This window comes from Triplophysa rosa, linkage group LG16 (assembly GCF_024868665.1).
Source record: "Triplophysa rosa linkage group LG16, Trosa_1v2, whole genome shotgun sequence".
In the NCBI taxonomy this organism is placed as follows: Eukaryota; Metazoa; Chordata; class Actinopteri; order Cypriniformes; family Nemacheilidae; genus Triplophysa; species Triplophysa rosa.
Window position 1 is genome coordinate 1,861,744 of NC_079905.1, and position 55,335 is coordinate 1,917,078.

Below are 55,335 nucleotides of genomic sequence, written 5' to 3' on the forward strand. Positions count from 1 at the left end.
TCTTGGCTACAGAAAGATGCAAACATATCCATTCTTATTGCCAGGACCAAGATATAGTTTCTGAACACACTTGTATGTTTTCACATACTATACATAATGCTTAACGAATAAAAATGATAAATGATTTACTCTGGATCACTTAAGGGTCCACTGATCGCTGGTTAAACCTTATGTTCGAATAATTTATCAATTGCATGTCCATAGACAATTTACTTAACAATTTAATTAAGTGGCAATTTTACAGTGGCAACAAAGGCTAAAGTTTTGTATAGTGCCTTGGAAACAATCATGCTCTCTGAGTGGTGATTCAACTGAAATATTCCTTTAAAGTTATCCAAAAATGTTAATAATAATACTAATCAGTAATAATACTAATTACTAGTATTCAATTTTGAATATATGAATGTGAGTTAAAGAAGAACAGGAGAACTGAAACTTTATTGTACATTATTTATTGACCAATTGTTTTTTGGGATTTGTATTTGGCCCTCCATCTTCAATGCAAACAATTCAATGTATGAGTAACAATGCAACTGTTAGTATGTAAACGTCCACAACCAAAGGAACATCCAACTGTGCATGAAGCATATAAAGATATAAACCTTTAAAACCATTTAAAGCCTGACAGAATAGTCAACATGACCCACTTTTTGTGCAAGCAGTTTTTATAATATCAAACGGATAAGCCTCTAAATGATGTCCATGACCCACACATTGCTCTCAAGAATTTTGTTCATTTCTGATCTAAAATCAGGATAGCTATCATAGTGCACTGAAAGCCTCAGTAAACAGCTACAGGTATGTGGCACAGGTCTTCTCTCAAAGCCTTTAAGGTCAGTGAAATCAATAGTTTTTTCACCGATGGCTGTAGTGCCTCATTTACTTTTTCGATTTCATCAAGGTCCTTGCTCAGAGGTTCAAGAATGCTTGCCCATTGTTCGAGAACACAGGCAGGCTCTTGAATGAGAGTCTTGTGTGCCAGTTCTTGCAAAATGTGCTCAATGTTTTCTATACTCTCCGACAACTGTAGTTGACCATGATGTCTAGTAATTCCTCCTGGTTGACATTGTAGAAGTCTGTTCTGCAGCTTTCTAAGACGGCACATTCATTTTCTGAGACAAACTCGAAGAAGTTGTTGATCAGATCACTTCTTACAGATCCTAGTATTGCTTGCTCCAAGATAACCGGTGCAAGTTTTAATGGAAGATACTTTTCAGCCAACGCTTTCCCACTTTTCCTTTCCAAAATCATGCCGGAGAAAGGGCACTTTAAAGCTGTTGCCTTGTGCACTGTTCATCAAATTCATGCCAGAATTCTGAAAACTCCACCAGCATCCTCTCCCATCTCATACTGTCCATTTGCGCGAAGCAGCTTGACTTCTAAGGCATTATTTTTTTCTAAGTGTGCAATAAATTCCGAAAAAATCTGTCCACGGTGAACAAACAAGATTTTTTTGTGTGTGGCAAACACGGCAACGTGTCCTTTACATTTTTTTCATCTATCCCAGTGATGTCTTCTGTGAATATTGTCACTACATCACTTGCATCTGTTAAGGCTGCTGAGGAACTCTGAAAAGAAACATTCAGGTCGTAGGTAACATTCAGATCCTCCATGGAGTGTAGATGCGAGTGACACATCATCATTGACTGAACTTAATCCAGTGCTTTCCACAAAAATAACATCCAAGGCATCTGAAGATTGAAGTATTGTGCTGGAAGTAGTGGGAGACTCTGATCCTGATTATTTGCGCTGTGTCTGAATCTGTGTTTTTTCTCAACAGCATCCTTTCCCCTTTGTTTTGTTGAGAGGTAGAACCTTATCCTTGTGAGCGTTGATGCATCATACAGTTCCGCCGCTGTACTGTTGTCATCTAATGACATTTCCTGATAATTCATTAGATCTTCTTCAAATTCAGAAATGATGCTGCCATGTGAATTTTTCCCATTTGGGAAAACCGAATTGCCGCTTCAATCAGTTCTTTTTTTCCAGTCTCTTGGCACACTCAGCATTCTTGTTCCACCTCCTTTTTTTGAACAAAGCCTTCTCCATCATGGTGCGTGGATGCCAATCCACTTTTCTTTGTCGCTGAACATTCTTTTTGGTAGTTGTTTGCTGATCAGTTTAGGAATGATTCGTTTTTCTGTCTTTTGTGTAATTTTGACTTGATGCGCTCAAATGGCTTTGACTTCCTGTAAGTGGGTTCACTTTCCTCCCTCCTCAATGTCCCGTCACTGCCCGTCTGTCTCCATAGGAAGGCAAATAGCTTCTCGTCTGTTCATCAGTCATTAGCAGAAGGACACTGCCATCAATCTACATATAAAAGCCTTTTTAGTATAAATACATATATCAGGCAATCTACAAGGATGATTGATTTCAAACAATTCAAAAAGTTTGCTGAGTCCTAGAGGAGGTCTGAGCAAGCTCATTCCATTTTCCACCAGTCATTATAGCTCACAGACAGTTAAACATTAAAGCTTTTCTGAGTAAAACTTGTGTTAGGATTGTTGTCATCATCAGTAAAAAACAGCTTGGTTTAAACATGTTGAAAGCCAGACTGCACATGGGCAGACCAAACAAATACTCTAGCTAGACTATTGTCTCTATACTGGCATCTTATTTATACTCTATCAAACAGCAATGGAATATGAAAGCATTTGATAAGACATTAAGTTCTGATGCTACACACTTGCTCTGTGTGTTTCTTCTTATCAGGAATTCATTTTTTCATTTGACCTTAATGTAAAACGAGAACTAACTTCTGTATGATGACGTTTTTTCTGGGTAACTAGATCTGTTACTCTCTTCGGGTAACCTTCAGGACTCTCTCATCACTCTCGGTCTCAGGCTCGGTCTTTCGTGTGAGCTTCAGTGGATCACTGGAATTGTCATTTCTGGGCAAACTGTCATTTTAACCTAAAAAGGCCTAATTCATTTTGTTCATTTCAGTATTACCTCGTCTTACCTCGTCTTAGTGGACTCCGGGAAATTCCTCTCCCTGAGAAAAAGGATCAGGCCTTTCATTCTGCAATGATGTTTTATTGAAAATTAAAAATACAAAGTGAGAATGGCAGGCATTATTATGCCTAATATGGCATTATTAACCTAGATTTGTGCAAGATAGCCATGGCAATACTTATTGAACCCAGATAACCAAATATCTAATTCTTTTATGGTTACAGAAAATGTGCTTTTGGTGCCATTTTTAACTATCACATTTTCACTCACTCATGTTGACATCATCATATTCCTTATGAAAATTAACCATGCTTTTTTATTAAAAACAGTTTTGAATAGTTAAAAGTTTAGTAACCATGAGAAAATGGTAATCAATGCATGGTTATTTTGTGGTAACCGTGGTTTACCATGTTTTTTCATAAGTGTTCAAACAACATCATAATTAGCTATAATCCTTTACAAAATGGCCAGATTTAAATAGCATTGTCTATTGAATTTGAATCAATCTATGTAGTAGATTGTACTGACAAAGCATCAATTAATCTCTTGATAAGAGCAACAAGATCAACGGCGTAAGGCTGGCCCTTTATCAGCTATACTGATACAAGTTAACAAACTCAAGCTACTTGGTTGGATCTAGTCACATTTTATTTGTTACAAGACGGTTTTTAATAAAATTCAAATCATTGTAATAATACCTCGTTGCTGCAAGATGTAACCCACAGCTCTGTTGACGACAAGCAGGTAGGGCTAGTTAATTAATTAATTAACTAACCGACGCAACACATCACGTCCAAGGACTGCGTCAGGCGCGCCATCAAATGTGACAGAAAAACATGAAATGTGAGGTGTAAACTCCAAACTAAGAGAAATAAATTCGCAATTCTGAGATATAAAGTCAGAAATCTGACATATAAAGTCGAAATTCTGAGATATAAAGTCAGAAATCTGACATATAAAGTCGAAATTCTGAGATATAAAGTCAGAAATCTGAGAAATTAAGTCAAGTTTTAAGAAATAAAGTCGCAATTATAAGAAATAAATACACAATTCTGAGAAATAAACTAAACTCGCAATTGTGAAATAAAGTCGCAACTACCGTTTTTATTTTTTCTTACACTGGCGGAATCAAGCTTTCCCATACATATGCTTTTACTCTGCACACTGTAAAAAAAGCTGCCTTACATTTTTAAGAACAATCAACTTGGCTTAACAAGTTTTTTGAAATGACTTCATCAAAATAAGATAAGCGTTTCAGCATCAAAACAGTCCATTACGCAGAACTTATATCTAATGGTCTTCTTCCACAACATATACAGCGTTTGGACGAAATGTTTAGAGCTGTTTTCAGACATTCTCACCCACTCTCATGATATTCCGTGGGATGGGTAACCAAGCAACATCCTCCTCCCCTACCTCCCCGAATGATGCGCGCCGCACAGCGGCAGTGGCGCGACCCGTCCGATAGGCGGCGACGTTTAGTTACAGTCGCATAGGGACTGCGTAGGGATGCAAATACTGTCGACTGAATGAGTCACTTTTGGTCTGTAATGAGAGCTTTTGCTCGGAACCTCTTGAGACGAGGACGAAGTCGAAGTCAATAAAACCTCGTAAAGGAGCTGATTGGTGACGCTGTTTGCTGGCCTCTCCAAGACCCTCATTACTGGTGTGAGCTGTTGAATAATTCTTGTGTCTTTGAGTGTCCTGAGAGTAAGCCCTGATTAAAAGAGAAAAAGACTACATCCAACAGCTAATTACACTGCTTAGAAAAACAACTATGAGAAAAAAATCAAGGAGACTCAGAGGCGTTTGTGCACTTGTAAACAAGGTTTTACTGATACTCTCGATAGTATAGATATACAGCAAATGTAAAGCCACCATTTTACTCATACCTACGGACTTATGGAGTTCAAAATGGGCACCAGGTGGAATATAATAAATACTTGACCACAACATCTGTGCACAGGAACACTTCCCCCCAAAAGCCATAGAAATGTTCATATACTGTACATCAATGCAACATTTATTTCCCCATAAATTTATGATAGACATAAAATGCTTTTTGAACTAAAAACAGTATTTACTCCATTCTTTACCTTCAGTTCATCTAACATAATAGGCGACTACTAGGTTTATAAGATATTATGTACAGGTTTCTAAACAAGAAACTCCAAAAGGCACAATTGTCTATACAACATGTACAAAAAAAAGAAAAGAAAACGGTCTGGTGCTGACAAAAAAAGTACAAAATAACATAATAGGTCATTGTTTATGATTGCACGTAGAATATGACTGTCAGAAAATGTGCTTTTTTAGAAGGTTGCCAGAGCTGCAAACCTCTTTAAGTGTTTCAGTTTTACAAAGTGACAAAGTTTTACAAAAGGGAGGGAGAAGAGAGAGATAAGACAGATTCATAGACAGAAGGAAAAGAGTTTTTATTGGGACTCTCAGGTAGCTATGACAAGTCTGTCCTCATCATCACTGGAGGCTTCGTTATCATCAATAGTCACTGGTTGTCTAGGTATCGCTTGGCTAGCCCCGCCTGCTGTTGCCTTCTGAGGAAGATCCGAGCTTCTCTCATTAGTGGATGAGGGGGGTGAATGAGCGTGCAGTGTTTTTTTCACCATGGCTATAGTGTTCTCTGCATACCCCGTGTCTACAGATCCACTGCTGGGGCTGCTCGGAGAAACCTGCTTTTCATCTGTGGAGGGCTTCACATTTGTGAGGGGTTCTCGTGGACTGGCTGTTGGAGGACTGGCTGAGGGCATAGGTGCTGGTGGTGATTCTGCGACCCGTGCTGGTGGAGGTGCAGATGCTACACCCTCAGGGCTATGTGGCTTGTCCTGGGTTGCTGGAAGTGGGCTTAAAGCTGAGAGGGGGCTGAGGGACGGTATGAGGGCTGGCAGGGCAATGTTGAGGATATGCAGGCTAGGGATCTGTGCCGGAGAAGCTGTGCTGATCTGAGGGGCGGGGCTGGCTGCCAACACCTGCACGCCCAGGGTGGCATTTAGCGGTTGAGGAACCAGCTGGGTGGAGTTGGCCAGACCCACCACACTCAAGGTCTCTAAACCCACAGGGTGCAGGGTAGTCTGGGGAGAACCGAGCGTCTGGAGCCCTGTGACTTGTCCCAGAGGGAAACAAGGCAAGACGCTGTTAACTGGCTCCTGAACTACCAACGGCTGGCTCGGGGAACCCTCGGGCCGGGGAGAGGTGTTGGGGGCTGGAAGAGGGCTGCTGGACTGCCTGTGGATGACGCTGAGGGCGGGGATGGTTAGCTGGACTGGCCCGGCTTGAATGGGTACAAATGTGGAGTAAGCTGCCAAACCGGCAGGAACGAGCTGAATGCCACCTACAGGTACCATGCTGTAGGGGTAACGTGGGGGCTGCTGGGAGTGCAAAGGCAGGTGGCTAAAGAGGTGAGTAGTGGCACCAACTCTGGGCTCGTGGATCAGACCTGTGTTTGGAAAGTGCATGGGTCCCTGAAGAGGATCAGAGGAGGTCTGAGTACCACGGTCAACATTGGCGTTGCACTCGCTTGCAGGCTGGGATGAGGTGCTGGCAACTCCATCCTGTTAAAGAACAATGATATGATTACTTGGTTCAACACAGCCAAGCGACATGAACAAAGCTTCAAATAGCAGACCTTATGTTTGGAAAACATTCAATTCACCTTTTCATGCATTCAAAGCAGCTTTGCTGACGTGCCAGGCATGCGAGACTCAAGGCATTGGAATGCATATGGGGTTGGATACTGGTATGGAGTGAGATGTACATGTAGAGAGGAAGGGATGCACGACGGGAAAGACAATGACAGCGAGGACACAGGTCTCACCTGGGCGAATTTGGTGCCCTTGCCTGGCACTGGGGGACTAGGGGGAACGTCAAAATCAGGGTAGTCGATGGACATCTGCCTGCAAGGCGACAACGGGCTCATCATGTGCACGGAGTCGGTGTCGGAAGCGTGGGTCTCAGAGGCAGGGACGGGGTGGGAAGAGAAAGACGTCAGACTAGGGCCGGGGCTGGAACAAGACGCAGAGATTGACATCTGTCTGACCAGTGACACAGGACTCGTCATAGCCACAGACTCCGTGTCTGAAGTCTGGGAGTCTGAAGCTGGAGGTTGGGGAGCAGGGGTTGGGTTCAGGCTGATAGACATCTGGGCCAGTAGAGAGCTGGGAGCTATGTCGGCTTGGTTAGCAGGAAAATGCTGTGGACTTGCAGAAACGGATGGGGTTGCAGAAAGGCCCGACTCCGCCTGGCTGTCCTCCTCATCTTCTTCCTCCCCGTCATTATCTTCATCATCCGGGCCGTCAGAGTCATCACCGTCTGAGTCCTGTCTGTCAGCACTTCCTGCTCTTCCTCTATCACCTGTGGACAAATAACAACTTCATGAACAAAACTTGTACATCTTATGGTGTGGCATACTACAAAAATCTCTATAGATATGACTTTGTAAAGAACGGACAGAAAACGCTGTAAAAAACACTGACAGAAAACAAACACTTCATATGGCATACAGTAGACATTGCAGTCCATCCTACAGATAATGTTAGTTAGCAATTGTCTTAATGAACAACTTTCTGCTTTCTGCTGATACGTAGCAAAAAATGAATGATTCTCTGACTTAAAACATCCCCCACACTATATAGGGAAGACATTTACACCTCGGACCACGAGTACAGCTTGCACTTGACAGCTTGTGTGGAAGTGTGTGAGAGGAAAACAAATATGCTCTCAGTAATTGAGACCAGAGAAAGCTCACAGCTTCTCCTATTCCCCCCCTCTCTCTCTCTCTCTCTCTCTCTCTTTCTCTCCATCTCTTTATCACTAAAATTAGATACTGCAATTTCCTCGCAGTAAACACTGTGTATGCCGCCCACATGCACCAAGAGTTAACAAGGAAAAAGACAGCATTTAGAATCTCTAATTAGACTGTGGCGTTGCTATTGATCATCATTTCAAAAGAATTCAAGCAGGGACAATAAACGTTTAACAGATAGCACTAATATTAGCAAAAACCATTAATGGTCTGGTTAGTTTGGTTGTTAAAAGAAAGATAATGGCATGAACAGAAATCTTCTGGAGTGAAGTGTGGGTCGCCTTCAATTTTGATAAAAGAATTTGTTATTAATGCTTTATATTTATCTCAGAAACATACCCAAGTCTTCGGTGTCCTGATCTTCTATAATTCCAACCGCAACACCCATCTCCATGCACTTCTTACTGTGGGCTTTGGACTTCATGTGTTTGGTAAGGTTCCCTGTGTGGATGAGGAAGAACAGAGAGGTCACTCAGGTGGGAGGCGGACGCTGGGCACGGGAGTGGTTTACATAAGCGTGCTATGTTCCCGGGCACTGGTTCTATGTAATGGGTGAGTAACTGATAAAGAAGTTCTTAAAGGAACGTGGGCTGGTCTGACACTGTGTGCTATTCTGCAGCACAGCGTGGGAAGTTCAACTGCAATGAATCATACTGGCTCTTTTTAACAGGCACATTCTTCAAAAAAAGCAGGTAAGAAAAAATTTGTACGGAGAAATTGATGGTTGGAAATTATCTGAATTTCCTAGCTATTTTAAAACGATAATACATTTCACTTAAAATAAAGAAAAAAAAAGAAAAATTAAGAACAGTTCACCCAAACTGAAAGCAAAGGCACCACAGACGTACAATAGACGAGGTGGGTATGTATCATGCCTTCTTCCTAATTCATAAATCTTTTAAGAGAAAATAATAACATATAAATTTTAAATATGAAATTTTACCTGGGCCATTAAAATTTCTACTGTCATACTGGTTTGGAATGACATAAGGGGTAAGTAAATAGCAATTTTTTTGTTTTATGCCCAATAATAGTCAAAAATCAGTTCCAATCATTTGTTTTAGTGTCATTTTTTTCAAACAATTTTAGCCAAACCCACCTGTCACATGGTGTGAAAGACCTAATTTCAGTCATTGGGTCGATTATTTGCATTATTATTATTTTGCATTTGTTGGGCAGTATTCCTTTAATCACTGAGGTAAAAAAGACGATTTACATAACCTAAGTTCATTTTTCATAAATAGCTTATTCATATACTCGAATAAGACCAAACTTGCATTTTTAAAATCTTTCAAATGTAGCTTAGTCATAACAGTCAATGGAAAAAATGAACCCACCCTTAGTCTTAAAGGAGAAGTTGCATTGCGTGCAGTGAAATGGACGGATGTCAGAATGGGTCCGAATGTGTTTCCGCAGCATGCTTGGTTTCTTGCAACGGATTCCACATTCCTCACAGATGTATTTTCCTCTTCCACGCCCCCTGACATACACGTAATCCTCGTTCGATTTGTAACTGAAAATATACCACAAAATAACACATCAAGACACCATTTCGTCTTGGAAGAGGCCATTATAAAGAATATTGTAAAGAATTACTAACCCTCCATCAAAGATCTTCACTCGTTGAGGTTCAGATTTGGAAGAGTCTCGATCTGAATCATTAGTTGGTTGCGTCTCTGGTTTCATTTTTCTACTATTGTCATTTGGCACGGATCGTTGCTGGATTAAAACCAAAAATAATACAAATACAGTAAGTTAATCAGGTATGCACTATAGCAAATGCATTAATAATGTGAAATTGCAAATAATCTAGCTAAATATCTGGTTAATTGTTAAAGCGGCATCAGATGTTTTTAAATGCTTACTTTTGGCAAGATGTCTTTTAACTTTCCAGAGTAGGTCAAGATGTCAGACTTCAAAGTTGTTGTTTTGGCTTGGGTGTAGTTTATTTTCTTAGATGTCTGTTTGGAGTCAAACAAGGACATTACCACTTTCGTGGGAAGGCCCAATGGATTGGGATTGTTGGGGTTTACCGCCCAGGCAGAATAGGCAGATATCTTCTGGTCAGTCTGCTGAATGTGGAGAGGTTTTCTTTTCATTAGAAAACACCAGGTGAAGGTTGTGGCTGTTTTCAGACTGGGGAAAGACAGACGATGACTGTCTCTTGTGTTGACAACGGACACAGAAGAAGCTAACTTTACTTGTCCATGAAACGTTGGAGGCCTCAGAGGAGATTTCGATGGAGACCAGCGCTGCTCCTGAGCTTTTTCTTGTGGCTTCAAAGACGAATTCTCTGGCACGGTGTAGTTTTGAGCTCCAGGTGAAGAACGTGAAGCAGAACATTGAATAGCCTGCGCTGTTGTGGTAGGTGTTCTGCTTATAATCTCCTGTTCATTGACCTCTGGTGTTGCTGTTTGAGGGCCTGATGTCTTTTCTGCTTCTGAAGTCTCTGGCAGTTGTTCTGGTGCATCGGTCTCTATTGGGCTATCCACAGGTTCTGTGGTGCAGACCTGTCTGACCAGCATTAATTTCCTCTGTCTGGTAATTTCAGACATCTTTGAGTTCAGGTAATTTAAAGATCTACCGTCAGTGAGACATGCAGCTCCATGCTCATCTTTAGCCCGCTTCTGTGTCTTTTCCATAGCAATGTCCAGGCTGTTGGCGGGGGAGAGCATTCGCTTGCTTGAGGCAGTGGCCTCCTGCGGGCATAGATTTGCTGATGCCAGCTTTTGAGTACAATGTAGGGAACCAAGAGATAAGATGCTTTGCTCAGTTGTCTGTTTCAGTTCAGTGGTTTTGATGTTGTTCTTCATCTGGATAGCGACAGATCCCGCTTGTCTGCAAGTTTGGATGTCTGTTCTAGTCACTGAATCACTGTTCACAACATGCACGGTAGGAAAGTTCACCTTAGAAGCCACAGAAGCAGGTGCTAGCGTGTGCTCGTGTGTGATTAGGATCTGTGGTACAGATGAAGCTACTGTGGTTGTTCGAGAGGCAGGATCACCTTGAATACCAACTGGCAGAACAGCCTGATAACCTGGTTGCGCTACATAGACGTTTTGTATTCCATCATTTGACTGTGAGACTTTAATTTCATTAGAAATTGGTATTGTAATCACTGGCAAAGTAATCTGTTTGCCTTGCAAACCTGCTAAGGAATACGTTTGGCCTATTTTCTGCACCCGGCAATTCAGCTGATATTTAGGTACAAAGCTATTATTATTTTTGTCATCAGAGCTCTTTTGAATGTCTGTTCGACCAGGTACCATATGGACCAGAGGTTGCACCTGGCACGCCGCAACCCTTGACGTCTGATGCCATGGATGTGGAAGGCCATAAACTTGGGGTTGTTGGGTTTGGCTTCCAAGGTTGATGCTTTGAACCGTTTTCTCATATTTCTGTTTTGGTGCCTCTCCAGAATGCAGAACAAAGGGCTGAACAAGTGTAGATGTGTTCCCACATACTGGTCTAGATTGGGAGCGAGAAGATTCATTTGTGAAGGGCCCTCTTTGAATGGAGACTGTTTGTTTTACTGTCAGTTGAGGGTCTGGAGCAATTTTCAAAGACATCTGACGTACCAAAGGCCCCCTTCTTCTTTCAATGAGAGGGACCTGGGTAGTTGGGGGACTATGTGCAGTTTTTAGCATGAAAGTCGGCAGTGGTGACAAAGATCTGTAAGGTGACATGCTGCAGTCAAATGATTTGCTACGGTAATCACAAGATATTTCCACTGATGACTGAGTGCAGCTGATCTGCTCTGAGGTAGCTCGTCTCATCATGCCTGGCACTCCAAGAGTGTTGTTTGCTACAGGGAGCCCTTGAGCTTCTGGTGGCTTCCCAACACTTTCAGCCCTGGACGGGCTGTCAGACCTTGGTGGATCATCTCTGTCAAAAGAGGCTGAAATACTTGAGCACCTTGACAAGCTACTGTCTCTACTAAGGCTACGAGAGAGACTTGACTCAAAGCTAGACTCGCCAGAAGATTGTTCCATTTGGGCAAGTCTTATGCGCTTCTTCTTTGGGGGGAGTTTTTCTGTTGGCAATTTGGACAAGCTCTCACTCCTCTGAGGCCAGTTGAAAGTTTCTACAGGTTTCTCTGTTGATTCTACAGGGTGACTTTCATGATCTCTGTCTGGTTCCTCTGTTACTAGAATTTCAGGGACTTGTATGTTGTTCTGCCGTACAAGTCGCAATTGTTGTACAGGTGTGGAACTTTCACCAGCAATGGGAAAGGTTTGCCTACCATGATGCTCACTTGCTTGGCTGGCACATTTGGGTGTTGACATTCTGTCATGGTAACTTTGTGTAGATGGACTTACTGAAGCCTCTGTATGGCAATTTGTAGAGCTTTTTACTTCCCTTTCACCAGAATCGACAGGAGATGATCTATCAATGGACTCTGATGTTTCAAAAGAATTTGGTCGGCTGAGGGAGTTTGTATGTCGAATAACTGAAGTTCCACTTCCTTGTCTCTGGAGATCTCCTCTTTCTTTATTTGGTGTGCTGATCTGGGCCTCACGTATTGGAGATAGTCTTGACTCCTGTGGTTCAGCAACTCTTCCAATGGTTTGTATTTGACCTAAAATGGTAGGGTTATTTATAGCCTGGGTTGGGTGTGAATAAGATCTGCCTAGTGAACCTGTGGACATTTGGCATGAATCAAAACTTCTTGAACATGGAGGTGTGGTCTCAGTTGGAGACTGGTCATCATCGTCTCCGACACTTTTAATTTTCCTTCTCTTTCTGACCATAACTGGTTGCTCGACAACGCCAGTTATAACTGCATTTCTGTTTAACATTGGTTGCTGAACGCCCCGTCCGAACACGTCCGGCTCAACCTCTCTCGTTTGCATAGGCTTGTTCTTGGGACCATGCAGTTCAGAACAATAAAACTTCTTGTGATTTTCAAAGTTTTCCAGCTTTCTGTAACGGTTACGGCAGGTTTCACATTCGTACATTGTCCCTTTACTTTGCTGGGGCTTTCGGTTTCTTTCAGTTGCATGTTCAAAGGACTTACTTCGCAGCTCTTGCGTAATACTTGGTCCATGATAGCTGTCATCCATGGATTGAACAGATATAAGCACGTGGCCATCATTTGTGGATGAATCCTCAACTGCTATCTGCCTGACTAAAGTACGAGTATGATTGGGAGTATGAGGAGCTGAAGAGAATACATCATCGTTTAGTGAGCTAATCTTTTCATCAAATGAATGACAGATCCTTAGTGGATGAGGCTGAGGTGTTACATTGGGAAAAAGAGCTGACTGGCCAGGTGTTGTAGGCATTGAATTACTTCTTGTAATTGGTAAACAGTCCATAGCTGGATACTGAGATGGTACAGAAAGAAGAAATACTGGCTTAGATTTATCTGTGGGTGTAAAAGGAGATTTTGGTATGTCCGAGTTGGAACTAGATCTTCTCACTGGTGGTTTTAAATCAAACTGAAAAGAGTCTTTGAATATGTAAGATTTAGGCGAATCTATGCTACCCCTTCGAGAAAGAGAAGTCCGTCTAGGTTTGACACTATCTAATTGCTTGTCATCCACAACAGCCTCATTGTCCGAGATTAGTTTTGAGATGCGTTCCTCAAGTGACAATGCTTTGGTTTCCAACGGAGGGCGCATTTGTCCTGATAAAACCTGAGGCTTCTCAATTGGTGCTACATGCATGACAGTTGCCACAACTGGGGAATGAGGAGCTTGTGGGTTTTTTGTTATGTCAGTTTCTGCTGGTGGGGTGATCTTGACAAAAGGGCTTGGAGGACTCATAGCTTGGTCTGCACTCTCAGAACGTGAAAAGTAGCCAGAGTCAGTGCTTCCAAGACTCCGAGGACTTAGTAGGCACTTGCCTTGTGGTTGCTGAGAATAATCAGTTGCTTGTTGCCTCTGTAGCTGGGCATGGCTGCCTCCCAGAGGTGATTTACAATGCTGATCTTCATCCTCACTAACTGAGTCCTGTAGAGGACTTGTGCAGTCCACTTCTTTCAGTGAGGATAGGACCATTACATTGGACCTTAGGTTTGCGGACTGGAAATCCCTTTGCCTCTGGGCAGTGGCATGTTCAGGTGCAGAATCTGTAACTCTTGGGCTGTCTGCACGCAAAGGTGAAACGTTAACAGGGTGGACAACCACTTTTGGTAGAGCAGCAGTGACTTTTGGCTCACACCCTCTCTGAGAGACCAATGGTTTCAGAGTTTCAAACACAACTGTATTCTCCATCTCTCCATGGCTGCCTGGTATTATACATGCACTCTGCAAACTGCTCTCAGATAAAGCAACTAAGCTACCCTGCGAAGAATCCGGGTCTAAATCAGCTGCACTGCCCTCCTCATCACTGTCTCCGCTTTCTTCCGCATCAGAATGTGTAACGAGTCCTTTTTCTGACTCTTGGGAGAGGGATCCGCTTCCAGAGTCTTTTACAAGACCTAGTTTGATTGCATGTGCGTGAGACTTTTTGTGCTTGTACAGGTTGCTCTTTGTCTTAAATGAAAACCCACATGTCACACATGGGTATGGTCTTTCTCCTGTGTGGGACCGTATGTGTTTAAGGAGCACACTTGGTTTAGCGCAGGCTCTATTGCAGTATTCGCAGACGTACTTCCCTTGCTTCTTCGATTTTTGCTCTTTAGCCAAATTATCAGATACTTGACTCATGCCAAAGTTTACAACAGTTGTCATCTGAACAGGGTTGACCCCTGGCATGACTGGGACTTGAATCGAGCTGGGGACTGTGGCAGACAGAGACTGGCATGTTTGTACAACAGGTGGCTGGCTCTGAGGTAAACCACCGGAACCAGAAGGAACTGGTGCATGGCTCAAGGTAAGTGAAGGACCCACACTGTAGCTTTTCTGGAATCCTGGTCTTTCTTGCTGATGGTTTCCCGACACGTTGACATACTGGTGTGTTGAGCGTTGTCCTGTAGATGCCATACTGCTGTAGAACTGTTTTGCTGCACTGAAATGTGGCATAAATGTGGGTTGTGACTGGATGTTAAAATTGACAGTGGGCATTGCCACGGCATAGTCTGAATAAGTAACCGGAATGGAAACTGATTTTCCAAGATGTCCTATTGGATTGCTGTTCTTCCTTTCTGTCAATGTGTTGAAATCTGGCTCCATAGCTTTGAGCAGTACTTCGAGCGGGGCACTTGTGTGAGAGGGAGATAAGTTGAGTACAGGTCTTTCAGAAGGATCCTTGTGGCTGAGAGCCTGGGGCTCTGAGGTGGAATACTCCACTTTTACTGCTCCAGCTACTGATGCCGCTTGCAGAGCATCTTCAGGATCTTGAGGCTCAATCAAACTGTGTGGTGGACTTCTGGTGAAGGAAGAAGAGGTTGTGGCTTCCTTTGATAAAGGAGAAACAGACTTCTTGGCCTGGGATTGCTTCTTGACAGGAGACTTGGGTATTTTCTTTAGCTGGTTTTGCACAACAACTTTTTTCCTCTTTAATCCTTTGATTCCTTCAGAATTTCTGCCACCATTTTCATTAAGGTCTGTACGAAAAAAATAAGTTATGAACAATCCAAACTACATTCAATATTATTATTTCATGTACTTTATCTTTTGATGAATTGAATTAATTTCTTATTGACAATATATGTTATTGGCATATCTTTAATGTGTTTAATTACAAATTATAAAGCAAATCCCAAACATTCAAGGTTAAGTAACTAGATGCCTTTCAGTTTTTACAAATATCAAATCAAATAAACCCGGTTCTCGATTACATCACTCTAAGCATTTATGAGTAAAATAAATTTGATGCAATTCCATTTACAAAGATCAAATAAAACGACTGTTATCCTTGATTACATTACTTTTACAAATATTACAATATCCATTTTACATATAAAAATGAACAGGCCATTTTTTAGATTTAATAAATAATTACTGACATTCAAGACCTCATTTCAGAGTCTTGATCAAACAAAAAAACTTGGTAAAACTAAAGTGTGCAACTTCATAAAATTATTGATTAACAAAGGTGGCGTTTATGTAATCCTTCAAAGCATAAACTGCCCCTGCGCTTTCCTGACACTGTCTTCAAATCAAATGCCCGTTGTCTGTTGCCTCCTCATTTTTGCATCCTTTTATTAGAATGCTGATCCTCATGCAAAGTTTTTTACGCAAAACAAATTGAAATCATGAATTACTAATAAAGGAATAAAAACAAATGTAAAAACATGTCATTGCGACATGAATCAACAGAAGAAAAACGCTTGGTAATATTAAACCAACCAACACCTACCTACGCATCATTATGTAGATAAAAAAGCTCCATATTACAAGAAAAATCTTCCGCTCAGCAAAACCAGTTAACTATCAGCTGTACCAGTGCCTCTGACAGCCAGCACATAGACAAGACTGTTTTGGAATCTAGAAGATCTCCTGAGCTGCTACCGAGGCCCACGCATCATTATGTACAAAACCTACTCTCTCTCTCCCTCTCGTTACACCCTCCCTCACTTGCTCTTATACATCTCATTCATTGCAATTGTGTTATTTGTGCTACTTTGTCCTACTGTAAGCATTCAGAGAAAAATGGTAAGAGAGAGTTACGTGTTTACGTGGATGAATGAGCTTGTGTGAATTAATTCAATCCATCCCGTCATTGAGAATGTCCCAGATACTCGGGGCAATAATACCTGGGCACCTAAGTCAACATCTGGCAGAAATCGAATTACTCTTAATGTGGTGAAGGAAGCCTGCTGTAGAGCGAAACACAACTGAAACTTGTTCACAATTACGCATAGATGGGCAGAGTTTTCCGCATTTGCCGTGTTTGGATTCCCTGTGGTCTTCCAGTTACACTGAAGGTTCTTTGTCTGTCCGACGCCAAATGGTTACAAAACAAGTTACCAAGTCCGAACATCTGTGGCAGCCCTGCACTTATTAGGGTTTCCCTTCCTTGCTCGCTTGCTTTGCTTGGCACTGGTTGGCGGAGAGAAGCGGTTAGCATTGCATCTATGCCATCATCGTTTTTCCTGGATGGCGAAGGAACTCCCCAGAAATTCAAAAAAGCCTGTTAAGATGTCACCAAGAGGTTTATCTCTTGTATGTGTCGCTGTAATACAGCGATTGACAAACTTCCTTACAAGTTTCTAAAGAAAGCAGAAAGAGGATGTGAGGACACCGGCCCTCTGAGCTAATTAACTGCTTTTAACGGATTCAGGGATTAAGACGAACATGGCCGGTGACATCACCGCCTGGTGTATTCCGGGAAGGGGCGCATGTATTCTCAGACCTGTTGCATTCTGGTGCCACAGTAACCCTTCCCAACACTTACACGGGGGAAAGCACGGCAGGATAAACTGAACACATGCAAGTTATACCATATATGGGTTACTTTAACTTTTAAATACTTCTACATAGTGTTAATATAGTAACATTACCAAAAATTGCCAGGTCCACAAACTTTTTATAAGTGTCATAAACAAAACGACTACAACCGTGTACACAAAACGTTAAACATGGCTTTTAAATGGCATCCCTGTGTGTTTGTGGTTAGGTATAAGACTTACCAACCGCCGCTCTATACAATGTGGCAAGTTTAATTCGAGTGCAAGCACAGCAGAATGATTGTGATGACCACAAGCGAAATGATGAGGTACCGGAACCTCCGGGAGTCCCCGGGACACACAGCGTACCCTCACCACACTGTCAGACCAGGCCACCACTTTCATAAGAGGATGTGGCAGACGGTTTCGGGTTTGAGAAGCCAAACTAAGATATTTCCAAAAGAACCTGGAGTCACTGGTGTAATGTACTGGCACACAGCGAGTATTAACCAGGTGGAAAGCCGAGCAGCATTTGATTTCGCTCTCCACGCGTACCACTTTTCCACCGGTAATGGAGCTGGTGTCCAACAGGGCCCCGTTCCGCACATTTCCACGGAAAAAGACACGGTTATGGGCTGGGAAAATTGGCTTTGCGTCAGCTCCCTAAAGCTGCTGATCTCAGGCCAGGAATCATTATTACCAATGGTGGGGGGTCTGGATAATGTGAAGTTCTCCATCACACAAAACTAGACTGTCCCCTAGACTACACTTTTACGTCACACTGCAGTTTTTACAGTCACTCTTTCCTTGTCGCTACGACAACAAATGATGTCAACTTATTTCAAAAGTGTCAAAAGGACCCCATGGAAGCTCAAAGACACTAAAGTAAATGACTGATGTTAAGTTATGTTTGCAAAACCGCGACTGCGACTTCTAAACAATGACTGTGATGCACTGTGTTTATTTATAACCTTTTTGGAAAGATCACGTGACTATACATTTTTTTCACACATTCTGCACATATTCTTTACTTCACTGTTTATTATGATCATATTATGATATTTTGTTCAAATATTGTGACAAAAAGCATCACCCTGTGCTTTCATCCGATTTCATTTTGCTTTGATGCGACATCATTACCGGTTTGTGACACGGGTGAACGCACGGAGGCCGAGCAAAACCCTGTACTCATTAAAAACATCCACACCGGCCTGAATCTAAAGCCTCTGCCTGGACAACCTGATCACGGTAATGAACGGAGAGAATGACCAAAGATACCCCGCGCGTAAAGCCACAGACACACTTTCATCTCTAAGTGAGAGAGAGAGAGAGAGAGAGAGAGAGAGAGAGAGAGAGAGAGAGAGAGAAATAGCACAGGTACTTAATGTTCTGATATGAAGAAGGATGGGGTACCCTTTTGTGTAAGATGCATTTGAAAGGAACGGTGATTTAAAGATGAATCATACCTTTGTGTGCAGCTTTGGGGTCTTTAAGCTCCTTCTGTGCCTCTTCTATTTTGTCTGAAACAGAGGAAGAGTTTCATGTTAGATGATTAACATTACTATTATTAATATTAATGATTAAGAATAAGCACAATTGATGATAAATTACAGAATGATTCGGAGTTGATTCTGAACTGCAAAATACGTAAGACCAATGTGTCATATTTTCTATATCAGTACAGCTCAAAATCAATATAATCGATGGGATCGATACACATTCAGTTTATGATACGAGAAAAAGAGAAATGATACCGGTGACATTAAACAAAAGTGTTTACTGCAGAATGCGGTGGCTGACCAATCGAAATCAAGCATTCTGGGTAATACAGTCTCACATAATAAAACTTCCCATTCATAATCTAGCTAAAGGTTGTTTCTGACCGTATATTTTATATTCCTGTGCGCTACGTGTGGAAGACACACACGCACTGACAATATATCAGATAATAGAACAGAACCGTTCCGTCAACATTTACTGGCCCATGTCATGTAAAACCAGTATGTGACTCTTTTCTTCAGTGGAACACAAAAGAAGATATTTTGAGAAATGTCTCAGTGGTTTTGTGTTCATAAAATGGAAGTCAATGGGGTTCAGTGTTGTTCAGTTTGGTTATCAACGTTCTTCAAAATATCTTCTTTTGTGTTCTGAAAAAGAAAAAGTCATGGAGGTTTGAAATGACTGTCCCTTTTTTATTGATTATATAAGCCTAAACTGAGTGCGTTCATACAGTGTGTGTACGTGTAGATCCACTTTATGATGTGTTGACTGAGAAGCAATCATCTTCTTTCTACACGCGCGCACACACACAGTCAGAGCAGCCAACATCACAACACACCAATGTGGTCTGTCAGACCACAAAAGCCCATTACAGAACATCAGCAAACGCTCTTGAAACAAACGACTCCCTGTGAAGCAAGATCCATAACAAGTAACGGAAAGAATCCTCGCTCGCTGTAAGTGGGAAAAGCCGCGGCCACAGGGAAATTCATGGGAGATGTTTGACTCATACTGGAGAAATGGGAATGAATCCCTGGAACAGACGCTGAACCGGGTGGAGCTGCGATGGGGGGATGAGCCTGGTCGCTGCATGTTATGTCATGATGAGTGAGCCAAAGACACACCCATCAGTAACTCAACCAATCTGCCTCCCCCCTCTCTCTCTCTCTCTCTCTCTCTCTTTGCAAACTCAATCTGTTATATAACACATTATATAATAAATACACATAAATGTGCATGTTAAAAGGATAAATCACCCCAAAATAAAAGATTCTGTCACTATTTATTCACCATTATATCATTCATGTGGAACACAAAAAAAAGATATTTTGAGAAATGTCCACATGAGGAAAGAAAGTCATACAGGTTTGACATGACATGAGGGTAAAAAATGAATTGACATTTTTGGGTGAACTGTTCCTTTAAGTGTTGAATTAAAGCTAAACGCGTATGTTAGACAAAGACACGTTTTTACTTTTCTCCCAAAATGAACAAACACTCAAAATGGCGAAAAGGTTGCTAAATGCACACATAACATCACTAACTGTAAACAGACCTTCACAAAGTGACAACAAAACCTCATTCACACAAGAGACGGACAGAAACACTTAAGTACTTAAAGTAAATCATACAATTATGTTGTCATGTCACTTCTGTTTCAATAAAAATGAAAAATATCTCAGATGATATCGTGCATCATTGAGTACAACGATGAAAGTAAAACCCAGTCTACTAGGATTTGAATTCGATAACACGAAAACGGAATTTTCATGTTAGCAATCACCAAAACATCCACTAAAACCTAAAATACAGGCAGAAATTAAACCATATGTAGCCATTAGTGCCGAAATCCTCCATTGAACGTTTATGATTGTCCTTCATGTAAGCGCCTCCAGAAAGGGGACCGAAAAAACAGTAAAATGCTCCATATCTCTGGAGAGCTAATCTAAACTTTAAAAATGGAAGCTCTTGTCATGTCAGTCCGTATCATTGCATCACACCTCCGGAGTTCACCACCACCATCCCCAATTATAACACCGTCACCAGCGTATTTCTGGACCGCCATCGCTCATAGACTTGAACTCTCCGGCCTCTGATCTAACCACAAGTCCAGAACCTCTCCCTCTGTTCTGAGCCATCGATGGGCCGTCCAGGATGTGTGAGATCAGATGACAAGCATTACTTTATGAACTGCAAATAGGTTTACCATCTCAGAATTCCCAGGGTCAGATGGGTTCTTAAACACCTTAAAAGCCTGTGGTTGAGTACATCAGAGAGTTCGGGTTTTTGGTTAGGACAAGTTCTAAATTTACTATAAAGAATAAAGCCTCTGTAAAGGAAATGTACTGGTCATTTTCTGCCAGTACTTTTTCTGATTTTTTACAACAAGTGCAAGATAATTTTTAAGGAAAGACGGAGGAAAGTTAGCAAATGTTTTGGTCACATGTGACCTTTCTCAAAGCATTGCACTTATTGGTTTTTTTTATTGTTGAAGTTTCATTTGTATTTTTGTCTACGTCTATAAATACCACACAATGTTTATGTACAGGGTTCTCCAATCTAGGTTTAAGACTCAAGCGCGAAAAAATTGCAGTCAGATGACCTAACCAGAAATGAACCTCATGACAAATTAATACTGAAAGAAGAACTGAAACATTTCAGAAAAGCTGCAAGTCATGAAGCTCATGCAAGAATCTCCTCTAGGGAACAGCTCTTCCTCTTTTCCTCTCCGCGGGTGCTCTCAATTTGCAAAGGATCCCTAGATGTGACCAACTTCTGTTTTGTGAAACACTCAGCTGACAGAATCCAGAAGAGGCGATCACACATGTTTTTATCGAAGAAGCACACGGCAAAGGAGGACGGGACTGATGGGCCATCTCTCCATGCATCAATCGTTCTTTCCTCCACCACACAAGATTTTCCTTACAAACACAGGATGAAAAAAGGGTTCAGGACTGACTGTGGACCAAACCCCAGATGCAGTGGAAAGGTTCACAAGAAAATCTGGAAAAAGGAGTTTCAGCAAGACCTCAGCAAAATTTCCCTGGTTTCCAATGACAAGGCACTTTGAAGCAGCTTTCTTCCTGTAAGGAACACATTGGTCATCTCGGTTGGTTCACGAGCCTCGCTATGGAGGAGTGTGCACAAACATCAAAGAGGCTAACGGATGTGTAATGTCATCAGAGAACTGGTTTTAATGGCCGATGCATTGCGGGCATAAATATCTGCATCAAAGTGGGTGGCATTTATTCGCAAAATTTTTAATGAACATTTGAGAGTAGGGTTATTAAAAACTACACCGCATGCTGTTAGAAGGCCATCTGGTGCTTACTGCACACCAGGGCTCTGTTCCAAATGACACCCTGAGCCCATATCCATGTTTGGTGAAGTAATGCTAAGATCCGAAGACGCCTTCAGGGGATGCTTACCTCCCCACCTGTGAAATCTCGAATAACACATGGGACCCTAACATTTTGGATGCTGTAGAGATCTCACGGTCACATGATTTGGATAAACAAAAGAAAAGATATATACAAGACATTCTGTAAACAATCGAATTTGTCCAAACTACAAAAGCAACCCGATCTTTCGGTTGCTGGCAGCAGATCTTCTGTGTGTGGAGATTTAGATTTGAGATGGTTGCAGGAGTTAGTTTCCAGGGTTGGGGAGTAACTGATTACATGTAACGGGATTACAGTAATCAGGATACAAACATTTGGTAACTGTAATCCGTTACAGTTACATGAAAAAAATGAAATAATCAGATTACAGTTACTTTCAGTAAAAAAAAGATTACTATGAGGATTACAATTGTTTCAAAACTAAAGTAATTGCTTTAAAATGTGTAAGGTGTTTTTGTGCTGTGCAACCAATTTCTATATACAATTTAATGTTTTCTAATGCATAAAACAGCAAAAACTAAAACATTCCTAAATGCTTCTCAGCTTGTTTTATCTACATAGCCTATAAAAATATGACATTTATAATGTATTGTGTAAATTGACATAATAATTGACATTTACATTGAGTCATTTAGCAGACGCTTTTATCCAAAGCGACTTGCAGAGAGTTCAGGGAGCAATAATGCAATAGGTGCTAATACAAAGTTACTAGTTTCAACAAAATCCAGACCAATACCTGTTGACAGAAATAATAATCATGATTATAAAAGTCAATAATCAACAACAATGACTCTCTAATAAGTTCCTGTTTTTTACTGTATATTCTTCTTTGAGCCACCTCAAGACTATTCTGATGCTGCTTTGCTTCTGTGTAAATGAAATGACTTGCTTTTCCGTTTTATTTACATATGTGACCCTAAACCTCTAACAGAAGAGGTGTTAAAAGGTTAAAGCAATTTGCTAAAGCACACAGTCGTACACACACATAAAAAACACAAATGCACGCATAAACACAGACAAGACAAACGCCAAGACACAGCGCCGGGAACTGATATAGTGGAACATAAATGAGTGTCAAATGTTCACACTCAACAGACCGTGCATGTTGTACGTGACCTAGATGTGATGGAACCAGACAGCGGGAATTACGCAACCTGGACGTCCCCTGTCACACAGTACAAGAAACCATGTTCAAAACAGAAACAATGAGGCTAAAATAAGTAAAGAGAAGTCACAACGAGAGCGTAATAAATCATTTCCTATCCTTCCTGTGCCTTTTTATCTCTCGCCCTTTTGCACTTACACAAATGATTCTTTTGAAACGAACATCCGAGCGTGCAAGTGTTTGACAGACAATTCCATGGAATCGACTCCAGGATTCCCCTGAAAGCAGAAGTGCTGTTCCCAATCCCACACTGTTCCGCCGGGAGAGAAATCAGGCCAAAAACATTGAGGGATTTCCACACGCACGCACACACAAACGCATTTTGCCGCAGGACTGAAATAACATCCGCCCAGAACATTTAAGTGTGTTATTTGTCACGTCAAATGTACTCGAGATGAGAAAAGACACTGTGATTGTGCTGTGGCTGGATGTGACCCTTTCTGACCTTATATTTATCATTCCATCATTCCAAACAGTCATAACTGACCCTTAGAATTACATTTCACATCCCGTAAAAACAACACACAGATGGGTTGTGTTTAATATAGTTCATATTATTCCTCCTAGACATCAATGAGATTAAACGGAGAACAATTGGGAATGTCTCCTGCATTTCTCGGAAGTAAAAGAGTCAGAATCTTATGAATGTCTCCATTAGAGTTTGAGAAGAGATGTCAACAATGTGTCAAACTGAGCTCAGATTTGTCAAGTCTGCCATCAAAAGTCAATATTAGTGAAGATCTTAATATACATTTCTCATCGAATTTACACAAATCCAGATTGTTTTACCTCAATCTACATTCATTTCACACCTCCATACTCTTCATGCGCTTCAACAATACCACTCTCATTTGTTTGTTTTTATTTCTCCAAGCAATTTAAAAAGAAACACATGAGACTAGGTAAATAACACAAATAAAACACTCCATCTAATCTCCTGAGAGCAACTTCTGAGCAATAACATCTTCTTCTGTGCTGCCCTCTCCTTCAATAAAATTCACACCCTGAAATGTGTCGCTCAAATGATTCACATCGGACTTTTATTATCAGCGACCTTTTTTAAAAATAAACATGTGACTGGACACCCTTGTTATAGATATTACGCCCAGATATTACTTTACCGTTAACAAATAAACAAATTCTTCCGCTTTGCGTCATTCGTGAGATATCGCCGTAGCCCGTACCTGTGGTTAAATCCCTGTAATGGGCAAATTTCAGAGGCGTATTGATTTAAAAGTAGAGAAAGGACCATAACAAAAGTTTACGGGATTTGCGAGGTTTCTTTAGAGGAAACTCTGATGAGCCCGAAGCCACCAATCAGCACGCAGGAGACACACGAGGGAACCGCTTACCAGAAGCCAAGTCAGTAACCTTCCCCTCCTCATTACTGTGAGAGCCCACACACCGTCACAACAAACATAAACACACACACGCACACACACTTCAGTGCAGGACCACATCCACTGAGGGTCAATTACACAAGTGTCCATCTTCATGAGCTCCGTCATCACTTGCTGCCCAAACTTCCTCTTTCTTTCTCCTCACATGAGCGATCCCTCCTCTAATTCCCTGACTCCCCCGTCGAGAGACGACACGAGAGCGAGACGTACAACACTGAATTATGGAGCACCGCAGAACTCAAGAGTTCCTCCAAAAGCCTTAAACATCAGACGCAACCCAGAACCGCGCAGAGGGAGAAATCGGCCTTCAATTCCTCTTTCTTTAAAGAAGTGTTTTTTGGGGGGTTAAGAAACAGCAACACTTTCAGTAAGAAGTGGAGCTTGTGCAAGCGTGTATTTCTGATTATACAGTAGCACCGATAAGCAATATTACGACGTGCCCGCGGCTGCTCTTCATAATGCAGAGCAATAAAAAGTGGAAGAAACACACGAAGAAACACACGGTTCAAGTGCCGAGCCACATATGAGAAAAGACTCCAGCATCATCTCAATAAATGTGAAACAACCTAATAAATACATTAACATTCACCGTGCACAGAGAAAATACATGTTTTAGTTTTAAAATGACATTCGGTGCTTTCAAATGATGTTTTAGGTTTAATAAGAAAAATGCATTCCAAAAACAAACACAATGACATCCTGTGAATTAAATATAACTTTGATTCTTTCATCAGGATTTCTTTTTCTTTATGGTCATACCAGCCCACCTGAAAAAATACTGTAATATTCTATAGTTTTCTTTCATTTTAAATATAAACTGAAGTATACTTTAATGTAATATTTATAATATTATAAAAAGCTATGGTAAAGCTCAAAAACACTACAATATATTTACATTTTACAACAGTTTACTATAGTAAATAATATAATATACTGCAGTATTTTATGTGGGAGTAAATAGGTTTCTATGGGGCAAAGCATTCTGGGGGTTTAAGACAAAAATAAGCAGCCTTTATGTTATTAACATATTGTTGCTATACGTTTAAAAGTGTATTTACACATAACAGTCATAGCTTACATCATAGAATTAAACTGTGAGCACATTAATGCAAAAACAATTTTCTCTCGTTTTCACAAACTGAAGGACCAAAAGAGCTTAACTTGCATCGAAGCCCAAAAGATGAAAATGAGAAAAGACATGAAATTGAATGTGTCCCTCATACCAATATACATCTGCTCTCAATATCCGATGCATGAATATCACTGCTGCGCACACACACACACTTGCATGCATCAAATCACCTGTATTATTTTTTACCCATGAACACAAACATATCAGTAAGAATTGTTGTCAACTCCTCTCACACAAACACACACACACAAGTGTGGCGTGAGACGGCCCCCGCAGGAAGCAGTGGGTGGATACAGCGGCAGACACTCAGTGCAGATTGTCAAGTCTGCGTGGGCACGCATGGTGAAAAATTGATTCAGTGCTTCTCTAGGACAAACACACACACGCCTCCTGGTCTACAATTATATTTATGGTCCTTTAATCCAACCACACACGCATGGTGACCATTAGTCAGGGGAGCTCATAATTTACTTAACTCGATTTTAACATTTTTTCCAAGCAAATCTCAGCGCCACTACCTTACGGCTGATAACCGGGATATTGCTATGCAGTTGCTAGGGTGGTTGAAAAGTCAGAGGCCCAATTCACTGCTTAATATACTCAAGAAAAAGACATTTAATGCATAAAGGAAAGACATGCATTAAAGCATATTAAAAGTAATAATGACAGATTTTTATTGGGGGGGGGTGAACTACCACTTTAAGGGAAATAATTGTCTATTTACATAAGCTTCTTTATTTCAAATTGGTTGTATAAAAATCTGTTTTTGTAAGAAGGTCAGCTAAGTTCAGTAATGATACAGAGAATTCTCTCCTTTCTTCAATGAATGTCCGCGCCTATGCAGCGGGCGGGGCGACTCATTCACAGTCTCTCTCTCTCTCTCTCTCTCTCTATCATTCACGAGCTTAATTATTCAATGGCTGATCTACCTGACAGACTACCACTTGTTGTGTTAAATAATGAATGAACACGTGCGCTAAACAGACTAACAAAAGGTCCGGAGAGAACGCGCACGGGAGACGGTTTTTACGCATTGCGCATCTTCACGCACACACGGAGATCATTGAACTCGCTCATTAGCCGCCGAGGATAAACACAAACGATGGGTTGTGTCAAACCGATGCTGAAACATTCACAGCTGCTCTTGCGGCAGACAGAACGCCACCGGAGACGGGAAAGCTCGCTGGCTGACCGTGCGTCTTTGCGCAAAAATGCAGCGTCCTGTTTCACCTCCCAAAAAGAGGAAAAGAAACGAAAGCAGTGATTTACAGCGTGAGATCACAGTTAAAGCGACTAGAGTCAAATGACGCAATTAAAAATACACAATAGCCCTACAATATATTAACAAACCAAAATATGTAAGAAACAAAACAACGTTGAGCATACAGTAGGAGTATATACAGTAGGACATATTTACACATACATATAAATTTTTCTCATACATTTGATATATTTCTTCCTTTATATAAATAGTGTTAATTCATGAATACTCAAAGCTTGGTAAGACACAAAAGTGTTAAAACTTACATACGTTTCATGATATTTTTATAATAATATATATCATATATTACAGTATCATGTAATAATACTGTATCATTATGAGGACATTATACTGAATGTCTTCTTTAAAATAAACAAATACTTACAAGAGTGTTATGTATGGTTTCAAAGTTATAGCAACAAAAAAAACATCCAATGAACCGCTGGATCTCAAAAAGTAGAAAATTAGAGCTAGCAAAATAATTCCGATTTAAAGATTTTTCAATTACTTTAAGGGATTGGCTCTCACTGTTCTTGAAAGATCTAGTAAGAGTGATTCTTGTGGATAGAGAACATTAAACGGGAAAACACGCTGAACTAATGACAAGACAACCCCCTTGACTACAAAAAAAAGGCCACAAGCATTTCAACACCTTTTTTAAATGGATATTATGTAAACCAGATGAGAAAAGCAACAGGTTAGAATTATACCAGTATCACCAATCCTTTGTTAACAGTTTAATCTTCAGTTTAGTCTTATTTGTAATAAAATATTCAAATTATTTTCTAAATTTGTGATTTTAAAATAAGGTTGAGTATCTACAGTGGTAAAAACAAGAAAGTCAATAATCTAAGAAAGAGAATCTGACAATAAGCCTTACAAATACTTTACTTCAGCCAAACTCAGAAAATACAAACCAGACTTCAGTGGAATGTATTTTAAAATAAATATTTTATTTAAGAAGATAAATAAAATAAATAGCTTACAGATTGCCAAACTATATAAAAGAAAAAAGACAAACCTGTTTTCTTTGATCTAAGCTGGCATGTTTGAATCTGTGACACTTCTCTGAAGTGACTTCGTTTCCTCATTGTGTCAGGATAATAAATCAGATCTGGAACAGCTGTGTGTGTGTGTGTGTGTGTGTGTGTGCATTTACAGTCGTGGCTGCTGTGTGTATGACTGACAGCAGAATAGCTGTTCTCTGTCACCTCCCATAACATCACATTCTCACAACACTTTTGACATTTGACAGCGGCCAGCGCACACACACAAACATCTATTCAATGAAGTCTTTTTGTGCTGGATGGTGTGTGTATGTTAAAAATGAAAACATGTACAGGACACACTTCAAAATTATAATCAACGGAGACATAAAATCCTTTCATCATTTCACCTTCATGACATTTCAAACCTGTATGACATTCTTTCTTCTGCAGAACACAAAAAAAATATTTAGAAGAACCAAACAACATACCATTGACGGCCGTTGTATGATTACAAAAGCTCTGAGACATTTCTCAAAATATCTTCTCTTGTGTTCCACTAAAGAAAGAGTCACACTCAGGTTTTGAACATAAGGGTGAATACATTTGTTTTTTAATTTTGAGTTGGAATGTGACTCCAGCACGTCCTTGACTGGTTTCATAAAAATGTTCCTTAATCTGTGGAAGCCTATATTAAAAGCGTGTTGTGTGTTCTACCTCTAAATACTAATCTATATTTCCCCAGTTAAATGCACACAATGCACAGAACGTGAGGCTTTTGTGTCAATAAAGCTTTGAAATGGTTTCAATCTTATTTATCCGACCGTTTTCAATTTTTAGCAATTAACAATGATTAACAATAACAATGTCACGCAAATCGCAAGTCCAGTACGAAGACTGAGCCCTGTACCACAGGGCTCAGTTTTAGGGCCTCTGCTCTTCGCATTATACATGCTACCTCTAGGATATATAATAAAGAGCCACGTTGCCAACACCTGTAAAATTGAGTTTTTCATCTTAAGAATATATCTAAACCATGTCATATGCTGTCAATGTCAGATGCAGAGAAGTTAATTCATGCATTCATGACATCAAGACTAGATTACTGTAATGCACTGTTAGGTGGTTGCCCTGCAGGCTTATTACAAAAACTCCAACTGGTCCAAAACGCGGCAGCTCGAGTTATTACACGTACAAAAAAGTATGAACATATTAGCCCGGTTCTGTCAACCTTGCACTGGTTACCTATAAAGCATCACGTTAACTTTAAAATCTTGCATATTACCTATAAAGCCATACATGGTTTAGCTCCTCAGTACTTGAGTGAACTCCTATTGTATTACAGTCCTTCACGTGCATTACGCTCTCAGGCGTCCTGTCAGTTGGTAATACCTAGAATTTCAAAATCAAGTGCAGGTGGTAGATCCTTATCCTATCTAGCACCTAAACTTTGGAATAGTCTTCCCTGCACTGTCCGGGAGGCAGACACACTCTGTCAGTGTGTGTGTGTGCATCTGTGTGTCTGCGCGTCCGTGTGTGTGTCTATGTGTATGTGTGTTAGTATGTGTGCATATTGTGTGTGTGGAGTGTTTTGTATGTGGGTATGTCTGTCTTCTGTGTTTTCACCTTTTTCTTGTCAGGTACAACTTTAATTGTTTTGCTTATGGTCAATGTGTCACATGTACAGCTGCTTTGTAACAATGAAAATAATAAATAAATCAGCACCATAGGCATTTTCCCCACCCCAACACACACACACAGTCACGCGGTGTCCCTGTGGAACGGACGGGGAATCCCTGTCAGGGCAGGCTGAGCCAATCCTAACCAAACAAACAGACGATGTCATCATTAGCGCTCGGCATCTGCGATCCTATTCTGCCTCGCTCAATCCCACACAATCCGTCTTTCACCAATGCCCTTCTTGGACGCCTCTCTCTCGCTTTCTCTCGGGCAGGTTTAACCCTCTAAGCCCCGAGCTGGGATTTCTGCAGACTGGAACATCAATCATCAATGAGATTTTCATTAATCATGAGTACACAAGATAAACTTTGAGGGTGAATCACGTAAAAACAAGTCCAGGTTACATTTACCGCAAACCTGGATTATACCGACCCGCCCTTAACCACCGAATTAGACCAAGACACAACTATATACTAAAAAGCACAGGCTGCTCGGATTCATTTAAGGAACATGACAAAAATGAAAATCACGATGATAAATCCTACAAGGAAATGTTAACTTTTCCTTTTGGTTTGGGTTGCGATGGTTTTGTGAGATTCACCCGGGAACCTTTTGATCAAATGAAAAACACTAAAAAGTCACTCTGCTCTACACAAACACTTTTTCAGTCTTTACGAAGTCTTTGTGATTGGTATTCTAAGCCGGACAGCACTGTCAAAGCTCACGACGACTGCCAAGGGAAATAAGTGTCACTTCCAATCAGGGCACGATTTGGAAACGGACACGGCATAATCCAGATTTAAATAGTTAAGATAACAAGATAACAAGTTTGTCATTTGTTTTTGGATAAAACGACTCTTAGTCCTGATTGTTCATTTTTGAACAAACATTTTTGCGTCTGTTTAGACAATCCACAGAACATCAGACGCCTGATGCTTTTGGAGAATGATTTACGCAAAGAAAGTTTAGAAAACGTTCAGAAAAGCACGTACTGATAGATGCTTTAAAGAATCACTTACTGTACTTAAAGTATAGGTACCTATAATATAATATTTACATTTACATTTAGTCATTTAGCAGACGCTTTTATCCAAAGCAACTTACAAATGAGGTAAACAACCTAATATAAAGAACCTTGTATACAGAACATGGTTCTTTGCAACAAAACAAAAAAAATAAGAACCGATGGTCCCACAATGCCACGGCAATGTCACTTCTCAGTTATTTAAGCTGTATGTAAATGGTTAAATTGTGTAAAAAAAAAAAAAACTTACTTAGGAAATCCCCCATGCTCTACTTTTATGAGCTGCTAATTTATTTATATTACGGGAATTTTGACAGTTTAACCGAAGCCCCTCATTGGTTGGTTAAGGTCACACGTGCAAACGCCTTTAATGTGGCAAAACGAGCAGATTAACACATGTGTAACTGTCAACACATGCAAACGTGCAAAGAACTGAATGGATGTTAGCTGAGAGGCCTGAATCTAGAAATAAATCAAAACGTTTACACAATTTCATCAAATAGACATGAAAACAGCAGGATTTAAATGGACCCAATATATACTAGATTTAGGTGTTTTCCATGCAACCCACATGAAAAAAATACTCCAGTATTTACTACTAAATGTATTTTTTAATGAATTATTTACTATTTAATATAATTAATATTATCACTAATATCTATGATTATTCATATTATTAGTAATATATCAACAATAATATATGTACTAATATATGGTTTTGGTTATACTAATTTGGTTTGGGTTAAAACGAGAGATGGTTTTGAGAGATTCACACAGGAACCTTTTGATCAAATGAAAAAAAAAACGATATATGTACTAATAATGTACTAATAATAATAAAAAAATGTACAGCTTGAATGCACTATACTGGTAAGTCGCTTTGGATAAAAGCGTCTGCCAAATGCATAAAAATGTAAAAATATAATATAATTTGAATATTTGTATTAATAGAACATTAGTATTTATTATTTACTACGGTAAGGTATCAGTATCTGGAATGTTTACCACCATTTACCATAGTAAAGTACACTACTGTATTTTTTCATGCGAGAAAACTCATCATCATGATGCTGAGGCATTGTGGGTGGTTGCCAGGTTGTTGCCATGCAGTTGCAAAGCAATTTCTAGACTGCTCCGGTTTTCAAAAATCCAACATTCCTCACTATAAGCAAAAAAAATTGTGCACGCTTTACAAACACCACCAACACGCTCCATTGCGCTTAACAGGGTTGAAACAGCTTCAGTTAGATTGTGTGCATTAACACACCTGCTTTACACTCCAACACTCTCACACACAGAATCCAGATTCAAGAGTCTCTTTGCATATGAATCTAAAGCGATGTGAATGTGATAAAAGGAATTTGAATAATGCTGAAGTCTTCTCCTTTCAGAGCTGTTGTGCGAGAGAACCGTCGAGTTCTTCTCCAACGCAGCTGTCATTGCGACTGTATCGCACCGGCACAAAAGCACATTCACCGCTGTCCTTTATGTCGCCGGGGTTTTTCAATCGCTAAAGAACGCTGCTCTCGTCGAAAATTAATATTACCGTATGAAAAGGAGAAAAGGGCAATGCATTCTTTTGAAAGCTGGGGTGTCTCTTATGGAAATGACACAACTGCGCATTTTGAAGAATGAACCCAGTATTCTACCCAAAAACAGAACATTTTACCTTCACAATGCAAATATCATAAAGTATGCTATCCTGGATTGAACTTTCCTGATAATGTCATAGAGTTCAAAGTCTTTCATCTACACTATCGCTTTCGTTCTAGCTTCACTTTCAAACTTACATAAAAAAGGATTCAGGGCCGCCCTTACACAAACGCATTAAATGAGCGGAACCTACCCCTCGAAATCCATTAATATCCCACATAGCGCCCGTCAACACGGCCCACCACCACTAATGCGAAAGTGAATTCATGATTTGCCCGCTAAATGGATTGATAGCTTCAAAAAGTCAATAGCGGCAAAATTATGAGGAGCGTTAAATGGCAGGGGACCCCGTATGTTTCGGAGCAGCCGAGGGCATTCGGCACGGGTCATGTTTAGAGAGAAGATGTTAATCCCTCTGAGCTCATTAGGACAGAGCCGTTTAGCGCTCATTGATGGATTCTCTCATTGACTTACTGCCGCTGGGTAACCTGGATTATGCATGTTGTGAAATTCAGAAACGCCACCGGAGGAACAGGACAAAAAGGAATCTGAATGGCTTCCGCGGCTAAGAATAACATTTTAACAATATTTCTGTTGAAGTGTAAAATGAATGTAGATTGTAATAATCTAGCTAATCTGGTAAATGTGATTGAGAAATGTTTGAGTTGATATTGAGACCTTTAATAATATTGACTTGACATGGTCGAGATGTCTTCTCAAACTCCGCCGGAGACATTTGTGAGACTTCTGCCTCTTTTTCTCAAAACAAATATCTGAGACTGAGGCGAAACTGTCCAGAAATCTCATGCCATTTTTTCTTACGGCCTCACAAGCCTGATCGTGTGACCTTTTGACCACTTTCACAGACGACCAAGCATGTGTGCGAGCGTTCGGCGAGCGTCTTTCTCAAGTTTCCCAGCGCTTCATAGCGTCAGTCTGAGCAACACGAGCATCTGAACATCGAAATCTGTCACTATCATCTCTGACTGTGTGTTTGCGAGTTGCTTTCCATATTTTCTTCTGCACAGATTACAGCCCGGCTGGAGGTGCGTTATGTAATCTGACACAGCGCGGCACACACTGCGAGACGGTACAGATATATCCATCAATATCATTCATCTTTACCTCCTCCGCACTTCAATCTCACATCATTTGTCTCTCCCATCACATTTATTATATAAATATTCTCCTCTTTCTATAACTTCGTTATATGACCATTTTTGCATATATTGCCTTCTATTCTTCTATAACTTTTTTAAATCTCAAACTCATTTGCACATGAAACGCACACGCACATCCCGACTGTCTGTTACATAACCACCGTGGGCTCATCCATTCTAGACTCATCCATCCCATCATTAGTTTAGTCGAAGGGGTGGAGGAGAGGAGGGTCTGCGCCCCAGTGACTCCTGCAGAGCTTTAAATCGACCCAGGTGAAGTTACTGACTTGAAAAGATCGTCATGCACAAAAACCATTGCAGTTGTGTACATAAAAAGGAGAAAAACTAATGAAGGATATAAAATGAAGCCGTAATGCTGACCGTGAGTTAAAGTAGACTAGACTAATTAAGACTATTAACTGTTACACCAGACAGGAGAGATGCATGACCTTCTGTGCCGATCGACCGTGAGATGACCTACAGTACAGGAATCATCAAATGACCGCTGACAATCACCAGTAAGAAAATTAAACTCAACCATGCAATGCCGTCAAAAATGCAAATAATAAACCGTTCAATCTTGCAACCATTTCATAAATATGCACAGTTGGTTTGTTTAGATTTAAGCCATTATAACTCGAAAATACAGCTAACTAACACTATAAAACACAATAAAAACATGATTTTTGAAAATATTTAAAAAACGGAGTTCTCTCATTTTGGAACCAAACTCTTCATATATATTACGCAATTCGTAACTTTTTTGTTAAAAAGACAAAAACAAGAGTTCAAAACAGTCTCCTTAACTGACCCCAATTCGTAAGCTTATAATAAAAAAATAATTTATCATTTGAGCTGTTGGGTACCATTTTGCGTGAAATGTCAGTGTGATGTCATCTGACTTCAACACACAGAAATGTAAGTACACAAAGTCACCTGGACACCATTTTGTTTTAAACCGAGATGGCGATAAAGAGGCAAAAGTTAAGGATGGCTGTTTTAAAGGTCCAGTGTATGTCATTTGGCAGCATCTAGCGGTGAGGTTGCGGATTGCAACCAACGCTTCACTCCACCCCTCCCCCTCCATTTCAAAACACTACGGTGGCTGACACAGACTAATGCCCCGGTCACAATAGCCATTTTGCTCCATTGACGTCCATTCATACGCATGCGAATGCCACAGACCGCAAACGCAAGCCCGTCAGAAGATATTTAGCATTTCGCAGCGTGGCAAAGTTCAAGTTTGGTGAACTCTGACCTGCGAACTGGTGTCACGTGAGTGCGTGAGACCAATAGAAGATCAAAACTTCACAACGTGACCTCTCGGTATAGGACATGTCGCCCATTTTTGCAGCACCGTCTGAACGAATTTTGCACAAGATGTTGTCCCGTTTTCACAGACGACAACGTATTTACAGTACGAAACGCACTCTGTAGAGCAGTCTGTCCGTATAGGGCTGTAAAAACAACATGGTGAATTCCAAGGTGTATGTAGATAGAAACAGATCATTTTAAGGTAATAAAAACATAACGCTTCATTATGTAAGGTCTTTATATACCTCTGAAGACATAGTTATGTATATTACATTGCATTTCTGTCAATACATCCTCCAAAAATTACGCATTGGACCTTTAATATAAAAATCTATGAGTAAATATATATATAAAATATAAATATTTTTCGTTTCTTAAAGTCACTGCAAATAAAACTGTTTTATGAAATTCAAACAGTGGTTCTGCATTATTTTCTGGAATCAACGTGCATTGTGAATAGCGGCACATAAATAAAACCAAGTCGACTCAACGCTTAAAAACACAAATGCAATGCTTGTGTGACATGTTAAAACATAAAAAAAATGTCAGAGACAATTTGACAAACACAACCGTAAGCTGACAACACTTTTCAAAGCCATTCAAGCAACGTTTTCAAAGAACACAAGCAAATCCGACTGCAACATACACATGCAAAGAAAATATAGAAAATATCGCAAACGTGAGATTAATTTATATTTGTTCAAATAAAAGAAGTCAACAGACAGAAGTGAAAGAGGAACATCGAATCAAAACTGGTCAACGCATGATCGCAAGCTCTCACACAAAATACCTGAGCACTGTTGATACACAGACGACAGGGTTGTTTTCTGTCCCGGTGAAAGTGTGTCTGTATCAGGATGAGATGGATTTCCCTGAAGCGCTGCGGAACGCTGCTGGGGAACACCTGGATGTGTCCTCTCTCAAACACACACACCACATAACCACAACAGACCTCGCCTAGAAACTCTTTCTCTGTTTCGCTTTCAATCGTATGAAAGCCGGCTGTGTGTTGATAGCTCACTCACTCACTCCTGAATAAGATACCGTTCACAACCCTCCCTCCTTCCCTCGCTCTCGTCTCCTCCTCCTCCTGCCTTCTTTTCTCACTAGCGACGTTTCTCCGTGTTTTTAATCCCAGCGCAGGGAAAGCCCTGACTACCACCACACGGACTTCCACTCTCAGCGAATGAGACACAGAACAGAGCTGAAGGTCTATAAAAAGCCAGCTGTCTGATTCCCTCGGCTGAGCGCTCGCGTCGTGCACAACCGAGGAGCCTGAAATGTTTGTCAGCATCAGATTAGCTCCTAACCCACTTGTGGAGAGCTGCCGCCCACATCGCGCTCAAACACACCTATTAATACACGACTCACACGGCCCACACACGCCCACCCGAAACATAAAAACATAAACACGCTGAAAGATGTAAACAGACATCAACGCTCCGGTTTGAGCTGAGCAACATGCATATTTAATAGTGACTGTCACGGCGATACCCTTATGAAAATTCACAATTACAAACTACAGCATCTATTAATCGTACTTCATGTTAAGTTAAGCATTTATTAATACTTTTTTTTATAAAAAGGTGTAAATGTTAACATTAGTTATTGCAACGTAAAATAATAACACGAAATGTTTTTGCAATAACCAACATTAACAAAGTTTAATAAATGCTGGTGAACTAAATTGTTCATTGTCAGTCCGTGTTAGCTTCTGCGTTTACTAATGTTAACAAACAGAACCTTAAAGGGATAGTTCACCCAAAAATGAAACTTCTGTCATCATTTATTCACCCTTGAGTTGTTCCAAACACAAAGAAAGATATTTGGAAGAATGTTTGTGACCAAACCGTTCTGGGGCCCCATTGACTACCATAGTAGGAGAAAAACTATTATGGTAGTCAATGGTGCCCCAGAACTGGTCGATTTCTTTGATTCTTCAAACAAATCTTCTTTTGAAACTTAATTTATACGTATTTAGAATAACTAGAGGGTGAATAAATTATGTCAATTTTTTTCGTTTTTGGGTGTCGCGACACGACACAAGACAATAGAACGCAATAGAACCCATTATAATTTTACATTTTGTCCACACTGGATGCGGTGCGACAAACACATTAGAACAAGCTGTTTGTGTCCCAATTCTGACAACAAATATTATGGGAAAACTATATGGTTAATGTAGTAAAACAATGGTGAATTTGTGGTTCCTATGGTTTTACTACAAATAAAGAAGCCAGAAAAACATATTTAGTCATTAAAACATGCTTCATTGGTTATTTTAAGAATTGACAATGATTGATGATTGTAATTCACATATGCAGCAACATTGATATTATGACCTTGTGCTACATTTTAAGATATTTAGGGCAGGCTTTTGAAATGCATGCAGCACACATTCACCAACACAGCTGTCAGGAAATCTCTGGTTAACACCTGTGAGGTGTTCTGGGTGGATGAGCTTGAGTCACACAACCACACACACACACACACACAATTAGTCACCATACCTAGACGTACACAGTTACACACCCCAGGCGTAGTGTAGTCAAACCCCAGCGGTTCCCACGCTCACAGCTCACAGCACACAAACACACACACACACACACACACACACACGAGTCCCCATGTGTTGGTGTGTATTCAGGTTTAGGTCCCCACCGGGATATACAAACATGAACACACACACACACTCATCACTTTATCCCTGTCAACAAGCGCTCGTACATTCATAAACAGACCTGCCGAGAAAACCCATAAAATCAGTAAGCAAAAACAATGCATACATTTAGAATGGCATACAGTATGCATACACTGTAAAAAAATTCAACTTGCAAAATGTTCTCCCTACAAAGATAAATGAGTAACTTGGTTTTTAGTTAAAGGAGTCAAATGATTGTTTTGCATATACTGAACAAAAATAGCCTAAACATGTTTCTAACAAAGATTATTTTGTTGACTGGATGAGTAACAACTTTTTATTACTGAACTCGGACAAAACGGAAGTGTTACTTATTGGACCGAAAACTGCTATAAGTAACAACCAAGAATACTGTTTAACTATTGACGGATGTTCCATAAAACCCTCGTCGTCAGCAAAGAATCTTGGCGTTCTATTCGATAGTAATCTGTCATTTGAGAGCCACGTCGCCAACACCTGTAAAATTGCGTTTTTCCATTTTAAGAATATATCTAAACTACGTCATATGCTGTCAATGTCAGATGCAGAGAAGTTAATTCATGCATTCATGACATCAAGACTAGACTACTGTAATGCACTGTTAGGTGGTTGCCCTGCAGGCTTATTACAAAAACTCCAATTGGTCCAAAACGCGGCAGCTCGAGTTCTTACACGTACAAAAAAGTATGAACATATTAGCCCGGTTCTGTCAACCTTGCACTGGTTACCTATAAAGCATCGCGTTAACTTTAAAATCTTGCTTATTACCTATAAAGCCTTACATGGTTTAGCTCCTCAGTACTTGAATGAACTCCTTTTGTATTACAGTCCTTCACGTGCATTACGCTCTCAGGCGTCCTGTCAGTTGGTAATACCTAGAATTTCAAAATCAAGTGCAGGTGGTAGATCCTTTTCCTATCTAGCGCCTAAACTTTGGAATAGTCTTCCCTGCACTGTCCGGGAGGCAGACACACTCTGTCAGTTTAAATCTAGACTAAAGACGCATCTTTTTAATCTTGCATACACTACTCTTCCATAATATAAATCTTCAGAGGGTTTAGGCTGCATTAGTTAGATCAACCGGAACCAAAAACACAACTGATGTACTTGTTGCATCAAAGAGTACAGAACAGTACTCTACTCTCAGCCAGTCTTGTCTCATTGTTCCAAGGTTACCACAGCGAGCAGGATGCAGTTCATGGCCTGACCTGATGGTAGAGCGGAGAATGGGAAGTGGGGACCTGACAAGAGCTGAGATGATAGAGCTGGATAAAGAAGGACGCGGTCTCTTGACATGTCTTCACCACAAAATTTCAAATGCTATTAGATTATTAATGATAATCTTAAACTATAATTTATTTTATTATTAAGTTTATTTATTTTATTTAGCCTTGTTGTGCAAGCTCTCTGGAGCTTGTGCAGAGGCAGCAGCTTTTGCCAGAGGGGAACTGGAATCCCCTGGTTGGGCCTGGGTTCTCCTGAGGTTTTTTTTCTCGATTAGAGTTTTGGGTTCCTCGCCACCGTTTGCATACTGTTTTTGCACTATCTGCCTGACCGGGGGGGCTGCTTTAGAATTTTAAAGTTTTACTTAATTAATATTGCATATAGGAATTTATTATCTGTTATATTTGACCTGTGCTTCTCTCTCCTTTATCCTAAATGTGTGCTCTCACTGAGCGTGTGTGTGTGTGCGTACTTGTCTGTGTACGTACGTGTGTGTGTGTGTGTGTGTGTGTGTGTGTTTCTGTGTCTGTGTGTGTTGGTGCGTGTGCGTGTTGTGTGTGTGGAGTGTTTTGTGTGTGGGTGTGTCTGTCTTCTGTGTTTTCAACCTTTCCTTGTTTTTGCAGGTACAACTTTAATTATTTTGCTTATAGTCAATGTGTCTCATGTACAGCTGCTTTGTAACAATGAAAATTGTAAAAGCGCTATATAAATAAAGTTGAGTTGAGTTGACTAGACTTAGATTCTCAAGTTTTTGGCCAAAATGCGTCAAAAGGTTTGCCCAACTTACAAAAAGATGTATTCTGAAGAAACCATATTGCAAGAGTTTGAAAGTTCCCAAGATGCATTGCAGCATTTTCAATTCTGTTTTTCTGTGTGTTTTCTTTTAAAGATCAGTGTTTTAGTTCTTGCTGGCTTAATTTATGCTTTAATATCATTGTTACTGTAGTTATCTGTTGTGTTGAGTTTTTTAATGAATTACGGTTTTTGATTGTTACCATGGTTGAGGTTTGTGTGTTCAATGTTGAGGTGTAAGTGCGTGACACATGGCCACATCCGGTACAAATGCACTCAAAACAAACTGTTTAAACAGTTATTTGATCAAAGTTTTGGTCTGTTTGAGGCAGAAAACATGTCCAATCGTAGTAAAAGACAAATAAATGTGTTTATTTTTAAATAATCTATAGTTTCTGCTTATGTTCAGCCAACAAAAAATATTTTGTTCTGTTGTTCATTAGGTAAACGTGACTATGTTGTGACAACTTGAGACTTAAACATAATATTTTAAGTTGGGTGGACTTCAGTCTCTGTTTGTTGAGTTAACTCAAAAACGTGCTTGTGATAGGTCGTCTTATTATTTTAAGTTGACTCTTTTTTTTAACAGTGTATATGTGTCCGTAAACACGGATCAACTACATTTGGAGCAATTGAAAGCTGATCATAAGGAGAATATTGATCTGTCATTTTCAAGGTGATGGGTGAATCTAAAGTAACATCATCTGTATTTTGGTAGTTTGATGCACAACTACAATACAAATGAGAACAAAACCTTTTTGTCTAAAAGATTTGCATTTAGTGCTATTCGCTGAATTAACCATGTCCTGTGCTACGGTCGCAAACTACTGCGTGAGGCGTTTATTCTGGCACAGCTCCACATATTATCAAAACAAGAAAAAAAGATCATGCAGATCTGCCCCGCTACCGCCCAACGGGAAATGCGTGCTTTCAGACTAATTTCTTTCTAATTTGTAGATCTATGAAACGGGAAATGAAGGGAAGACCGCGAAAGGAGATTCGTAGGAATGCTCGAACCCCAGCCCTCCTCCCCTACCGCAGAAATTCCCATAGCAACAGCTGCCGGAAAAACAGCCCACGTTACGCCAGACAGAAAAGCTCAGCTAGAGGGCAAATGATAAAAAAAAACACAGAAACCGCGATTGCATCTCCCGCTTTACGACACGAATCTCATCCTCATTCATTCCTCTCTGCCAATCACTTTCTCTGACTGCCTTTCATTTTTCCCCTCATTTTCATTCATCTCCACTCGCTCTTACCATACATGGTTTAACCCCATCACTGCTGAATCTGCCTCATCTCTCTCTCTCTCTATCAATGGTTCACCCGTGAATCTCCTCTCTTTTTCATTCACGATTTATTTTGCGCCTGAGTGCGAGCATTTTCTCAAATCAATTCTAATGATCAATATCCTTTGTGCATCTTAAATCATCTAGTTTTTTTATCATTCTAATCACACACGAATATATAAAATAATATATAACACAATAAAAGTACTTCATATCTGACAAATATCCACGAAATAGATGAAACAGAATAGAAATCACATGTCTGTGACAGCCCTAGGCTTTATAAACACACACAAAAAAAGATTGTGATCGTAGACCATAATTGTTTCTAGCCAATTAGACAAGCCCTTTGCCTGTCAATCATTCTGCACTTTTGTCTGTGGTAGGCGGAGTTCTAAAGAGAGGGCATATGGTTCACAGCAGGGGCTGTAAATATGGTGAAAACTAACAAAACGGAAGAAATCATTTAGAACATATGAAAGAGGATGTATCATCTAAGAACACGGCTTCGGTGACATAAAAATATCTTTTTTTGTAATGTTGTTGTTTTTCCACCTCAGTGAAGAATACAACAAACACAATATGTTGTGGCAAAGCATTGCAACACAATTTTAAAACAGAAGAGAAATGACAGGAGGAATAAAAAGAAACGGGTAAAATCTGTGCTTTTTTCTTATTTCTGTATCATGTCAAGAGTCTGATTGCATCCACATGCTATTAAATACTTTATAAATCATATTCTTCGTAACACACTAATAACAAAAGAAACAGCCCACTGTGTGTCTATGTGGATTTAGGGAACTACTTCAGGGAGCAAATATTCTCCAGATATGAGCAAAATATGAAAATAACTCCCTTTGGTACTCAGATGCTCCTCAACGCTAACTATGTCCCAGTTTCTAAAATTGCAAAATGTTCCTTTAGGGTAAGAGTCTGGGGTAATTATATTTACATTAAAACAACAATAGTCTTCCTAAACATCTGTGTGTGGATAATAGCATAAAAAACTCATATTTCCACAAGTAATAATTTGTGAGACCATTAAATTATCAAGCGCTTGAAGTCCAATGAAAGTAAATGAAATAAAAGCAAATAGTAGAAAACTGTCTATCCCTTCAAGGACAAAGTAAAGGCTGGAGACAGACAGACAGTGAGAGAGAGAGAGAGAGAGAGAGAGAGAGAGAGAGAGAGAGAGAGAGAGAGAGAGAGAGAGAGAGAGAGAGAGAGAGATCCATTTACTGTATACCATAAGGGCACAGATCCATTTTATAACATAATATCAAAAACATTTTTGCTTCGTGTTTTATTTTATATTGTACATAAATCTCTTTCATGTTTCACTGCAGTAAAATGAGTCAATATTAGTAGCATTTGTATAGTATTTGTCTAAAGCACATATTAATTTGAATCTAATGATCTGTGATGATCGTGACATGAGGGACCGGGAACATCTGAATGAAAAGATTCTCGGAGAAACCCAAACGCTGGAGGAGTTTCCAGAATCTGGCATTTGCATGAGGTGAATCTGGCATTGTGCTGCGTAAATCTTCTTTTCGTGCATGCGCCTCGAAAACAAACAAAAGCACAAACACACACGCACACACACACGAGAGAACATATTTTTTCTGGTGTTGAGATAGAAGCACGCACACGCAAATACAAATCTGTTCTTAAAGGGACCGTTCACCCCAAATATATCTCATCATTTACTCACCCTCATTTAAAACCAGAACACAAAAGAAGCATAAAACATGCTAAAAAGTAGCCCGTCTGATTTGTGCATCTGAGACTTTGCGATAGCTTTGTGTGCTAAAAACAGACTGGAATACAATTTTTCATTATCGCTGATAAACTTCTACTCCGTCACAGCTCTCAAATCTTGTTTGTGTTTGTGTTCAAATATGCCATATCAAGGTACGTCATGCCAGGCTTGCAAAAATATCTCCTTGAAAAATGAAAGTCATGCAAAGACATGAGGGCAACTAAATGTTGACAGACTTTTTTCTATCTACTCACAATTCTTTCATCAAATCCTTTTTTCTTTTAAAGTCCCCGTGAACCAGAAGTTGCGATCATTTTTCCTTCCGGATTTTGACGCATTTCAGAGTGAAATGGAATTTCTAATGAGAAAAATTGGATGTACAAAAACAGACGTTGCATTTTGAAATGGAACTGGCAGCAGACTGACAGTTGAAGGGGAGGAGTTAACGGATGCTCCGCCCAAGCTGTCTAACATGCGTCATCTAAGATGGATAGTCATTACAGGAAGGAAGTGCATTTTCAGATTTTAACTAAATATTATGAGGGCACATGAATTTTAAAAAGAGAATGACCCCAATTTTTAATTTAACTTTAAATCTTTTTTCTTTCCTTCACTGCCTGTATGAGAGGTTACCGGATTCCCGTTGGGTCCTTGGGCTCATGTTCAAAGCTGCCAAACTGCCTTCTGCATCCTCTCTCTATCTCTCTCTCTTTCTATCTATCTCGCCCATTCTTTTCCTCTATCACCATCCCCTGATCCCCTCTGGGATCTCTCCCACAGATAATCAATTGTTCAAGTCAATCCACCTTTTCCCCCCAAAAAGAAAAACCATCGTTCTCCTTCTGCAGTCAGACTCAAGCAACAGCACCTGCACACAGATTCGTGCTGTTCCTGTTGCCGTAGCAACAGCTAGCTCCAGCTTCACTCGTGTAAACCTTACACACAAACACAAATGTCCCCACGCAACGCCCTTATAAGGCTTTCCTGTCACTATGCAGGATTTAATATCTTCAAAGAAATTCTACTTTTCAATGAAGGCAATGTTGTGATGTTTCATTAGATCAAGACTGAAGCTAGATCATTTGCATTCCGTTTACTTTCTTAACACACAAAAGTTATCTCTGAAACAACTTTTAGTTGCTCTTTAGGCTATTATAGGTTATTCAGCCTGTCTAATATCATGCCAAAAGTAAACATAGTAATTTCAGTAAACCACAAAAGTTAAAACAATATTTGAGAGATTCAAAAACAAAGGTGTTGACATTGGGATACATGGAGATGCTCTTAAAGGTGAACTTGACCTTCAGCCGTCATGTCGCACTTTAAAAGGCTCTTCAGACGTGGGTGTTGTGTGTTTCAGAAGAGGACTAAGTCCTCCACAATCCGCGCTCACATTTAGTACTGCTTCCAGTCTGGTATATCAAACGCCCAATTTTCACCGTCCAATCGGTTCCCAATGGATAAAATCAAACCCCACCTACATTTTTACACTGCAAAATCTGTTCCACATGAAATTAAAACACGACAAAAGTACATTGTTATGCTTTTTTATCAGCAGCAATTTTCAAAACCACAAACACTACAGTTTCTGTTTGCTAGTGAGTGTAAATCAGTGTTTAAACTTCAATTCTAAAAAGAGAGACGAAGGTATGCAAAAAAAACCACAGAAAGATATACACAATCTTCTGTCATTATTTAAATAGCGACAAACCAAATGAAGCTGAATTTGTTTTCCGACCACACAACCCAGTCGTCTAATCCTCACATACAGAGATCACACGTGGGTGTAAATGTATTTTCTGAAAATGTGCTGCTGGTGTATTTACATTTACGCATTTAGCACTTTTATTCAAAGCGACTTACAGTAAATTCGGTGTACGTTTTTATCACATCCATAGAATTCAACCTTTCAACCTTTTCAATCGCTGACGCAATTCTCTACCAACTGAGCGTCTGAAACACAAGCTTTTTTTAAAGCATTGCATGTGAATGTGGTGTAGCACGAAAATACCTCTGCGAACACACAAACGCACACTTGCAGAAGCTTCTCAGAGTAAAGCTGGTGGGTGGTGTTAGTCCAGTATTAGTCACTTCGGTCCGATACGCAGTCAGAGCTTGACAGACATTCAGAATGAAAGTGCTCAGACACAGCGAGGGGGTGAGGGAAGAGGGGGGCCCGAGTGTATTAAGCAGCGAGGCTAAAGGTTCAGATGGATTCAGGTGTAGACACCTACGGCACAAAGCAATTTAAGGCCAGCTAACAGCCTCACAGAAAAGCACGAAAACTCAGGAGTGAAGTTAACTTTTCTTACAAAAATTTTACCATGGTAACAACGGTTTGTGCCAAAATACATCTCCTATAAAACAAAATTGATATGGATCTACTTCAGAGAGGGTAAGAGAAAAAACCAAACTACGATATTTGAAATAAAGTTTGAAGCCAGCGGTACGTTGATCCACAGTTTTAAACATTGTTATTGTAAAGATGGAAGGAAGTAGTGTCATCCATAGATATAAATAACCAGATGCCTCATCAAGCGCTTCAGGCACGTAGACGCGGCAGCCATCTTGGAACAGTCCACTGACAGTTTGCTAGAATGCCACAACCCTGCGCCGCCACGGCTGTGCTTTGTAATTTCCGAAAAAATTGGATACCCTTTCATTAGTGTAGCAAATATACCGTTTGAGTTTGCACAACAACAAATATGTTTTCATAATCAGTCACAGTCAGCTTGCTCTTGAGTGTTAACGGACCGGCTTGCCGGTCTGTGAATCAAAATACTTCATGACGAGCCTAACGTCCCTAGTCCAAATAACTGAACTGAACATTCATAAATAAAATCATCTTAAGATTGACAGCTATATAACAAAATTCTTCCACTCCTAACCTGTGGATAAAACAAACCAGAGCAAAATTCCACGGGAAGCCACAGACTTGGCAACACAGACCGGCTTGCACCGTTCCAATATGGCGGACGACCTACATTTACATTTATTCATTTGGCAGACGCTTTTATCCAAAGCGACTTACAAGTAGGAAAGCATATAACATTTTGTCAACACGCTAAACAGTACCTACGGCCGATAGAAACAGATGCTAATGCGGCATCTAGTTATTTATATCTATGGTGTCCTCATTAAATATATTATACATTTTAACATTAATACAATTCCAAAATCTAAATTTTGGTTTTCATTTTTAAGCCAGTGTGTCCAAAATATTAAGTTTTTCCAAAACCTGTTTCAAGGACATCACTAAACACTTCTGACTATGTATTTTGACAGTACCTGATATTACCTAAAAGTTGGTCATGGTTTCTAAAAATCACAAAAAAGAACAATGTGAAATATTTTAAAAGAGGCATAAAAACAAAAGCTGTTGACTGCTGAGAAATTAAATTCATAAACTTTGTTTTTGTAACAGATTCTTTTTCTAACTGAAAAAAAATATTGGGTCACCAAGTATTTTGTTGAGTCATGGATTTGAAATTCTCATGATCTGACTGAACAAACGTGGAAAGCATGCGAGACATTACCACAAAGTCCACCCTGAATCTCATATCGCAATTAATGAAAAGTTAACTGTATCCATGCTGACCATTATTAACTACATCAAACAATCTCTCTATATTGAGAACCCGTCTGTAGCCCCCAGTGATGTCAGAAAAGCCCACAGCTAGCAAACAAAGAAATACGCTGCAAACCAACGTGTGCTGGACACCCTTCCTTCTTTAAAAACGTTTATAGCTTTATTACTGGAAACAGTCAGCGTTTCCATGGATGAAGGCGGAAAAAGAACGATGAAATTAAAAACAGTACAGGCCATTTAAAAGAGCTTCAATGACCAGTGCTTGTGACATCCACACCAAAATTCTTTATGCCATATGAAAAACAACCTCTCACGTTCAATTTCTTTGCCCTGTCATACACACACAAGCACAGTTTCCTGATAGTCGATCAGACATGGCCAAACCTGTTACTGTTCTTCTGTTATAGTTACTGTTGCTAAAACGGAGGGTGATCCCAGCCGCAGGGAACAAGAACAGAGAGAGAGAGAGAGAGAGAGAGAGAGAGAGAGAGAGAGAGAGAGAGAGAGAGAGAGAGAGAGAGAGAGAGAGAGAGAGAGAGAGAGAGAGAGAGAGAGGAGATGAGAGAGGAGAGAGAGAGGAGAGGAGAGAGAGAGTAGAGAGAGAGTGGCTTAGGTTGGTTTGTTCAAATCTCTAAAGGTATGTAGCAGTAGGTATAGTGATGTTTGCCTTAGAAATCACAACTAATAAGATGTTATAGAAAGAAGAGCAAACAAGATCAGAAGTTAATGGACAAACGATTACATCACAGAGCTTAAATGGAGTTAGACGGAGAGAGACGGGAAAAGATGATGGAAAAAGGAGGATAGGGCAAAAAAAATGATTCCTTCATCTCCTGGAGGTACAGGTTAGTGATGGACGAAGAGAAGAAGCCCAAGACAAATGGAAGAAGAGAGAGAGAGTGAGTGTGAGAGAGAGAGAGAGAGAGAGAGAGAGAGAGAGAGAGAGAGAGAGATTCACAGCAAAAGTGCAGAAATACTGGTTTGTTCTTGTAAACATGAGACAACAGGTAAAATTTTGCCATCCTCAAACGTGCAACAAACTTCCATCACAACTTCAAGCACCCTTAAATAATAATCCATTTAAATTAATTATAATAATTCATATTAAAATAATAATTTTGCAAAGTAAAGAATTCTTAGGACAATTAAGATGTTGTTTTATCAACATTATATTCATGTCATTTAAAATCTCATCCGAAATTGAATCTTAAATCTCTTCAATGCATTACATTATACAATAATGTTCACCTACATCTTCTACTAAAGTGTATACTTACTGTGCCTTATCATTTAAATGTCTTAGTTTGCATTGCATCAATAAAAATTGTGATTTTTCTTGACAACTGGGAAAATAAAATTTAAAAAAATGTAATGGTCCTTTAAAAAAAATATATTTCTTGTATTCATAAATGTTGCTTTTTTTGAGTTAATGTACCAAATCAGGTCAGGTGAGGTGAGCCCAAAACCATCTTTCCACTTCCTGGTTATTGCTATAAAAGAACAGATGCAGGACCTTCACGGGTCAGTTTCTGGACACTGGACCCTCTTAACCCCATCTAGACCTTTTGACAGCAGATGGTAAGTGGAAGCAGAGAGGCGGGACGGGAGAAGAACATTACAGCAAATTACCCAATATAAGCCCCAAAAAATGCCATTTCTGTCCTACTGAATTCTGACATTGAATTAGAAAATAAGTGTGTGGTTTTTGCCAATGCGAAACTTGCTTTCACAAGTGTGTTCTGAGTGTTGCTATGCGGTTGCTAGGGTGTTCCTCAATGGCTCAAGTCAAAGTAGTCCCAGCCCAACTCACTGGTTTAACTTGATGTTGACTTCAACAAACAGAGCGATCATTTAAAAATGTTTGCCGGATTCTACTTGCATTGTTTTGAAAGTCCATCCAAACACACCCCAATAAACCCGAACTGTTTTTCTATAGACGAGGTTTCTTTGCCAACTCAATACAGCCTCGAGGACACAGAATATTTCTTTACCGATTTCTCTATGACGACCTGTCAGCTACGAAATCATTCTGTAGAAATTCATTATTTATTCCATTTTATCTCAAATATTTCTCTTGAGAAAAAGAGTCCAAAATATCACAAATGTGTCTGTCATTAGAGTTCAGAAGAGATGTCAACAATGCCTCAAACAGAGCTCAGATCTGTCAAGTCTGAGATCAAAAGTCAATATTATTGAAGATCTCAAACCTTTCTCATTAAATTGACACAAATCCAGATTATTTTACCTTTGCGATCTACATTCATTTCATACATCCATACTCTTCATTTCAACAATTAGGCTACGGTCTCATTCGTTTCTTTTATTTTTCTTAAGCAATTTCAGGAGAAACATCTAAGACCAAGTGGATACTTAAATTAAACACAACCGAGACCTCCATAAAATCCCGGAAATGACAAAAGAACAACGTCTGAGCAGCCTTCCTCCGCTGCCACAAAATAAACGTATGTGAAAACTGTGAATCAAGCGATCCATCAATGCCACCAGACCTGAGATTATCAGCGCCGGGTTGCACAATCGGACCCTGTGCACGCCCGGACTCTCTGTAGGTCGATGACCAAACCCAGGAGTCGATTATTAACAGGCTTTCCAGGTCGCACGCTCTAGTCTGGCATTCTGGGTAAAACATTTACCAAGTGCAGTTATACAGGGACGTTCCAGGTCGCGACATCAGCGTCTTTGTCGCACGACTGCAAAGGCTTTACCGTTTTAGCATTCTGTGGTCATCTCCCACGAACAGCGCTGCAACAGTCTGACACAGTTAGCCGAGCACCTGCGCGTGGGAGACGAGCGTTAACCCAACGGCAGGTTGCTTCAATATCTCAGACAGAGACGGAGCGACTATTTCGGGAGAAAGTGTGTTAAGAGGTGTTTTACAAATGGGAAGTGGAGGACGGCCCGGAGGAACGATTTAACCACCTATACAGTCACTATGCCAACCGCTTATATTCCAGGAATGTTGAAGAACAACGTGGTCAAGACATTCAAGCCATGTTTAGAGGCTGTGAAATAAGAATCGTTGTGAAACCCACATCGTTGAAAGAAGATATTTTGAGAAATGTGGTTTTGTGTTCATACAATGGAAGTCAATGGGGTTCAATGTAGTTAGGTTATCAACGTTCTTAAAAATATCTTCTTTTGTGATGTGGACTATAAAGAAAGTCATACAGGTTTGGACATGAGGGTGAATAAATGATGAAAGAAATTTTAGGCGAACTATCCCTTTAAGTGAGTTACCACTTCAAAACAGAAGCAGAAAAAAATTTGTGTTGCATTTGTGTAATGATTGTCGGTATCTGCAAAACCGTTCTTCAGCGGTTTGGTTTATGTAAATGCCGAGAATCGTGTGACATACAGGTTACAGTAGCACGAACGTCTGTGTGCTAGGAGACCAGCTGTTTCAAAAAAGTAAACACTGAGCCCGGCGGGGGGGGGTTCCATACTTCCTGCCCGTTTACCCGCAAACTGCGTAACACGGCCTGATACTTTGAAATAATTTCAACGCGCTACCTTACAGTAAATACACCCTGGTAACAATAAACGCTTCATTCTCTTGAGCTCGGACTGTCTAATGGGATTATGACATGTGTTTTAGGAAGGGTGTGTACCTGGCTGATAGACTGAGGTCGCCTCTGTATCCATGACATCAAAAACACAGTGACCAACACAAACCAGGGAATCCTCTCTAGTTCCTCCTCCCGGTGTTATTCTTTCTCTTTCTTTCAAAGCATTGTCATGCTGACATTTTTATTGTCATGGCCTGAAGCCATATGCCAAAAATGTTATTGTCCTTCATTTCTTATTGTTAACCTGTTCAAGATTCAAAGAAAACATGCCTGGGTCACATTTCACACCATACAGAAAATATACTGTATAGATTTTGTATAAAGAAATTTAAGCATGTTTTTACTGTGGCATTATTTTCATGACAATTACTGAAATGCATCCACATGTTTTTTAGATGATTTTTAGCATTAATTTACTAATATGGTATTCATTTATGATTCTTTTTATTTAAAGTCCCAGTGAAATAAAAAATTACAATGGCTATTTTTTCATGAAATACTGCAGCGTTGATTGTAAATAGTTTACCAATGTGGGTCATTCTCTTTAAAAAATCGTGTGCCCTCATAATCTTTATTTACAATCTGAAAATGCACTTCCGTCCTGTAATGACTACTATCCATAGATGACGTATGTTAGACGGCTTGGGCGGAGCATCCGTTAACTCCTCCCCTTCAAATGTCCGTCTGCTTACAGTTCCATTTCAAAATGCGACGGCTGGTTTTATACATCCAATCAAATTGCAGAGAACGACGAATGCCACGCCCACTATATTTCTCATTAAAAATTCCATTTCACTCGGAAAGGCGTCAAAATACGCAAGTCGCAACTTCCGCTTAACGGGGACTTTAAATGCGCAAACTACAAAAGAGCAAATCATTTTATGATGTATACATAATTTACAATATTAAAAAAGATATGCCTTTTGTTTGTTTTTCACATTTAATCAAAATTACGGGGGGGTTAAAAATTGTCTAAAAAATTACACATTTTAAAATCATTGATTTTACAACATAATTTCGTACTTTTGCAGTCAAATATGACCTAGACATGTTCATGACAGGTTTTGTAAGATTCTTCATCTCACTTTGGTTGCGTAAAGAAATATTCTTGACTCTTGAAACGACAGAAAATAGTTCACAACATGAACTAACGACACAACATGTACAGTTCGAGCGGTGGGTTTTGGGGTGGGGTGGGGGATCTGTTACAGAGGAAATTTCGAAGATTCCACAGTGACGTCACGCATGGAAGCGCATTTCTGGCGTGTACCAACATGCTTGCTGCACTTTTAGTCCCGCCTTAATTCCAGACAACATTTAGCGTGACCTTAGCGACCACGCGCAACAAATAAACAACACATGAAATGTAGTTATATGTAAATGGCAACCAGCAAGTGCATCATAACTCTACGCTGCTCAGCTCTCTCTATGAAAGTGACATGAAATACCTTCAACTTCCTGTCTGAACAGGAAATAGGTCAATACAGGACATAAACTGTGTTCAACCATTGAATTGATTAGGTCTTTAAAATGATCACAAGCAAAACTGATTCCATAACACAACACTAATATAAGAGTCATCACCAACGTTTACAAAAAATTGTACCAGTTAGACTAAGATCCCCTTTCTAAAAGCATTGTAGACCTGCTAATATTTTTTAGAAATGTTTTAAAAGAAATGAGAGACGCTTTCCACACAACTTTTTTTAGTTCGGTCCAAAGCATGTCCAAAAAAATAAACACTCAAATCTCACCCTTCAGATTTTTGGGGTTGTTTTGCTTTGTACGTGGCATTTTCAGACTTTTCCGGCTGGCTCAGTGAAACATCATCCGGAAAGATGCTGGATGGAATGCGGGCGATCACCGAGAGGAAAAGCTGCAGGAACACCCACGGCACATCTATTTGAGACAACAAACAGACTGAAGTCAATGCAAAACAGACAATGTATTGAGAAAAGGCCAGAAATGCGTGTTTTCAAAGACACGTCTGGTGCTTTCATCACGAATCTGATCAACGTAAATGGCCTGTTATTGCTGATGCCTTGACTGAATGATGTGCATATCTATACGCACACCTGCTTCTCTATGAAATGATAGTGCAATATCATATTTAGTATACCATTATAGATATAAAATACACTGATCTACAGTTTCTGGAAACAATCCACATGCTTTTAAATAATAAAAACGAGCAATTCTGTGCAATGCAGCATGCTAGTACCTCAATTCTCAAATTCAGCAAATTAACCAGAGAATTAGGCACTCACTTTAATTCCAAATGATGCGCCACTAGATTTATAGAGATTAATAAATCATAACAGTGGGATGATGAAAATGGGATGGTGGGATGATGTATTCTTAATAAGGTTAAGGTGCTAATATGCAAACCATAAATGAAATACGCAATGGCAGAAACTATTGACTAGTGGTGCACTGATATTTTTTTAATACTGAAACAAATAAATTCAGTCTGGTCTGGTCGACAAAAACAACTTGTTTATGTTTGATGATAAATAGATTACAACTGCAGGTCTCAAGCAGCAAATGCGTTTCTTGGCATTATATGAATAGACGGTATAGTAAACCCTCACATTTAATACAATTAAGATGTTCTCGCGTCCTTTAAGTTGTATTCTATATACACGTTTTTTCAGCTCTGTTGCAAAGATGCCTCGCCCAAACATCCCCGCATGCATCCATTCACACCGCGCGCCAGATTCCGCACAAATGTTTCGCCTCACCACATTACATAACACTTACTACGAGTGTGTATGATTTCTCCGTGTGGATCTCTACGGCAATGACATCACCTCCCCGTGGATTCGAGCACACACACACAGCGCATGCACCAGGTCTCGCACGCTCGCAGGACTTTCAACAATCCCACAACGCGACTACAACGTTACCGTCGCAACACGTCACACCTGCTACTGTATCGCAATGGTCACAAAGCAATGTCAAGGTCAGGGGTTCGAACCACAATGCATGCCTTCAATGCACAATGCGTCTGTCAAGTACACAAAAAAAAACAAATGTACAAAATATCTGTCTACAGATTTTAGGAAACACCCCGAAACCAGTCTAACAGAAACTGCTGCACACGAGTCACATGGGTCACATACGTAGCCTGCTTGGCATGCATTGGCAAAAAAAGCTGGCACAGGGGTAGCTCCTGCAAGAGCACATATAGAATGAGTCGCGTATATACTAAGATCCGCATGCGATGAGTCACCATGTGTCTAAATCCTCGACTGCTACCAAAACGCAACATTTGCCTCCAAATGTAACCACCGCGCTCTCGCGCAACATTTGTAGTGCGTAATTCAGGTGAATGGCGCATTAAAGCCTTTAGGAACACGCGAAGAGGGCGGAGCCGGGGAAAACCCCTGTGAGTCCTCTGCAACACGACACGAAAGAAGAAACACTTCCCCAATTCGACACCAAAATGCGCTTTAAACCGGCCGAAGAAGCGCAAAGCGCATCCGATACACGATAGTTTGTGTCATGCGCTCGGACGGGGATGTTTTATGCTTACCTGCCGTCGCGATCGGCGACTCTCTGCAACAGTGTTGCGCGCTTGATAAACATTTACACCCCGCGTATTAACATTCTGGAGACGTGCACTCTCGGCGAGATACAAAACACGGGCCGGACCCAGCAACAGCTTGCCAAAACCATCTTAACGCAAACTCACACAAACATGCGCCTAAGTTTAGCAACCCTGAAAAATCTGACTTGCAACAATGTACCCCAAAACAACAGCGCTAGGAGACACGTTAACGCACCTCATGTGTCCATACAACGCACTGCGCCGCGCGTCCAAGCGCTTATTAAGACAGAGAAACGCGTCTGTTTCTTAACTTTGTGTACTTACAGGTGCAGTCTGAACTGTTGTCAAAGGAATTCAACTTGTAACGGTCAGAGGTCTGTGTTTTTTTCCTCCTCTCTCGCTCTATCTTCTCTCACTTTCTATTGCAGGAAACCGACAGGCCCACTGACGTCAACGGGGGTCCCGTCTCCGCCTCCCAACCAGAGCGAAAGGCGTCAGGGAGTGTCCCGACCGCCGATAAAACACTTTATTAAATTGCGTCACGCACCCCCTGAGCTGTAATTATTAAAAAATATGCTTTTAAACGTGCCAGTAACGTCGTATTAATCAGCGTTTTCCAAAAAGCACCCGGGAAAGCGCATGTTGCGCGGAATTTCAAAAGCGTCGATTGTCGTTATACCCCTCGGCTGGGTCCCTTGTGCGCATAGTTCAGGACTGACGGTGTTCCCGGAGGTTCCTTGTTTGTTAGGTCACGTTGTGCCCCTCAACCAGCGCTGGGCTTTCCCACACAGATCCACACGAACAATGGCGCACACAGCACGCAGCTTGTGTTTGTTTGACATGTGCTTCTGCGCAAAAAATATTCATGGAGACGCACGAAACGAAATGTTAAAACACGCGAGACTCTTTGCAGTTTAGTATGCGCGTTTCTAAACACTTGCAAAGATTTCACTGTCCGTGCTGGCTCTTTGCATTCAAAATGATTACCATTCATTGCACATATTTTAAGACATATAATAACTGTTTATTTTGCGCTAAAAGATCGTTGAGGTTTGTTGGACTGTGACTTATGTTTGAATAGCTTATGTTTGTTACTTTATTACAAAAACAATCGGATTTTGTATTAAGGGACTGATTTATAATTCAAGATATTGAAGTGTTTTGACATTTAAGAATCAAATTGAGTATTCCAAGTGTTTTAGCAATTGGATGGCATATGATCAAACATGATAAATGTGCACATTTTCATTTGTATGCCATAGCAGTAAGGATAAGACTCTTCATTCCTTCCGCGTGTCTGTCCTTGTTCTCAGCCACAACTCATAGCAAAACAAAACAGAAGGCTATCGTTAAAAACTAAAACCGGAGTTGAGAATTGAATTAAACATTCTCACAAACTATGCACTTGAAAAAACCTAACCTGAATCATTGATTGGTGTTTTGTTTTTCCCAATGATTGAAGCCATTGTTTGATTTGAATGCGGCAAATGGTTTATTGAATGACTCTATAGAGTGCAGAGCCAAAACGATTATTAACAACCGTGCATCACTGATTTCACAGGATACCAAACATCCATTAACAACTGTGCTAAGCCACCCGAAGACATCACCAGACACACAGTGTGCACAAATAATGCTGCTCGGCTATTTTTAAATCCACATCCAAAGCATCTCACGATATGTCTGCGGGTGTTTGTGTTCACAATGACACATCGATTAATGAGAAAGGTCAGAGAATTTCAGCCCGGGGAATATAAATAGCTCTTTAATGATGGTGGAAGAGGTGACTATCTGTTATATGCTTTCTCCAACAACAAGCCCACAGGGAAAGAGATATACGTATGCCAGTGACGAAAGCATAGCATCACTGTAAAGATTTTTCTGCCTGGGCTAAATATGCATTCACTCTCCCTATATCTTCCCCTCCTCCGTATATATGTGGCATGAATGCATGTAGCCCACAAGTCTATGTCTGTATTGATCATCTTCAGTTATGTTTAAAAAGTACACACAAAGAGTGAAACAATGAAGAGTTAAGAAATAGTTCTTAGATCATGTTGGGATAACGCAAACCATGTTCTGCACAATTAAGCATACGCTACCGCTGAAGCAAAAAAGGGACTTGACACCAAATACTT

The 55,335-nt window shown here is 40.2% G+C and overlaps 1 protein-coding gene across 4 annotated transcripts; it reads right to left on the minus strand.

The window, feature by feature from the left end:
* Nucleotides 1–3,967: 3,967 nt before the first annotated feature.
* On the minus strand, nt 3,968–53,636 carry hivep1 (HIVEP zinc finger 1). Of its 4 annotated transcripts, none has more exons than XM_057354171.1 (9): nt 53,522–53,636; nt 51,402–51,546; nt 18,518–18,571; nt 9,640–15,266; nt 9,375–9,493; nt 9,112–9,287; nt 8,114–8,215; nt 6,788–7,323; nt 3,968–6,524 (listed from the first exon to the last, which is right to left on the minus strand). In XM_057354171.1, the coding sequence occupies exons 2-9, from the start codon at nt 51,439–51,441 to the stop codon at nt 5,403–5,405; spliced, it is 7,776 nt and encodes a 2,591-aa protein (XP_057210154.1). In that variant the 5' UTR covers nt 51,442–51,546; nt 53,522–53,636; the 3' UTR covers nt 3,968–5,402. The 4 variants fall into 4 exon arrangements, with proteins under 4 accessions (XP_057210154.1, XP_057210156.1, XP_057210155.1 ...); XM_057354173.1 differs by lacking the exon at nt 53,522–53,636 and adding an exon at nt 53,183–53,297; XM_057354172.1 differs by lacking the exon at nt 53,522–53,636 and adding an exon at nt 52,408–52,963.
* Nucleotides 53,637–55,335: the final 1,699 nt, after the last annotated feature.

Excerpts from the sequence above, each read along its gene's own strand:
- hivep1 (XM_057354169.1), bottom strand. The coding sequence starts at position 28,001 with ATGAGGAAACGAAGTCACTTCAGAGAAGTGTCACAGATTCAAACATGC. Across the intron at positions 18,572-27,931 it reads GCTTAGATCAAAGAAAACAG|ACAAAATAGAAGAGGCACAG; the intron begins GTTTGTCTTTTT and ends CCTCTGTTTCAG. Across the intron at positions 9,494-9,639 it reads TAAAAGACATCTTGCCAAAA|CAACGATCCGTGCCAAATGA; the intron begins GTAAGCATTTAA and ends GTTTTAATCCAG.